Source organism: Lottia gigantea, assembly GCF_000327385.1.
Source record: "Lottia gigantea unplaced genomic scaffold LOTGIsca_35, whole genome shotgun sequence".
In the NCBI taxonomy this organism is placed as follows: Eukaryota; Metazoa; Mollusca; class Gastropoda; family Lottiidae; genus Lottia; species Lottia gigantea.
The window spans coordinates 2296892-2368980 of NW_008709190.1; the positions used below are offsets into that span (position 1 = coordinate 2296892).

General features: G+C 32.3%; 1 protein-coding gene across 1 annotated transcript; it reads left to right on the plus strand.

The window, feature by feature from the left end:
- Nucleotides 1-26467: 26467 nt before the first annotated feature.
- LOTGIDRAFT_121066 (hypothetical protein) lies at nucleotides 26468-44650 on the plus strand (the record flags this gene model as incomplete). Its single annotated transcript, XM_009058751.1, has 6 exons — nucleotides 26468-26950; nucleotides 36189-36226; nucleotides 37846-38040; nucleotides 43207-43325; nucleotides 44048-44189; nucleotides 44347-44650. Coding segments are annotated over 6 exons (1281 nt in total), but the record flags the coding sequence as incomplete, so codon positions are not given.
- Between the last annotated feature and the right edge of the window lie 27439 nt (nucleotides 44651-72089).

The window sequence follows — 72089 nt, forward strand, 5'->3', positions numbered from 1 at the left end:
GATATTTAATATCAGTAATATCAGTATTGCAATTTCACGTGAGAAGCATTCTGTTTGCTATCTTTTCGTAAAAAATTACGAATTTTGACAAAAAATGACTGTTATTTACTCCAAGAAATCTGGGAAATTTTAAACTGTTATGGCGTTATATTGTAAAAATTAGAAAAGTTGAGATTTTGGAATAAATTTCTTGCAAGATGTCAAGTTTGATGTGGAAATTCAAAACTTTCGTGAAGCAACATGCAGGTAATGTAGACCCCCTGTATTCACATTAGCGGTAATATTCTCATTTCCCTCCAATCTTGCTCTGTATAGTCAAACTTGTTGGGCTATTCTATTGGCCCCATTCTATTAATTCATTCATTCAGAAAAACAAACTTTACAGAGATTGTGAGCCAGCGTGACAGATAACACTATAGAATGAGTTTGTTCTCTACAATTCGCCCGTTAAATGGTTTTATATTGCATTTTCAATGGAACATTTCACACAGAATTAATGTATACCGGCATGAATTGACGAGACGCAGGGAGGGGGCAACCAACCCAGTCATCATATATGTTTTTCTTTCTTCAAATATGTTCTCGTTTGCTTTTTCACCTGACTATGGTAGAAAATTGGGTTTGAGTGAACTATAGAAGACAGTATAGAAATGGTAGTTAAATAGTTTTGAGTCAGACCAGGTTTAAATCTACACTATATCAATTATCCGCTTCAACTAATTTACATTTCACAGCAAATAGTCCTTTTATAACTACAAATATATTCAACACCATATTATAGTTAGTGGCTACTAAGAATTTCTTCATATCATATTAGCTCCGCCCAGTTCAACATAGTTAATATCTTGCGGCCAATCATAGCAATTCTAACACTACAAACAAAAAAACAAAATTTGAATGTAAATCCTCGTCAATTAGAAAGCATAACGAAGTTCACATCCATGCCACGGGATAGTTTGAAGATTATCCTGGGGTTAGAGACACACGAATATCGTAATCACCCACTTTAAACCCTCAAAACACGCACTCTTTTGCCTATAGCTGGCTGTAGATTTTAGTTGGAGAGAGCAGTGAAGGAAATAGTCCCGTCCTACTTTTACTTCAGAATATATATCTCATATACATTAGTGTTAAAACAGTTGTTTGGAATCTGTTACAAATGTCGTTCATAGCTTTGGAGTCACAGGGTTGGCAGGTAAGTCGAGTTATTATTTACCTTTTTTGTTAACACTTTTATTATAAAGGATATGTATGATAGGAAAGTTGACAGGAGATTCGTGTCAGTAAAACGTCCTGTCGTAGAATGACTGTAACCTCAGGCAAAGCATCTTATTTATTATACCTACGCCATCTTCTAACCCATTCAAAATACTTTTTGCATATCTCAAGGATCCCATTCCATCTAACTTGTATTACCCACGGGCCTATTTTGCAGCCCGAGGGGACGTAATTGTTGAACACAGTTGAAATATTAGCTGATCACTTTAGATTGAAGTGACGGATGGAAGGATTCAAGTGATATATATTAAGAGTCTAATGACCTATTGAAGTCTATAACAACTAACTCCTGCAGTGTTACACTATTTATCTATTCTACTAGCTCAAATTCTGTGTTTTTGTGAGATATTTTTCTAAGTGGATTTTTAAAAGGTGTTTAATCTTGTATTTTACAACATTGTGCAATGGAATTTTTTTTCTCTGTTTTGTGGAATATTTAACATAACTTACAGGAATTCTAAAAGGCTAAGAATATTTTTAATGTTTCTTTATGATAATTGCATTAATGTTAAATATATCTATGTTTTCTTTTTATATTAACGCAACTCCTTTTTCTATAGAATAGAGTCAACCAATAATATTTACTTGCGGTAAATTCAACATACGTTTATTATTTTTTCTAAAAGTTGTATTTTAATTCTAAGGAAAACGGAATATTCTGTTAGAAATTAGAAACTTCACTATTTATACAATTTTATGTGAAACTTATAATGAAATTTAGAAGAAAAAAAATCAAAATTGACGACAACTGAGATACTCACATTTTGATTTTTTTAATTGAAAGTTATAAATTATATCACAGTTAAAATTAAATTTGTGTTTTATTTATGAAACATAATTCATTTTAATGAAATTATAAAAAAATAAAAACTTTTAAAATCATGTATCATAAGAAATATAATGAAATTTTACGTTCATATATCAAGAATGATAATAAAACGTTAGATATGAAACTACAAACGTTAGAATTTGTGAAAATACAAAAACACAAGCCAGATAGTGTCATGTTGATAACTTCTAAAGTACTTGAAACAATTTTCCCATAGTGTCCATTATGTATTTCGCCTTAGGTAAAACTTGCCGAATTTTCCCTTCCACTTTAACACCGACTTTTATTTTCCAAATCAAGTCAGTGAAAAAGATTAAAGTTTTCTATTGTAGTTGGCCAGCAGTAGAGAAAGAACAACTTGGCAGGGGATAGTTTCTAATTACTTTCAACAGCTCAGAAGTTGTTTTCAAAGTTTTCTCGCATATTTTACAAGCGATTCTTCATTTGCTCACATTTGCTGATATTCTCATAATCCGTATTAATGAAGTCAATTTTAGCTACTTTAAAGTCAATCAGCGTAAACTAGATTTAATTGATGGGACGAGAGAAAAAAAGGCAAAAACTCTCAGAAATGAAAGACTAAAAGTTCAGGAGGGATTAAAAATATAAAGAGCTCTTTGATATGATAGTTTTAATGATATAAATTGAATATTTAATATTTATGATAATTTGAGGCTATTTCTTATGCATTATAAAACAAATCATATTAAAATTTTATGCGATTTTTTTTTTCAATAGAAGCACTTTCATGCATCTGTTATTTGAATATGAATAATTTTATGATACTCATACATATTCATGGCTATCATACATAAACAAGGTATGGAAATATGTAAAAAAAAAAACATGTATATATCAAAATTTCAAAAAATGGAAAAAAAAAACGACATTCAAATAAGATTTATGTTGCTATTTTCGTATTGTGTATTTACTTTATATTATATTATAGTATATACATGTACAAACAATGATAAAAACATATATAAGTTATACACAATGCGATACGCTTTATCGAGTTATAATTTATAAAGTGAAGTATTAAGTTATAATGAACATACTGAATACGCTTAATGAGTTAAACTGAGTTAAGTGATAAACATTCTTGAAATTGTTCCTATTGTACCAGTCATTTAACAATATGTGTGTTAAAACTTAGTGTGATTTTATCACCAAGAATTATAAACGGATATTTTCATTTATTTTGTGGTATATGTTTCGTGTCTTTTTAAATCTTTTTTCATGTTATCTAAATTCATGCCTAATATCGGACAATTGTGGTTTCAGAATGGCATTTTATTTATTGATCATATCAAAAATATCAACTCGAAAATGATAATAAAGGTCCAGGTGAACTTTGGGCAGAAGAAAACTTAAAGACCAAAAATATGCATTGTTTTTCGGATGTTTGCTCCAAAAAAGCTTCACCTTTCCATGGATCCTAATTTTCATAGACAAGTGGTACACATCTTATATTTGTATTCCGATTATTTTTTACATAATAGACAAAAGTGGTCGGAGAAGAATATCAACACATTTCTGTAGAGCATAGAATATACCCAATATGTATACATAATTCAAGATCAAAGCGCTTTCATATTCCACATATTGGCATTATTGTATTCAGTTATTTGCTATCGAATTACGTCATATTACAAAGACATAGCTTTCGGCTTTTTCAATTTTAAGACTGCATTAAAAACATATTTTTCAAAAACATAATATATCATATGTATTTATTCAAATCGTAGCATATTGAGATCAAAAACAGAAAAATAAAAGTTAGAAAATATCCTTCATTATTCTTTGTGTAAAAATTGACAATTTTGATGAAGTGTTGAACATGTTTTCACCATTTCTGCTTCATTTCTAATCTAAAATCTCTTCCTTTTATTCTTGTGATTAAAACACAGCGACCAATTTCCAGCGACAACCTTCCTCAATTATCCTGATATTATCAAAGACTTTGCGTATGATAATTATGTATCATTCTACCAGATTAAAATCACACTTGCCGTTCATTCTTTCTTTCCGTTTTTTGTCAAACACATTCTCAAATTTTTGATAAGCCGTGGAAATTTAAAAAAATTAATAACACAAATCTGAAACGAAAGTATTATGTGAGGAGTGTCAGTAAGAATTCGACACGGTGTTTGTAACTGACAACTCATAATCAGCGTCTAAACGACTTTCTATCAGTTGGACAAACCTTAATCATATCATAATACACACTTTTGAATTTTGACTGACAGATTTCTATGTCCGTGAATATCATCATATTGTTAAAAGCTAGATGTAGTAAACACAGTATAAGAAGAGTGAACCTAGTCTGTGTTATATATGATACGAATAATTTTTCTTTTTCACAAGTGACTAGGATATCGTATAATTCAAAACATTAAAAATATAATATACTTTAAAAGTGGTATAAATCTAAATAATTATGTTCTTCAAAATATATTGATATTTAAAGAGCAAGATCTTATGAAAAATTTGAAATGGAAAAATAATAACCATAATGTAAAGTTAGGATGTTCGTTTGATGTTTGGTATGGCAAGAGGTACTTGTTTCAATCATATAACAAAACATTGAAATACACCAAGCATTCTTCAGCGTATCGGAGAACAAGTTGGTTTATTTGTGGACAAACTACTTAGTTAAGAAAAATCCCTAGAAATTTGTCATCTGCTAGCTTCAGTCCCCACTATACAAGCACAAATTTGAATAGATGGTGAATTATTTTTTCATCCCTTTTTTCTATGTATGTGAATTTAATATTTACCTTAGAACGGTGTTAAATAAGATACAGTCCGTCTTTCTATATGTTTCTCTTAAACCAAATAAATTCATCATCGTCTTTCACTAGCGTATCTATAGAAAGTGGCCAACCCTTGTCACCCAAGAAAAACAGAATATCGTATAAAAAGAGAGAAAGCACAAATTTTAAATATTTAAAAATCTTATCCAAATATAATATTTGGACCATTATTTAGCACGACCATTGCTCTGACAGCCATAGGTAAAAAACAGCTTCGAAACTTTTTGATTTAAAATGTTGTTGAGCGACAAGTTAGTATGAATTAAGATTTCAGATGAATTGTATTGGCAAATAACTATTAGCATGACCATGACAATAACGAGATTTTCATTTGCTAATAATCTTTTATTTTCATAACGAATTCTGAATATGCTTGTAAACCATTAGTGTTTATTAACGAATTCTGTATTTGCTAATAAACCATTGGTGTTCATAACAAATTCTGCATTAATTTGCCGAAAAACATAACCTAACAACCAATGCTGCATTTGCTAATAACCAAAATAACCAAAAATTTGTATTTGCTAATAAACCATGGTCGTTCATAATGAATTCTGTATTTGCCAATAAACCATTGATATTTTTAACGAATTCTGTAGGTCTGTAAATTTTGCTTTGATAAACCATTGGTGTTCATAACGAATTCTGTATTGGCTAATAAATCATTGGTGTTTCTAACGAATTCTGTATTTGAAAATCTTTGGCCAAAATGTCGTCCCCTTTATAAGAAGATTGCATTGCGTGGTTCTTTTAACTTAAACAATCTCTTTTCAAGTGTGTAATAAAATTACCATGGGATTTGACTTTCTGATTTAATTGTACAAGACCATTGAAGAAACAACATGATTTTCAACTAACAAACGATTGAAGCAGTTTTTTTTCATTTGAATCAAATTAGATTAAGAGAATTTGTGTACTAGTAAAACAAGTTAAGTTCCAAAAAGCAGTCTGTAGAAGTTGAAATTTGTTTAACTTTGATCCAGAAAACATCTGTAAATTTGATTGGGAAGTTTTCAAGACAAATAATAATTTGTGTAATCAAACACAGAGAATGTAGAATAAAAACTCATTCCTTTCTAACACCAAATTGAATTTCTCTGTCTAAATTCTCTTCTAAAAGCAGCGAGTGTTTGCCTCTTCTAAATACTAGACGAGTGAAATATGAAATTATAGGAATTATCGCCCTTGACACGACTCGACCCAATCTTGTGATAAATTACAGTTAATTGTTTGGGCGGGTCACATGTAAATTATTGACCGTTCATTTCCTTCTCGATTCATGAAGACTTTCTTCGTTTTTTCTATTTTCTGAAAACGGAACCAGTATGGGAAATTTATCATCAGCATGCGATGTGATTATCACTTTCATCCTCTAGATTTCTAAAAGCAACTTAAAAGCAAATTTTCTTTCTTTTCATTTTTTCTTTGAGCCATACTTGTTCACGGTTCCGTTTCTAAAGTCTGTTAAATTGGATTGGTTAGTTGTTGATTTCAGCCGATAATCGTTTTGTCCTTTTCACCACTCGTGTCAATTGATGCCTTCAATATCTGATTGGCACAAATAGATTCTCTTGGAATTATTTTCAACAGTTGATCTGACATCAATTGTGCCAATATGGTCTGCATCAATCATTCTTCGGAGTGTACTCTCGTGTCATAATTTGTTGTTTTTCTTGGTTTTCGTGTCTTATATTTCGTGAACCTATTTGAGTAACTAAGTATCACGATACAACGTTGTTAGCTCTCAGTATCATCAAAATACAACAATTGTATTTATGTATATAAAACACAACGACTGTATAATATGTACATCAAAGTACAATTGTTGTGTTATGTGTATATCAAAATACAACCGTTGTATGCTATGTACAAAAATAGATCAAAATAGAACGATTGTATTATGTGTATATCAAAATACAATTGTGTGTGATATGTATATTAAAATAGATGAGATGTACAGTGTATAAAAATACAACAGTTTATGAAGGTATGATTATACAACTGTAGTATGATGTAAGAAAAAAAAACATCATATCATGTGTATATCAAAATACATGTTTTGTTTATATGTATTAGATGTACAGTATATTAGAATACAACAGTTTATAAAGGTATATATGCATTGTACAATTATGGTATGATTAAATCAAAACAGTACATCAAAATACAAAGAATGTTTTATAAGTATATCAAAATACAATTTTGTGTTATATGTATATTCAACTGTATAAGTAGCATATCAAAATACAATTGTTGTATTTCATGTATATCAAAATACATTTTTTGTTATATGTCTATTAATATGTAATAGATGCACAGTATATAAAAATACAACAGTTTATGAAGGTATATTTAAAAACTAGGATATGATGTATGGTATAATAATATCGAAACAGTTGTATGAGTTATATGCATTATATATAAAAATACAAAAATGGCAAATACAAAATAGATAGGTGTTATCCAACAATGTCTATGTTAAACATTAGTATAAGTTTCTGTCCTGCTAAATTTACAGTCATTTCCGGTCTGTTACTATGAACAATTCTTGGAACCAATAGACATATTTACTTTGGAAAAATTCAACTTAGTTCAATAAACTTCTTTTTAGATCTGCGAGTTTCAATAAAACTTCATTTTAAATAATCGAATTCTCTTTAATATAGATAAAGTATTACTAGCTTGTTTTTTTGTTTTTAAGAAGATCAACAAACATAAAGCAATGTCAACATCCGGTTATCTTTTCTATCTTTTTTATGAAGAGCTTGAAAAAATGGATATATATTTTTGTAGATTATCAATAAGTTCATAACATCGATAAACAGAGTCATTATAAATATTTACCACAATTTCTTATAACTTTATCACGTGATCTTTTCTTTCGTTTCATGTTGAGAAATACGTCCCATGTTTTTTATTAATTAATTACTTTGTAAAGGGCGTCAAATTTCAATATTTGTTTTGTATACGGTCTGAACCTTTTCCATAGAAATCGGATATCAACTCGGAAGCTATCCTTTACGCTGAATTAATGAAATCTAGTCGCTTCTCTTAACATGACGAAATAGGATTTAGAAAACATAAATGAAACCTTATTTCAAGAAAACAACTTAGTTTTGGTTTTCATTCAGTCACAAATTCGCAATTATGACTGGCATTCAGCTCTTGATTTCAACCCCTCACAAGACGATGATAAGGGAAAAAATAACAAGCGAACGAGTAATCTCAAGTCTTCTTTAACATGGTAACAGTTCACTATTCATGTAACCAATTTAACACCATTGAATATAGAATTGAAGCAATCTGTGTGTTAATTTACAGGAAAAAGCTTGTTATCATTACAATGTCAATACAGAATGACACAAAACAATAACCTGGTCAGTTCAAATGTTTAAAAACCCGCATGATTTCAGCATCATCCAGAGTGGCAGTTCAACAAAAACTTAATTTCCAAATTCTTTTTCAATGATTAAGGAGAGTTTTGATAAACATGACGGTTTCATAAATAACCCATTCTTGGTAAATATTCCTTACACTTCAGATCAAGACCAAACATGGATCTAGAGTCAACTTGCGTTAATTATTGCCCATTCAGTTAGTTAATGTAATGTGTGTGTGTACTGATGAAAACTGATTTAACATTACAATTATCATTCAAGAGAAATATGGGCCTAAGATAGTAAGATATGAAAGGAGTTTTACGTCCAGCTGTTTGAATTAACCCAAAAATGTGACGCTTCAATCAATTTTTGTGAAACGTCCGTCAGTTTTCGAATTTGTTTTCAACTAATTATATACAGACGAACTCTAGGTCATATTTTAATTCTAAAAAGTTCAAGGCTGTTTTCATAATGAAAATTCGACAACGAAATGATCTTGGAAGGTAAGGAACTTGTGTGTCTTCATTTCTGCAGTCCCTTGGTGGGGAAATAGAAGAAACATATGGGGTCAAGGGATATTTTCATATCAACATACACAAATTTCTGAGAGTATTGCAATACGTCCATTTTGCAGCACAGTTAGCAACCCGGTCATTTGCATATATTTTCGAGTTTATAGACAAGTTCATTTATCTAACTAATCAATGACTAGTACAATAGCTATAAATTCTATATTGAACAGTTGTCTTTGAAGTTGTTGAAAATAAATTCGAAGTATGAAAAATATCATGTATTTAGAGTTGAATTAAGTATAAAAATAAACTGGGAAGAATAATAGAAGTATTATTTTAATATTTAGATAATATGATAAATAAATATATTGATTTAAAGACAATCAACTGATCAGTGGAAGAGTCAACAGTCTTGTATTGACGTCTGTTGTCTTAGTCTAACTATTGGCGTGTTTCTTTATTCATTTTATTGATTCTAATTAAGTTGTTCAGACTAAAATTTGATAATAATTATTAATCTTATTTAAATACTAATATACATAGAAACAATTGTGGTGTCTTAAATAATAAAATAATAGCTTTTGTTTTTTGGAGCTTTTCTTCATTTGACTTGTGGTTTCTCGAAAATGTAACAATTCCCATGTGTAATTTCAAGCATTTTGAAGGCTTTTTTCGATGTTTTGTTACGTCTCTATGTGGCGTTAACGTTCTAATTTCAGAATTTTTCAATTTTTCTTATATCATTTTTTTCACCATTGGCATTGAATGTATTTTCAACTTTTCATTATTCGATAATTTTTTTTAAAAATGCACCATGTATATTGAAGCATACTGGCTCTTTAAATGCCCAAGGAATGGATGCAAGGGTGTAAAAGTTGATTACGCAAATAAAACAAAAGATTTTTTAATTAGTTTTAATCTATGAAAGTAACATGAATGTCATGTTTATTTTTTAATGTCAACCTTATCATAAATTGACAAGTGTTTATTTTCACCTGTTTACTTTTGTTTACTTCTTATCACCTGTCTATAGTTTATATATAGAGCTTTAGATATCAGCTACTGTACTTTTAACCCCCACCCCTCGGGCTATCTTCATTGACTTTCAATATAAACTCTATTACTGCTGTATTGTGATAATAATTTTGACAATTAAATCGTTCTGAATTGGGGGTGATGTAATATGACGTCACAGATACTTATATAATGTATGATGGGAGCCGATTGAAACTGGAGATAATTCTTAAAATAAATATAATTAAAATCTTGATTAAAAGATAATCGCTCTAAAATTAACACGTTGATGAAATCTGAAAATACGCTTATTTCTCTATAAGAGACTTTTATTTTTCTTTCGTGGGCTCTAATTTCGGTCGGCGTATTGAAAGTCCGGTGATTTTGCATATATATGTGGTTTAACAATTGTACATTTAGTTTTAATGAATTTGGTTGCATTGCTCGCTGTCAATAAACCAATGTAATTCTTGAGGTCATTACTAAAGATATTGCCTTCCTAAACCAAGAGTATATCTATATAAAAAATAGGTAAAGATATTTATCGAATATATGTGGCTCTGTTAGGAGTTATTATTATTTTTATTTGATATATGAAGGTAAAAGCAGTTGCTTCATGATACTGAGTCGTCTTCATTAGACCAATCAGGCGCAGAAAAGTAAGATGTAAAACTCCATTCGTTTCAATTTCATTTCTAAAATTCAAAATATATTTACGTCAAATATATGGTGACTTTGCAGAAATTTTTTACGATTTTCATACTGTAGAAGAACCAAATAGAATATATAACGGACGTCATTCCTCCCTCAGAACTACACAGAATCGGCCTACATGTAGAAATATATATTTAAAAAAGGAAGTTGACAATGTTGTGTGTTGATGATAATAATACAGTGTGTTGATATGGTCATGTGTCAGGTTAAAGCTATTAAAATCTATTAATGATAAATAGTTTCATCTCACGCTATTCTCTTATCACTGATAGCTACAACCTTTACCTTAATTCCCTTCAAAGGACATTTGTTATGAACGTAAGGCCCACTTTGGGATGAATCAACCAGTTCCTATGTTATTTGAGCAATTGGTAAAGGGGGTGTCAGATGGATAGATTCTGGGAGAGCAATTGGATTTTCAACAATTGCTTGTATCTAGGAGAATCGCTGGAGTTAGTCGACCATCACTGTTGCTCCCAATTGCTTATCTTCGTCTTTCCAGCAGAAATTGGATAACATCGTCGACCTAGGAGGGTGGGATTGTAGTTGTCTGTTGTCGGAGAATGGTTTTTTGTATGACTTTAATAATAATTATGATTCCGAACATGGATTCTGTAAGAAATATTTGCTGAAATCATTTTACAAGGGATATCAGTACAGCCGTTATAAACTATTTATCTATTTTTTGTTTTTAAGATATATTCATTTTCCTATATTCGTTGGTTGGAAATTTGACATTGAATACAGACAATCTTCGCCTTTTGAAGAAGCAATGTGGTTTCTTTTATTCAATAAGGATGAATTGAGAATTTATAAAGAATTTTATTGTTTCAAACAGAAACATGTCTGATGGGGAAACCACCATTTCCGGTCTCTAAACCAAATTGTATTTTTGATCAAAAGACAAAAAAAATACGAGGTTTTTATTTCTGCTGAATTTTGCTAATTTTTGAAGAGAGGATATTGAGACCATTGTGAACATATCTCATTAGTACATCTCGGATTATTTTTCATAGAAAATCTGTCATGCCTTTGGCATACAAAGGGACGCAATCAGTCCATTAGTCAACTGAGCCTGTCCCCGCGAGGTTTAATTTCGCACAAAGGTCACGTGCCTGAGCTTTTTAAGCGATAGTCGTTTCACAAATGTGGGATTTATTCATTATCTTCTTTTGAAAAATAAAACCTGAAGTATTTATTCGCATTAAGAAGTTCATTACAAGCTGTGAACAGTTCAAACGTTACCACTCTTTCTCTCTATTCTTCTCGTGGTTTTGAATAACAAATTCTCGAAAAAATCATAATATAGTACGGGATGAAAACACTGTTTCTTATATAGATGAAATCAAAAGTTAGTATGGCTAGAAATAATTGATAAACACTAAGAATATGCTGAGAACCATCAAGACTAGTATGTTCATTTCCAGCATTTATTTACTGTTGAACCAATAACTTTAGTTTTTGTTCAATTTAGAAGATCCAAGATGCTTCAAGATCCAACGGATTCTCTTGTTTGACAGTAGCTTTTCCATTAATCTTTGCCTTAAACTGGTTTTAGTTGAAATATTCGTTCATGAACTGGGTGTCTTTAATCATGAAGAAATGACATTCATTCGTAGAGAAATTGCACCCATATGTATAGAATGCATTTGGAATTCATCGTTAGGTTCATTCATATGCAAGGCTCGCATTCATTTTAATACTGCTCTAAGCCATCATTAAAGATCACACGTGAACAGGTGATAGGTTAAACGAAAATATAGATAAATACAGTTTAAAAAGAACAGTAATTAATGTGGTGATTGATTGGATTTTAAATTAATGATATTTTATAGCTGGTCAAAACCTTGAGGGCCTCATGATCTGTTAAGTAATTAACAAGTTTCATAATTACTCTTCGACTTTTACTACTTTTAATTACAAATTTCTCAGTATTTTTTAATTATGGTAACGTCAATGATTTAAAATTTAAAAGAAAAGTTAATTTGATTTCTTTTTCTTCATTTTCATTTTTATAATTGACCAATAAAGTAATCCTATAGAAACTTTTGTATGCTTTTAACTTTTCATATTAGGGATAAAGTGCACTTTACCAGTTCTATGAACACAATTTCAGCCATTTTTGTTATATAAATCCATAAACTAAAGGCAATATATCAGAAATTAAATCACTTTTATAAAAGAAATACCTAATTTAAAATTGTACGTCAAGACATTATTTATGATAGAGAGGAATTGAGGAGAATCCATTTCTGTACAACTAAACTTGGGAAACTATTTTCCAATTCAACTTTCATACTCAAAAAAATTTTGACCAAAAGAAATTGAAGTAAAAGTAGTTATTTTACTTCCGAATTGAAAAAAAAAATCATTTTCATATTTTTTCGTTTCCTTTTAATTTCTGTCTTTACGGTAGATTAAAATTTTTGAAACAAAATCATGAAACGAAATTAATATCAAGAGCAGTTCTCGTCAGACCATTTTTAATCATAAAAGCCAGGTAACGTGACCTCATCATTTCCCATAGCAGAACATCGTCCGTATACAGTGAGTGATTTCATTCATTTTACATGATGCCAGTGTCATTATCAGGTAGAGACAAACATCTATCAAACACGTTAACTTGGTGCACAATTACAAATAATTAAATAGCCATGATTGATTTGACTGCCACACTTTGACGATTCTTATCTTCATTCTACTTCCATTTATTCTCTTTTTATCATTCATAATACACAGTAAAATTAGAGCCTAATATTTATTAATATAATATAAACGTTTTTCTCTTCTATCTGACGCTTATAATTGGGTAGCAGTGATTATAGTCTGAAAATCTTAACCATTTATCATCATTATTCTGCCCATACACATATTTATAAAAGAATATCCTCTTTGCTGGAAATACTGCATCTAAGGTTGCCTTAATGTTGTTCTGTGCATGTACAAGTTATAAAAAATGATATATAGACACAGCTTTATGGAACAACAATCACTGGTTAAATTTGTTTGCAACGTTTCGACGTTCGACGAGGACAACGGGGGAAACACGTCGAAACGTTGCATAAAACTTTAACCAGTGATTGTTGTTCCATAAAGCTGTGTCTATATATCGTACTCACAATTGCTAAATGCCATTCAAAGACTTTATAAAAAATGGTCGTACTGAAATGTTTGGCATCAGAAATATTTTTGAAATGTGGTAAAAAAAAATTGAAGCAAACATTTCAAATGAATGCTCCCCTTCTAAACTAATTTTGGATTTTGTCAAATATCTGTGATAAAGCACAATGAATAAAAATCATAATCGGGTAAGGTTGAATTATATTTCAGATCAGTGGCATCGTGTTATTCATAAGGCAGTTTTAGTCATTTGGGAATAAGCAGCAGGAAAAAATTTATAAATCTGGTTATCCAGTGTCTGATATCTCGGACTAACAAAAATACTTTCACATCTCAGCGTTTATTTCTCCACTTCAAATCGACATTTGCTACCTGGTGACATCAAAGACACCGCACTGTTTACTTAATCTATTCGATTCGAATGGAACATTACGTGGATGACGAGTAAGTCCTTTTAGCTGGCTAGATAATGATAATTGTGCATCATCAACCAACAAACATAGCTAGTTATACATCGATCGTTGAAGAGTTTTCACAGAGAACGAAGAGATCAACTTTTTACTATAGAGAAAATATCGACTAGAAAACGTATAGTAAACGTCGATTGACATAAAATGAGGTTTCATTCAATAGATTTCTTTTAATATGTGTGTAGCAGAGGGAGGGAAAATTATATTTACTCACTAAAAGGGTTATGATTGATGAAACCAAGACATATCGCCACTTTGATCTGTTGTGACGACATCAGAGTCTAACACTTTGCTCAGTTTGAGGCGAAATCTTGATTGAATGATTTTGAATTAAACAGGAATTGGGAATACATTTCCAAAGTGTTTTATTTTTGATAAAAAAAAAACGTTGAAGACGTAATGGATTCTTTTTGATGAATAGAGCGAACAGTTTGCCGAGTTCTGAAAACGTCATACACGAGACGTAGGCCTACATGTTTTCAACGTCGCATGTAAAATATAATTTATAGACGGTCTGATAGATTAGTTTTTGTTCTTTTTCCCTGTAGAAGAATATAAGCTTTTTTCCTCGAAGGAACAGGATCAGCCGATGATCAACAAAAAGTAGAACTGTCAACGATCATATTACGACCAAACTATATAGTCGTTACGTTAGTTGGCCACACTTTTACCGATGCTTCTGCAAAAGTAGAAAACTTGGATAGGTTTGACACCTGAAGTGTAAGATATGTGATTCATATCGCCTTTTGACAGTATGCAATCCTCGAAGGAGTAAAATTTGCAGATGTCGTCTTCCATTGATTTCCATGACACCCAGCAAGAAAATAAAACATTAAAAAGAGTTATCTCCCATCATATTGTATTTCACACGTCGGCGTTAGGGTTAGTTCGATCACAGACAATAGAATAGATCGAATCTTCCAACAAGACGTTGTATTAGAGTCTGTATTCTGTGATCTTAACGAATCAGTTCCTTCCCTTGAATTAGTTTCTCTGTGGTTATTCTCGTGACTTCCAAGCTATTGTATTTCAATAATCAGGTTGGCTGGTGACAACACAATTTCGAATAATTTTCAAATAATATTTTCCGTTGAGTTATTCTTTGATTTAGAATTATATAACGTTTGAAAATATCAATTTTTCGCCCGAATAACGCTAGACCTTCTTTTAACATAAAAAGAGTTTGTCACGATGAACTGATATTTTGATATACCGATTACATCTTTTTAATACATTTAATACAGTTGAAGACAAGAAAAAGTTCCAAGCCTCATTAAAGGCGTTGACTATAAACGTATACGTTTGTTTCGATGTCTTGTCTTTTTTAGACAGGAAAGAAATGTTATTCTTCATATTATTTGTTGAAAAGTTGAAAAAGTCTGTATTTATTGTCGAGCGATTGTAAGATAGGGCACATTGAAACATATAAACTACAACAATTTGTCGCTCAACATCAAACATAAAATGATGGATAGGTGTATGTCATAATAAAGTCGACATTCTTTAAGTGTTGTTCATATTATATACCAGTAAATGAATAGAGTTTTGTAATTTTGTGTGAACAAATAGCTTATAAATTTCTCAGTTGACCTGACAAATTTTACATGGATTATGTCCGGGAAACACAATTTGATATACACTTCACATTTACATATTGGATTTTAGCCTCCATAATACCTAATATTAGAACTAGCTCCAATAGGAAGATGTAAAGGCTAGATTAAACATGTTATATTCGTTACATATTCCAATTTATAACTGACCGAATCGTTATGGCTGTCTTATTCCAATTAATATTAAAATCGTTATAATTTATTACGGTGTTCCACAGCAATCTGATCACTGAAAACTAGCATTATCCTAAACAAAGTACCTTTTTTCTAAATTTCGATTAAGAATATAGCACTTATGAAGTAATATTGTGGCCTGATATTGTAAATGTCTTAAGAAAATTTTATCAATTTTTTATCGTCAGTAGTTCTATCATTCCAGACATCCGTTAATAAATGGTAAATATTAGAATTGTCTGAGACTAGAACGGTAATAAGGTATATTGAGTGGAATTCAAACACCAGATATTGATGTACATGCAAGGAAAGGGTTGTACACTCAACTTGTAAAGATAGCAACTTGATGTTGTTGAGGTCCATGGATCATCTTGAAAGGATTGTGGTAAAATGTTATCTGTAATCAGTGACCCAGAAACATATGCTGTTCGAGTGATACCTTTGAATTAAAATGTGTTGTTTTTTTTCGGGTTTTCTATTTTTTTTTTTTTATGGGGGGGGGGGGGGGGGGGGGCTGAGCTATTGGTACAATGGCCAATGTCTATAACGAGACAATGATCATCTGTTGTGAACACATGAATCCCTCCACAACTGTGTAAGTCGACTCAGCTTCCCTTTCTAGGAGCTCACAAAATGTCCTTATATTTAAATACCCAACTATGTAAACTGAGCATGCCACTTCTATCTCTCGGTATTCCTTACTCAAGTACCAACAATCCCTTCAGCCAAATGTCAGTTTATAGCTGGTAGAAGATGAGCGAAATGGTGAGCAGCTGTAGGCACTTTCAATTCCCTAGAGCGATCAGCCATTGTGAAAATTAAACCCTCCTCATAACTTGAGTAGCTAGACACTTGTCTTCAAATCTTCTACAATTCAAACTCTTCATTTTCAAGAAGTTCCAAATTTAAGAGTAGTTAGTGTCTTATTACTACCACTATTTCAATTAGTCAAAGAGACAAATAGAAGAATGGTTAAAATGTAATGCTGATATCAGAATACGATCAGATTTCATACATGAATTGCGGATGTCCAGCTTTGATGCTTTTAGTGATGATTACATTTACGTTACTAGTTAAATATAGCACAGGTAAAACCCCATTTGTAAAATTCCATTTGATTTATGCCATACCGTTACAGAACAGTTAAAATGTGGATTCTCATAAGTCCCCCGGTTCCCAACCTGGGATGTTTTCACCCCCTGGGGTTGTGGGACTAGGGTGTGGCCAACTGGTGTAGGAGAAGAATTTATTTTGAATTGAGAGAGCACTTCACACCATCACATGCTGGAAATTTTTGGGGTGTAAAAGGTCCAGGCGATTGCTCCAGGGGTGTGAAGACTGAAAAAGGCTGGGATCCACTAAGATAGTCTTTAAAAAATCTCAGTAAGTGATGGGTGTGGCATCCAATCTTTTGTTGCGCTTGAGAATATAGCTTCCATTTAATGCTGTCTAGAGGATGATATTGAAAGACAAAACCTAGATAAAACATGGCTACAGTTAATAGGCTATAATTATGACCATCTTGTTCGCAAACATTTCTAAAAATAAATGTCTTCCAAGTCCTAAATTCTGTCATATCAAACACTTAGATTATCCAAACCTATTGTACATAAGTATTGTGAAATAAAATGGAATTATAAATCAAGTGTTTTGTAAGGAATTAAAAATTAAATCTCCAAGCAAAACAATTTAGCAGTAAAGTAGGTCGCCATTTCCCTTCTACCACAGATTATATGATTATAGGAGAGTATAATAGGCCTAGACAGCGTTAATTCCTTACTCTGATCAGCAAACCATTGATATCGATTGACGAGAAACTACACAAAACCTCGGCTAATTAAAAAGTAAACATAGTATATTGAAGGCTGTAGTGAAATGGTAATGCCAAATGAAAACATGCAGAAGGTCATTGAATGCAGAAAATCGTTTAATGTCGTGCTGTAAGAGATGGAAGATTACCTGTAGAAATTGTTTACTTAAATAAAGAAACATTGGCATGTCACCACTTTCGAGTTGTTAGACCAACCCATCGTTCAGTTCAATGATAAACTTGGAACATAAGAATTTATCAATGCTAAAAACTTGTTTCTTTTATTGAACATAAAAATGTGTTTTCATGGTAACATTTGAATTGGTCCAATGATGGAGATATAACATTACTATCTTAACATTTCGAATTAAGAGTCGAATTCAAGAAATGCTAGTATCTCAAAACTACACGTCTCTGAAATGATGCTCTTTGTAATAGAGAGTATAGTATTTTACGAAGCCTTGGTCGTGAGTTCATCAAACTATAGACCCAAAATCCCTAAAACTTAAAAACGATGACACCAAAACGTTTTTCAGAATACGTCAATCGAAAACCGCCATCATTTCAGAACACATTTTTTAAAAAAAACTGATCGTATAGACGTGGTGACTATACATATTCTGGTCAATCTTCAACAGTTTGGACTGAATTGTTCTGTATAAGTACCAAATATATGGTCAACGCATTTACAGATGTACTAATGAAATCGTTAAATGATGTGCTGACATTGGTAAACTGAAACTGTGTAAAAAATATTATTTGTATGTCTTCATATACGTACCTACTTTGCCCATAGGTATATATTTTTCAACTTTCATTATTTTTGCGTATTTGTATTGTGCGCTATAATTATGACTTCAGGCCAATATGGAAAGGTTATCACCTAATTTCAGATGTTGCTAAGGATAGTCTTATGTTCATAGTCATTTTGCTACGGGTGTCGTATGGAAATATAACTAGTAACCCGCAGACATGGTTGTTACATTAACTTGGCAAAAACATCACATTTGCTTTGCAGCAAGGCCACTTACACGTGTCTCGATATCTTGAAATATAGGTTAATTATTGGCATTTCTTTGTTAAGTGGAAAATAGATTTCGACATTCAGAAAAATTGGTCTAAAGGATGATCGCATGCACTGGTATGAACTTAGAACTAAAATCCAATGCTTCTCTCATGTGATTGTAAGAATAAATTTTCGAATTGAAACCCTTAAAAAGATCTTTGTATTTTAGCGAAGGAAATGATTCTAGTATATACCAATCTACTTCTTGTATTTCGTTATAGTTTTGGGTAAAAAATTTAATCATGCCAATAATTTTTTTCAAATTCGGGTCCTTTAAGATGATATGATTTCTTTTTCATGCTAGCACTGACAAACTAAGGAATAATTTCGTTTTTTGTCACGAAACCGAGATGGTGAATAAAATTTGAAGTGGCCTGGTACTTAGTGTGATTTCTGCTAATTATACGTCTGTGATAAAGATGTCACAATTTCAAGTCGTTAAATAACGTGATTTGTCTAATATGGGGTAGGATACGTCCACTAATAAGCCATACTGTAACCGTTCCTCCGATCTATTTTACCAATTAATTTAATGACTTTTGACACTTAAATTGATTCGCTTCGAATCCCAGACCAATTTAACTTCTGAATTTCTGGAGTCGAGACTCCAATTATAAAATCGAAGCTAAGTTTGTTTATGTCAACACCTTAGAAGAGTTTTGATCTTAGCCTGCAGCAGCAAGTAAAGTTATAATGACTAGTAGATAAAAATTGGGAGATGTAATTTTAATAGGTTTATATCCCTACTAATTATGACTCGGAGACGACGAGTAGTGCTCTGGATAATTCGCTCCACTACATTAGTTAACAATACTAGGCAAGAGTGTCGATGACGTCGACTCTTTAATAACCACTCCGCGAATCAAATTACTTTTATTTAAACACTTCAATTTAGCAATCTTATTGAATGCTTGAAAACAAAACATTACTGACCAGTATGGTTCATGGTATATTGATCAAGCTATATACTTCTGTTGTTCATTTCGACTGACCAGACATGATATGACATGACATATAGTTGACCACTAGACAATGTCCAGTTGATGACCTCATATACAAATTTCATTCATGAAATGCTGTAAAAACATTATGTTGATTACGTAGCATATCGAATGACCAATTTGATTAAAAGTTTGATTAATATTTGTTCACAGTGTAAACATTAAAAACTCTACTCCAAAAATAAAAAGTGTGTCCAGATTGGGTGTGATTTCTGATTACAGATTACTCGTGGCAAATACTAAAACATTACTAACAAAATCATTAAACTCATGTTTTGAATGGTATACTTTTCCTTATTGGAAAATTCAATTAAAGAATGTTTTCACTGGACTTTGATTGACCATGTTATTACAGACTGTAATGCAATCGTTGAGGGAAAGGCGTCCACCAATTAACGTTGCTTCTGTAAAACGTTCATTCTGTTGGGCTCAATTTCTCAGAGAATATTTAAGTTATTCAATGAAAACACGCCCCCATAAGAAAATGTTTAATAATATTATTCATCTTCCAAAGTTCCTTGTAACAAAAACAAATGATCTAAACTCTTTGATTGTAACGTTGGTTACCGTACCGTCCTTTACCAGATGTCTTAATTTAGTCGCTGGTACCCAGTTATTTTCTTCCTTAGCTAACGTCCCCGGCCTCTTCTACGACCTCTTCGATGATAAAAAAAAATATTGGTGCTATATTTAAAAAAAAATATTGCACATGGTTCAAAACATATTAAAAATGTAGCACACATAACAAAATGCCAATTTTCTACACTATTGAGTATATAGTAATATGCTATTTAGACATACTTGTATCTGAAAAAGTACGAATAATCTTGCATCAATTTTCAATTAGGAATTGAGATTCTCTTCAAAATCTTTCAAATCAAGAGATAAAATGATAATCATAACGTTGATCTGATACTCGTACATGATCAATCATCTGGGAGAAAATTGAGATGATTCCAGAGTGTGAGCATCAGATGACGAGTCGCGATAAACGGATCTTCTCTATCTCATTGACCATACTTTAATAGTTGACTAATTAGACCGATTCTACTGGTTTTAATACTTGGCTAACAACTCGATACACACTTCTACAACATCCTTAGTCGAGAATTTAGAAACCTTCTAACTTTTTTTTCTAGAAATCAATAGAAGCCATGCAAGATATATTTGTACGACAAGGTTAACTCATAGAATGATAATATCAATTAGCTATACTTTCAAGAACTTCTAAATACACCCTTCTATTAAGAAGTTTGGATGTGAATTGTAAAAAAAACTTCATTGAGAAGCAGTTTCTATGAGAAAAATTGGAGACAGTCCGTTTTTTTGTTAGGTTCGTTGGCCTTTTCATTCATCCCTTGTGATTATGAGATGGCTACAGACCCTCATAGCGGCACTACAATATTTCTATTCCTTAGCAATGGATATAAGATTTTACATTTCTTTGGGTGCAATACAGCCAATCTTGCTATCAGTATTGATTTTTTACGAAGTTTGCAGGTGCTAGCAAGAAGTCCCCTTAGTATCAAGGAAGGTTGACAATTGCAAGTAGCACCAACTTTGCGCTAAATTCATCGGAAATGTCCTTTCAATTAACTTTAATAATATACATCACGAATTCTGACTTAGGCAAAAGCCAAGTCGTTACGAGTTGGTGCTTTATACACTTATTCGAAAAATATTGGGACACTGAAAAGAAAATATTGGAAACTACACCTGTAAAAATAGTCAAATTGGGTCAAATCATCACGCCTTATTATTTTTTTAAACTGACTTGAGAAGTATTTTAATGTCAATGTTCTGAAGTGACTTTGAATACGTGTAAGGGAATATTTAGAAGGTATCTATAATTATAAGCTATGAAAAACCAGTTAAGCTCCTCGATAATACGTTCTGATGCAAGTTGGAAGGACTGCCATGCTTGAAGCGGCCTGTCATTCTGATAGAACTATAAACCGAAGCTCCATTTGTTACAGGTTTTGCATGTTCGAGATCCCCAGACAGCTGGAAAAAAGAGAGTACACTGCCACTGTCTCGGTAAAATATGACTCTTTGCGCACTGCAAAAAATACAACTTTTCATATACTTGCACCGTGTCATATTCGAATGCAATGCTCAAACTTGGCAACATAAATCGCACAACATTGAGGTTTTTTTTTCAATTTCTGAAAAAGTTGAAACGCTAGAAGCTCAACCATCAGAGAATATGTAACAATGTTTACCAAGCTTTTAAACATGCCAGCTTACAACCCCATCCCCTGTTCCAATAGAAATCGAGTTAGGGACATATGTCCAATACATAGTAGAAAAAGAAATTACAAGAATGGAAGAACATGTTCTGAATAAAGCGAAAATTAAGATTGCTAGTCTATGGAGAATATCAATTATGTAAACTTGATTTACCATTTCCCCGGAGATCACCAAGTGAAGTTGAATCTCTTTGAATTTACAACTGAGTTACAGCCATGGGTCATTTACCAAGCTACAAACGAGTCGAACGGCCATCGTCTTCACTTTCTCCAAGTCTCTGATGGGACTTGTTCTCAGGCCTCTAACTCTAAAACTTGTTTGAAGACAACTCACTGCCTTTAATTACTTCAAATTAATTACGTAGGTTTAAAGCGATGCGTTACCTTAAGTTTGTTAATGTTCGAAATTCGTCAGTCTTTTAAGAAAGCAATGGTATATAAGACCAAGCTGTATATATATTGATGATATACGATATGTATATCCGATAAAAGGAACATAAGAAATGATTGACATATGTATTTGTGTATATATTATGTTGAATAGAAAGCGAGCTCACGAATTGTTCTAATTATACGGAAGAAGTATGTTTCAAACCTGACTTGATGAATTATAACGATTTTTTTAAATGCTTTGATATATGACATTTCTATCTTTTCTGCCTTTATTTAACCATAAATAAGTTTCAGTATTTTCACTCCGTACATGAAAAGCTATACTAAGCATTGTTTTGAAAACCCTGTTCGATAATTTTTTCAAGATATCACGAAATGTACAGCACCGAGGAAAGAGATAATAATATATAGCCCTTGTGCAAAACAAATTTCCAAGGGTTAATATTACCTATTACTTCTATGATATATATGCCCCTCCCTGGATGTGACATATGGGATAAGACAGGTAGGTTATAATATGGGCATTCTGTATGATATTATAATGGATCGTCAGAACACGAGGTTCCATAAATATGTACCCAAAGCTTGTGCCTATATTCCCCATAATGATATGTCTTTTTTAAATACGGAATGATGAAGTTAATATATTTTCTTATAAGAATCACTGGTACTAGCTTTACATAATTCTGCTCGAAACAATCAGTCCCATATAGCCTTATATATCCCTGTTACAACAAAGCTAGCTCTAGCTCTAGCTCTAGCTCTATGATGTACTCCTGTCACCAGAAAATTATACTCCTTGTGTAATTCAATTTTCTCTACATAGCTCATTGCTTTGATCTGTTCTACTGCTTTCTGTTGTGGAGGAAGAAATAAATAGCTATATAAATTCTGTTATTTGGGAACAGTTAGCTCTAGCTCTAATTGCTATATATGAGTACAACTAGTTTTAGCTAGCTATATCTGCAAAATGGCGGAATGAGCTTCTAGCTCTATATTTTCCAATTATACGAGCTTTTACACATCGTTTTGTGTAAGTTAAAAATTTAGCCTATATATATTTGGTTGTGGTAGAAAATAATAACATTATATTTCTGTTACGTAAAAAGCATTAGCTCTATCACCCAACAACTATATCTCTGTTGTACAACATCAACTAGCAATGTTTGTATATGTTATATAAAGCAACTTATCTAATGTATATAATTTAGTTTTCACTTTATTGTTAATTATCTAATAACATCACGATAAAAATAGTATTTAATTGATTTTAAAAAAGCAGACATAAGTGTGGAGATCTTATTTCCTGTGGTCTGTAATCCGAGACGCTAAAATTAGATGATTTTTGTTCATTATGCTTATCCAGAATCAAAATTTAATCAAAATGTTCATTGTTTCGGGCAAATATGTAGAAATTATGAAACAATGCACTCTATTTATATATTTCATTGTTAATCGTAGTGCCAAAATGACTATAGCAAATTGTTGGGCGTCGTTGCGTCCCCTCAAACGTACCTAAAAGGGACATACTTACTGTCGTACTAGGATCGCCGACATACAGGTTGATGTAGTAATGCATAACGTCCAAAGTATTTCCTTTATTCTAATTTTGACTGGTGCCACTCGCGATAGAAATCACGTTAAAAATATGAACATTAATAAAATAATTTCTTTGTTCTCGCCCATCATCTCAACTAAAATCAAATAAAATATTTTAGGCTGATAAGATCAAAAAACAACTAACATCAATAGTTAGCCTATTAAAATAAATGATTAACATTTTTTGTGTATGAATATTATTTTTTATTTTGATTGATGATCAATGGTATTGGAATCAAGGGTGGAGGGGGGATGGGGAACATTATTATTTCCCCTTAATTTATGATTCATTAGGCTAGTATTTGCTTTTAATTGCTCAAAACAATAGCAATTTGGTATCCTTGATGGTTTTACGTCGTCGTAAATATGGGAAAATATTCCAAACAATTATGTATGGTACGTCACCGCCACGTCTGTATTTTGATTTAAAGCGATGATAACTTTGAAAAGTTTTTCTCAAGTGTCACCGGTCAGTTACAATGAAATGATCTCTTTAAGCAAAGGGCAAAGTCTTTTAAGGTGACTATAAAATGTTATTTTAAGTTAAAAAATTATTTTATGATTTAAAACAGTGTGTGAAATGTATTAAGAAAGTATTTTTGTCGACTATAATTTCTATAAGAGGGCTTAGACATCACAACTTTCTCCGACACCGTGAAATAAAAGCCTTTAGGGATAATGTAGTGATAAATTCTTAATGGTTGAAACGTAACACAATTGTTTTGCACCTTACTTGAATGAAGAAGAGTAAAGCTTTTAGGTAAATACCATATACAAAAGATTGTATTGAGATAATTGAGAAACTCTCTTAATCGCCGCCATTTGTCTTGATGACTATACAATAGACTCCCGTCGTTTACTAGGCGGAGCTTATCTCGACTTCAGACGAATTGCTGATGCGTCACAGATTTCTTAGCCAATCAGAAGTGTCGTTGTACCGGTAGCTCGTCTAAGTACAGCCTACTTCTGATGTTTTTATTCGACTGACTGTAGAAAAAGCCAAGCCCCAAATATCAAGATAAAAAGCCCCGTGGTTTATTATTGCTCAAGTGCCTCGAGGCTTCGTGTGACCTAAAAGAGTTGGTGTATCTTGAAGCTATTTCATCAAGTGTATCTATCGTCTTATAGTCAACTAACAGTGTCTTCCTTACAGTATTTGGATTTTTTTCATTATATCTAGTCTAGTTCAAACAACATTACTATATCTACAAATTAACTTAGGATTCTAGCTTTTACTCCAGTTGTACCCTACAGAGGATGCTTATTGTTTAAACTGTGTGAATGATTATTCAAGGGATGTCTTCTGAAATTCTAACCCTCGGATCTTCTCATCAACTACATACGTTGCAGCCGACACATTTTCAGTCGAAAGAGAGCGCATTTGAAAGGCTTTCTCCTACATATGAGAAACGAGGAGATGAAATGCCATCCGCTTTCGGACTCATAGAATCAGAGGTGCTTATTAACGTTTTTTTCTCTTAAATATTATCTCTCTTTCTATTTATCTCATCTTATTCATTCTACGATGAATGGTTTATTCTTCGTCAGCTGTAATTTCACCCCGTAACAAAAAAGCTGGAGACCTCAAATTTGTATTAGATTTATCAAGCATGTATTCTATTGTTTGCTTCAAGAACTTCAAAGGTAGTATATGAATATGAAAATGGCTCGGGGCTAAGTGAAGATTGGTAAAGACGCGCTTACTCTACTTTTCTAAATAATATGAATTGTTGTATGTATGTTTTCCAAATATTAAGTGCAACCATAGATGAGAATTGGAGACTTGGTCGTCGAGTCGTGTAAAAGATGCCTTTAAGGCATTTGAATATTGCACTATAATCGACTGACAGTAGCCTATATAGAAGACTTGTTCTACTCTTTATTCTACATTCTTTTCACTTGTAATGTTCCGAGAAACATGGAGAGATTTATGAGGTTTTTTGAGATTTTTGAGCTTTAATCTAATAGGATTTCTATGGTTTTTAATATTACCAGTAATCATGAAGGAAGGTTTGTTGGTTTCATTCATGATTAGGTTACCGATTTTGTCTGAAAATCATTACTTTCTTAGCCTGATATGTCATATATTGACATTTGGTCTTGATCGAATTCTGATAACGAATCTTTCTAGTAAAAAAAAATAGGAATATCCTTTGAAAATAATTTTTTTGTGAAAGATTTCAGAAATTTTTGACGAATCGAAAGTACTTTGAAACCTACAATTTTATCGACAGACTGTTTCGTGTATTTTTAAAGTAACAAAAGAAAGAAAAGTTCAATAATTTCTTTACAATTTTCCCTCAAACTTTGAAGTTTTTATATGTTATTTCTAATTAGTTATGATGGAAATAAATTATTGATGGTTCAATTTCTTTTATTGTCTGCTAAATTTAAAATTTTTGTATTTATCACTTTTTACTAAATTATATTATTTTTATATTTTTCAGGATCGGAGATCCGACCTGGTCTGCAGTCAAAGTGGTTTGGGACAGTTGGTCAGTTCTACATCAGGGTCATTTTCAACGGCACCCCGTCTCTCCCATACACCTAACACAGACTTCCAACCGCCTTATTTCCCCCCACCCTACATACCCTCCCAACAACCGGTAGAATTTCATCCCTCAGTTAATGCTGATCCTTATGCTCATTTAAACAGTTTTCAACAACCTCAACATCACTATAATCAACTTCATAGTACTGATAGAAATGTTTTACGCCATCGAGATGACCTTCACAACATGCATCATGGATTCCCAGGAATGTATGATTCCAGAAGAACAGATTATGGTGGCGTACGTAGACCGGAAGTGTTCATGCATGGTGGCCATCCTGGATTAACACTAGAACAGGATCCATCCCTATTAGGTTTACATCATGGCAATCCACTTTCTTCTATTGACGACGGAAGTCAGGTAAGTTATTTTTAGATTACAAAAAAACAAGGAACAGAACTATATCAAAAAGCAAATTCCAGTAATAACATAAAAGATTACTTAGGTTATCACTTCGAATGGCAAAAATAAACTCAAATTTCGTTGCCTTTTTTAAATTGAAAAGTATCCAAACAATACCATACCAGTTAGGTTGCCATTTTTGAATAAATAAGTAACCAAACAATGGCAGTTAGATTGCAAGAAAAATAAACTCAGATACTACTTTGTTTTTCACCAAATAGAAAAAAAAATGATCTCAAATAGTACTGTTTTTTTTTTTATATTCAAATAGCAAAAATCCTATTTTGCAAATTCAATGGTTGTCTGTACTGTAACTGAAGTACAACAAAAACATTGAATAAGGAAGAATAAATTTGTGTGTTATATTTTAAGGCAATATTTTAAAATAATGAACATTAAATTTTCCATCAAAGTACAAAGCTTTTGTTGAAATAAGATTGAAAGTGAACATCGGTGTCAGGTGTAGGCTGATCTTCAATATTCATTCAAAAGGTTTGACGACTAATTCTAAGGTGATAGTTTGTTATTTAGCGACCATTAGACAAATTTTAAAGGGGCCTTATCAGGCAAATCAAAACACCCTTATACATGTCGATAATTTGTTGTGAATTGGTTAAAAAGATTCATCTTTCTCATTAAGATATCACAAGTAAAGCACACTTCATTGAAATCTATATCTAAAATCTAGGAATTTAAACAATAAAACTAAGTAGAAATCTTCTCAATTCATCACCTCGGTGGAGTGTTTTTCTTTGAATTCGGCCCACAACTACCGGTATACAGTGTACTGAAATATTTATTAAGTTACTATAAAATAATATGCACCAAATAACACTCAATGAGATTCACACAATAGTTTTTTACCTAGACAGACATTTTAAATAAATAATTATCTGATCATATTGATAGTTGATCAAAGCCTAGGTTGTCGTGACGCAAAAAAACAGGGAAATCATTTTTCTAATCATTTCGATGTAACATGCAAACTTCAGAAATTTTACCAGACCAAAAATTTTAATTTAGATTCTAATTAGTTAATTAAATAAATTTGACAAAAAATTAATTTAATTTGCATTGTGAATTTATAATACAATACAAAACGGTATTGAGACACCTTAGAAGAAAAAAAAGATGTGCCGTGAAAATATTTCAAAAAGAAAAAAAATGTACCTTTGCTAAATTGATCAAAAACGACAAGTAATGAAATTATTTATTTGAGCATGTGAAACAATTAAAACTGTGTTGAAATAATGAGAGTTTAATTGCATGAAAAGTAGATTGTAAATTGTATAAGTATCAAGGGACTTGTAAACAGACTGTAAACTAATATGAAATGTAAACCACTGTCTTGTTTAACTTTATCTATAATGACCACAGTGCAGTCCCCAGTCAACGATAAAACTCGCTTTTAAATCTTTGGTTTTCAACTCGCAACTCATTTGTACGTTTGATGTGAACAAATCTCGCCACCAGAATTGATCGAGTCTTAATATTGACGTTTTTCAAGATACTTGAAGAGAACAGACAAAGGCATTTGTTTGCAGAATATTAGAGCGAACTGCTTCCCAATTTGTCCTTATTTTCAACTCCAAAGGAATTCTATATGATTATTTCCTTCGCGTTAGATTTAGCCAATATTTCCAATGTTAATGACTTCGTTGACTGGGTAATTTTCCGTCTAGAGGTTTCTACAATCTATGATATTATTTCTAGATTTAAACAAAGACTAGAATACGAGTTGATTGGGGTAGAACCTACTACATAATTCACCATAGTACATTTACTGGTTTCTACAGTTCAGAAATTATATGTACTACATAATTCATCCCAGTATATTTACTATTTTCTACCTACAAGTCAACAGAAGGTCATGAGAACGACTTAAGTCTAAATATAATTTCCTTTCTTGTCATGATGTATTATCAAATGACTTTTCATTGCGTCACATTGTTTAAGGATATTTTCTTCTCGACTGGATCTAAAATTTAGAAAATTTCATTTGGCAAATATTTAATTTGAAATTTAAAATCATCACAAAAGTCAATGCAAGCAAAATATTTTAAAACCTTTTCGGAATATGGAAAGCGATTTTCACTGGAAGGAACATTTTGCTTGAGTGACATAACCAAACAACACTTAAAAGAAAAAGGTGGTAGAGTAGCAGACTGTAGTGGCACTAATATTGTTTTGATAAGAAGATGAGATGACCACTAAAATCATTAGGGACCATCATTTAACTCTACCCTCCACGACGTTCTTAACCTTTTACTAGTCAATTTGCCGTCACTTTTACTAAATTAATTTAGCTTCCCATTTCTCTGGTCGCCATTATTCAAATAAGATGACAGAATGATATCCTTTGATGACACCATTATCTTATTTATAACACGTGACTGAGATATCAAGTTTATTTTTCTTCGAGTCTGTAATAACACCCCATTTTAATTTTGACGTCACCGTCACGCAATGCCTTGTTAACGTCACCGTCGAATCAAAAGTGGTGCCATCTCTTACAACAAACACTGGGTATAAATATATACAAATATTACTCTGTTTGCACGCGTCATAGCTTTCATTACTTACTTTAATCTTTCAACTTACATCATATATTGGCACTATGACGTCATATTAGCCTGGCACTAGTAGAATACTACTTTTATCTAACTGACAGGTTAAAAGATTTCGTCAATTTTCTTATCTGCTTTTAACGTCTGTCAAAATTGTTTGAAATTTCGCCGATATGACGCCATTATAACCGATCCAGCACAAAATGAGCCTCCCTTGTGAAGAGTCATTAAGGCCAAGTTACGGAGATGACTATATCAAATTGCCATTTTTATATTTTTATTGACAATGAATTATTAAAGAATTGTTCACTCCGGAACGAAGAAAAACTAACTGACTTATATTCTAGTATAAAGATGTTGTAAAGGGTATCAAGTAAACCTTGCCTCTGGGGACAGTTGAAATCGATTTAATATAAGACAGTTAGACTGAAACCTTCTGTAGCAATAGACTGATCTTTTTTCTTTACTTTAAACAACATATTGTCTGGCCAGGATTTAAATTACTTTTTCTTCTTCATTCAACACACAAACTCAATCAGGGCAAAATACTAACAATTAAGTCTCGGCGTTTGACAGGACTTGGGATTTTCTTCATTAACGTGTCCAGGGTAAGAACCTAATGGTGGTTTAATTGTCAACAGAGGTTACTATTAACTGACGCAAGTTGGCCAACTTCCTGCTAAATAAGCACCTTTCAGATGAATAGAATGACATCTGACTCAAGCTTTCGACCTAGTTGGACGTCTTTATTTAGTGCATAAGGATTCTCAGGGCCTCCCAATTGACGGAACTAAATACAGAACAATAACCATTTCTTCTCAAATATAACCACGTGCATTTCTGGAAGATATAAAGCGCCGAAATTTCAGTAATCTGTAATTTTCTCTTGACCCGAAACCTCTATCGGGTTTGTTTCAAGGTAAGGGTCTCAATGTAGTGAAACTACTCCCTGTTGTGAAAAACTTTGTGTATTTGTTTGTATTTTTATCAAATGTGTGCTACTCTAATGATTCTCGCCATGGGAAGTCAATTGTCAACACACTATATAACACAGGCAGGTATTTAATTGACGCTACAACCCATTGAACATTGATCTAGAGGCGAGAGTGGAAATCTCTACCGTGAAAATTCGCACCATGATGTACGGGGAAGAAATAGTGGGTGAATGAGGTTACGGGCTGAGAAGAACCTCATACGGCGTCAAGTATAAACGTTAGGTATTCCTGCAGTGACGTATTGTCATTAAATGCCTTTGATCTTGTTGCGAATTGAGTAATTAGTAAAAGAGAGGGTAGTTTTTAGAGACGGTGTGATAAAATTTTTATGAGAGAAGAATAGCAACGTCTTAGCGTCTTAGATTACATGATATTTGGGAGAGTAAGGCGGGTTAGGCCCACCTATTGTTGTATTGAAACATTAGTCTAGAAATAGGTGATATAAGTCTCAGCTTAGAGAGGAGTTGTCAAACTAATTGAAGGGAATTAAGTCAGCCCAAACAAGATCTTTAGCGGCTTGAACAAGCAGGTAGTTGGCTAATTTGCTAGAATAATGTTAACGTAATAGTGTATGGTATTGCTTGTATAATTAAATAAGAGTTGGTTACATGTTAATGGTCTACCAAGACTATGATATAATTATCAGCGGTCTGCTTGTAGTTCCATAGTAAATTAATTTAATAGAATATCACACTGTGTGAACGCTATGATACATCTTTAACGGGATTATTTCCTGTAGTTTTTGTATACGTTAATTTTGAACTACAATAATTCTTATGTATCCCTTTTGGCAAAGGTTTGCTTTTAACAGTTCCACAGTAACAAAACATAAATTTCAATAGCTTTTTTTATTTGCAAGATGTTAAAGGAACCATTTTGTAATCGAATGTTCATTAATAAAAGTTAATGATATTAATCGGACGAACGGCTTATGATACCCATCCTAATATTCACATAGAGTTGTAATGAAGGATAAAGCTTATAATTCGTATTAACGTATTACGTTATGTAACGACAAATACTATTAGGAATTACTTGAAAATTTCAAACAGAATAATAAATTTAAAACACTTTATAGTAAGTACATAGCAAAACATTGATCTCTTAAGTTGTAATGCTCTTATATTCAATAAGGATTTGGGAGATTTTTACTTTTGAATTAAGAACTGTTATTCAGACTGCATCTAGCAATAAAAATTATTATCATTATTTTGCGTTATTAATAAACTAAAGTAGTCGAAATGAAATATAATAATTATTTATGTATGAAATAAGTATCAATAAGGATAAATATAGCCAATATAAAAGAAATAAAATGCTCACTTAATGCAACACTATTGAAGAGAATAATAATAATATAAATGGATAATGGCTGGAAATTTAACAAAGATATTATTATGGCGTGTAAATTGAGCATATGTCTGTCAATCAGAAAGGACGAGACAGAAAATCGATGAATCGCACTTCATTCATTTATCATGAGTAAAAATCATGAAATGTTATCTTTGATGCTAGGAAATTAAGCACCAACGGTTTATTATGTCTGTTTACAATATCATTTCCAATCTAAATCAGTGATTAAATATTATATTTGATATATTTACATTTAGTATGTGATATTTATATTTGATATATTTACATTTAGTATCAGATATTTATATTTGATATATTTATATTTAGTATCAGATATTTATATTGAATATATTTATATTTAGTGCACATCTTTCCAAATTTACATTTAATATGGGGCATTTAGTTTTATCTTTTTTGTATATCAAATATAAATATTCATAATTGAATCCAAATACAAATAGTCAAATGTAATAATTCATATTTTGGTTATTATTTCGTAGGAAGTGATTTCTGCATACGGAAGCCATTAAGATTCACAAAACCGAGACATAATGAGAAAATCATAACAATAGGACAACGAGAATGAATTTTTGATAAATTTATAAATCATCATGGCGGCAAAAAAGTCCAATTAGAACGTGTATAACTTCATTAGACGTTTGATACGGTTTGCTTGACAGGATATGAACTTGTCTTTTTCTTTCCAAATTCACTTACACATATTTTGAGCTGCACTGTTTGTTTCCGCCATCTCAGAGTGAAATTTGTTAATCTATTTGTCGTGTAAAATGAGCGAGTAATGTAAAGCTGTTAGTGAGTGCGACGTTGAAAATAGGAAAGGGAGAAAGGTTATTCTAGCACACATCCTGCCAGTTCAGTCGCTGTTATCATTTAATGAAAGGACTTTGTAGCAACCACCATCGCTCTTTCGTTCCTATGTTTACTTATATTACGGTTTCATTGTATAGCGTAGTTTTGAAAGTAAGCAACAATTCCATGAGAAGCATGGCCTAGCTAAAACGATGAATATTTTCACGATTAAATTAATAAAGGTAGAGTAACAAAGAAAGTAATATTATGGTTGAAAATCACTGTTTTCTTATAGTCTATTTTTACAACCACCCTTTCAATTGAAAAATGATGAAAATTAAAGTGAATAAAAGTTGAATTAAGGTGCCTAACTTTAAGAAATGATGTTATATAAAATGTGAAGTAGATAAACGAGAGAGATAAGTAAATAAGCGATATAGAAGATGAATGGCAATGAACGTAGCGTCTATTCAGACTTTTCCCCTCGACAAATTTGTTTCACCTTTCTTGCCTCGTTGAACATTAGACTAGGGCGACCTTATAACAGGCTACGATAAAGATAGAGAATTTGTTTTGTACCAAGCTTTTCATAACCGTGTCAATATAATTTAAAATAATATATAAGATAAGGTAAGGGATAATATTTATTTATCATGTAAATAAGAAAGTATTTTCATTCATAAATTCATGCTGAGTTTTATTAAAGACGTTTTTTTACTTTCCAAATTGAAAGATAACATTTTCGCCTTACAAATATCTCTACTTTTCTATATAATTTTATATGCCCTGAATAGCTGTTGTTGCTGATTATTTGTTCTTGTCTATGTTTTTGAAATGTTTTATCCTGAATGGATTTCCAGAACAGTAAATTGTTAACCACCGTATAGGTTATTGAATTCATTCTAACAAAAGACATTAAAATTAATTATTAACATATTCAGATCTTCACATAGTGGCTTGGAAAATCATCAGTCATGGAAACTGTTTCAGGAAGATTGGGTTGGAACGCGAAAAAAAAATCCAGAATATTCAGTAGGATTCGAAATTTTTCACAAAAAAATATCACATCATTTCAAAATATTCAGGTATTATTTCGAACCGAAATATTCAGATTCTAAATGTTTTCAGAGAATTACACCTATATAAAAAGATAAGTAAGAAAAACACCTGTATAATATACCTATATCTGATTTATTAACTACAACATACATGGCAGTCGCATTCTTTCATCTTTTCTTTGTCCTGTCACTAAACGAGATAATATCAGTCTTTGATCTTCAGCGGTTTTTTCACCAATTCAACTCGCGTTATTCACTGAAAATAATTTCTCTTCATCTTGTTCTGTTTAATAGTTATACCAGGTTAGAACATTATTATCTCATTCATATAATCGATGTTGATTCATCCTATTTATCAATTTTTATCAATAATAGAATTGTTAAAGATAATACAAAATAGGACAAAATTGTGAATTTGTATCCTTTATATTCAAAAATAACGACTGCTCTAATCCAAGACCGAGCCTACACATTTAAATATAATTGGCACACATACATAACGTTTTATAATGCAATTTTTCTTTGTAATTGGTTGCAAGGTGATTTGTAATTCGTATTCGCCCTTGAAATACGTAAACAATTTTTATTTTAAAATGTTTACGTAAATGACTGGAATGGATTGCCTCCCCTTGTAAATTAAAATATTAAATATAGTGTATAGGAATATAAAATAAGATGAACATCTAGAAAAGTGAAATATCCAGGTTATATGTATGAATCACCTGTAGTCAGGGCACTAAGCGGAAGGATAAACATTCTTCTTGTTTACATTATTGATTTGATAGAAATTACTAAAGCCTTTGATACAGTGTAGCACGATGGTCTCCTTCACTCTATTTTAATACTCCGCTTTTTATTATAGAGTATTCAATCAATATTTATGACGTAGAATCACTATTCATATCTATATTTACTTAGCAATTGTCTTAACATCTAATAAAGTTACTTTAAAATATCTGTCTGGGAAATTTATACCAGCATTATTTAGCATTTAAAAAGTTTTTGTGTATAGTAAAGTACAAAAGCGGTTTTTTCTCAAAACATATCTTAATAATTTTTGAATTTTATTTCAGGTTAATATAGAAGATACATCACATTATATAACTGGTAATGAACAAAATTCAGTCATCAGAAAAGGTATGTTCAATTAATTTCAGAAGTGAAAAATGGCTTCCTATGATTCTTCTTCTAAAAGCTAAAAAAAAAAAAAAAAGAAAAAAATTTCCGAGCATTTGAAAAGGAATCCATTTTTCATTCTTTTTTCTTACTGCATGTTTTCTCTTTACTTTTTGTCGCATGCCTGCATTTTATGCATTGTGTTTAAGCTTTTTGAAGTTTCATTTAGTATTGATTGATATTTAAAAAAATATATCGTTTGGGATGATCTTTCAAATTGGTTGGGGTTTACTGAACACCATATATAAAATATCGCCTAAAAGAATTAATATTTGAAATGCACACAACTTTCCTTTGAAATAATTCAAATCCCAAAATCTAAAATATTGGTAATTATGAGACAGGGGCGACTTCTATGCCCTTTATTGTTTATACAATATATCAACGAACTCTTTTAGAAAATGTATCTATTATTCTAAGAAAGTTAGAGCTGTTATGATAGAGCACTAAATGCGTATTCATTGATCACGCACGGTAGTTATTTAATCTAAAAACTAAGTTGACTTTCAACTATCTGTGTTATTGTAAATCGGGTTTAGACTTGGCACTCCACGCTTAACCATTAAAGTTCTCACCAATAGTCACATTTCGTACCAGCTTCCAAATTTCAGGTCCAAACATTGCTTATTGAATTATGTTTACATGTATTACTTGTAACAATAACTATTAGCTGCCGATGTCCCAATCTCTGTTTATCCTACAAATTAAGAAAGTTTGCTGCAAATATTGACTTGTCTACTTGAATAAGAGGGGAGGTTATAAATTCTCTAGTACAAGAACCCTTTCATATTTTTAGAAAGACATCTTGCTTGCTTGTCGTGATCAAAGACTAAGGACAGAAAAGTTAATTGTGCATACATTTTTCTCGATAAAATATTAGATAGCATATTGAACACATGCTTCGATGGTGTATCTGAGTCAGACGTGTTCAGCTAAACAATAATTAAGCAAGGTCTTTCAATTACCACTCTTTATTTTCAAACACCTTTGTAAATAAAGTGAAAGTTGTGATCAAAATCGAAAAATGAAAGTAAAAATGTAATCAGTCAAAGTAAAGTAATTAATCATAAGAAGACATGAAGTGGGATATTAAGGAGGGAGTTGGTGATAGGAAGTACAAATCATCCATCAAAATATCAGTCAAACATATTGGTGTTTATGTCGTATTATTTGTCCTAGCAGTTGAAGCGAATCGTTGGTTGGTATTTGATAGATAAATAACTAAATCCATGATGAGTTATTGATGAACAGCGTAATAAAGAAAACCAGCATGTTGTTCAAGCTTCTTATCATGTTTTCAATGTTGTGGACAAGCATCCTTCACTCTCCATCCTATTTATACCAACTTGTTATTTGACAATCTACTTTAAGCCGTGACAAGATGGACGCATTGTTTTCCTTTTTGTTCGCTCTATCATTAAATCAGTTTCGTGAGATACTCGCGTTGCTTTTTTACTTCATTATACACCCGATATTGGCCTTCTCTTGGTAAGGTCATGACGGTTTTGGCGCTAGACAAATCCAATTTTTACATCATATTCACATGTTGGAGAGTCCATGGAAAGAATCGATTAGAAGCAAAGAATATTCAGATCAAAAGACTCCCGTAGTGTCAAGAGTAATTTTCTTCTCGCTTAGTCCATATGATGTGATAAAAGCGTGTAAAATATGGCGGGTAAAATTAGACGACTAATGACGAAGAAGAAAAAAAAATCTCCAGTGATTTCATTTAACATTCTTTATTTCTATAAAATACTTTGCCACTTTGAATTTATAAATCGGTTTTCTAGGATATCAAGCTGGGTTTCAACTTTACTCTAAATTTCATCTCAACTCCAACCTAATTTCAGATATATTGAAAATTAAAAAGGGAATTCAGGTATTCTATAGCTAATAAGAGTAAGAGTAAATTTAACTACATGTAGTTTGAAGAGCAATATGAAATTATGCCTGCAGCGTCTTTGTTGTAAGGTCAACAATTTATCTGTTGACAAGGTCGCTTGTTGGTCTTAACAACAAATCTTAAACAATACAAGACACCTATTAAAGGCTAAATGAAACTTCAAGATAGCTCATTGTAGAAATTAGTGAAGATTATTTGTCATTTACTCGAGTCCTAATTTAGAACATTTGATATGTATTTAATTAGTATGTTGCAATATAATTACCTTGCAATTTTTCCCCCTTTCTTATCCACCTGCCTTTTCAACATTTGTCATTTTTGCATTATCGTTTGATTTTTTTTTTACTAATAATTTGAATAATTTGTCCTTATTCTTTTCCTTTATTGCACCTTTGAATTGAAATTACACGCTTTATTAACACCTACTAATCTATTGCATTTGATTTGAATATTGAACAATGTTCTTAATTCCAATACAACAAAAATAAAACCAGTCTACTATTTTAAAACTTAATGCGATATTTTCTTTGAAAATTTTAAGTCAACAGATGTTAATCTGTTTTAGAAATTTCTTATCAAAGAAAAAAAAATGTCTTGAGGCAAAATACTTGTGTTTAGTTGTGAATAGACATTTATAATTTGAAAGAATTATAGAATTTTATTAAGTAGAAAACATAATTTTTAGAATTGTGATATAATAGAAAATAGCTTTATTTATACCACCCTTACCTTATCCCTGCATTATCCTGCTTAATGTATATATATCGTATCGTGAATATTTTTTATTTTACATAATTGGGTGTTTATTTTGGTTTTTATATTTTATTTAATTATTTTTTAAATTCGAATGATAATTTGGTGGTTTTTTCGTGCGTCATTTGGTATTTTTTTTCTACCTATTTTTTGGTTTCTTTTTAAATTTTCGAAATTCAAAATTTTGCGCCGTGTTGATAGAAAGACTGGATTTTTATTTTGTTGTAGCTGGGATAAGACCAAAAAATGAACACAATAAAGATTTGGTTATATCTGGCGTTACAGCTCCAACCGATGTCTTCTGCTCTGTTCCTGGTCGATTATCCCTACTCAGCTCAACCTCCAAATATAAAGTCACAGTTGCTGAAGTACAAAGACGATTGTCTCCCCCTGAGTGTCTCAATGCCTCACTACTTGGTGGCGTGTTAAGAAGGTATGTAGTAATATTACTTGTATTATTTATGTATGTATTTGTGGAATCTAATGATAGATTGTAATTAACCAACACGTCTAATGATGATCAATCTTTATCAGTTCATTTCTCCCATCAAACAGAATAACATATCATATATTCATACAAAATATATAAATATAATTACTTTTTTCTTATATTTATATACACTTATAAAACACGTTTTGAAATTTTATATTTAAAAAAACATTCTGAACGATTTCAGAATACTAGTTCTTTTGTTGTAACAAGTCCATCTTATCTTTTCAAGCAATACAAAATATTTTGATACATAATTGACAGCATCTAAAAATATTCATTTAAATTCAATATTAATTTTTTGTTTGAGATAATAAGCAAAATATCCATCGATATAGAAACTATAGTTTTTTCAACATGATGCCCATAAAAAGCGAATAATTAACCTTTAAATATCTAACTGACAGATTTCAAATAGAGAATAGATCGTATCAAAATCTTTTTTCACAAAAACATTTTCTTCCCATATTATTCAGCTGACCTCCCATGCTAGACGTCCATTTTCCTTCTTCATTTCACGCTCAGTTGGACAATATAATGAGACTGATGATAGCTGTTCATCCATTCAATATCTTGGCTAAACGTCCACTGAATCCTTGTAATCAATCCAAGCCTATATAACATGGTGTCTATAGACTCCTGGGGTGCTCTTCAACTAAGCACTTGTCTCTATGCGTCTCTCAACAATTTTTACCTTTGTGGCTTTAGTCTCGCTATTTCCTTCTGATCTCTTTCACGGTAGAATAACAAGTAGCACACGCTTTTCATACAAAACTTCTCAGAAGTGTTTTTTCATAAAGACCAAATTCATCAACTGTAATTTTCAACTTTACATGAAAATAATATGTTCTTTTTACTACCATTTTGGCTGGTGAGTGAACGCCCTTGTAAATGTATTCAAAGCAGAATGTAGAGTGGTTTATTATAAAATACCGTTTACTTTTCTGTATAAGGGTCATTTCACAGATTTTGATTGTATTGAAGGGGAGTGGTGGGGAGTGCATTCATAAAACTCTCAAAACCCATATAAATTCTCTATTAAAACTCACAAATGTGATATTTATGAACTAGCGACGAAGCCCATAAATCTGTATGCAAATGTAGCGGATAATTTATTGTCGACAGCTCTGTGCACTGACACCAGAATTTAATATGAGTTACACGTGGATAAAACAACATAAAGTTACCATAGAAATAGCTGATTTATTATTTATTTGTTTACTAGTATCGCCATTTATGTGTTAAAACACATCATCGAGACGAAATTATGATAAAGATATTAAGTTAAATATATTTCCAAGATTATAAGTTAAATATTTCCAAGATTATAAGTTAAGTATATTTCAAAGATTATAAGTTAAATATATTTCCAAGAATATAAGTTAAATTAAATATATTTTCAAGAATATAAGTTAAATATATTTCCAAGAATATATGCCAAATATATTTCCAAGAATATAAGTTAAATATATTTCCAAGATTATAAGTTAAATATATTTCCAAGATTATAAGTTAAATATAAAATCTCTAAGAACTATTTCAGTAGATATGAAAACAAAACGTAACAATTAAAAGAAATACAATAAAATACACTTGTCTTAAAATAGTCACAAGAGAACAACTATCTCAGTGTTAAGTTTTTAAGAAAATAAATAAGAACTGTTACATGTATTTGAAAGTCTTAGCAAAATACTTATTGATTACATTGACTAACTTTATAGAGTGAAGTATTTAGTGTGTAAACACTAGAGTTTTCTTATTGCTCGCCATATTACCACTACCGTGTTTATTGACGTAATAAGTATCGACCGCCATTTGTTTTTGATAATTTTCTATATATTCTCTGTCTATATTATATTACAATCACTTTTATAATAAATACAGAAATATATATATTCAATAATCAATACATCGTATATGATGAAATTCTAATGATTAAAAACTTAACGTATAAAAGCATTTTATTTTTTACAAATTTATAAAAATTGAGTTTCATTCATACGTACATCTATATTTGAAATATAAAATTATTACGTAATTATCTATATGTGATAATGTGATATACCATAAATGATAATGACTAACGATAATGTTATAATTGCTATTTACAATATTAGATAAATACTAATTAAAAGTAATTATTTAAGAACATAACTCAATGTGATAATCAATTTATTTTTCTCCACCTCATTTAACCACGTTTTATTTCAAGTTAGCATGTCTACATGTATTTCAACTTTCACGTATAGAGTAGTTAAGAAAAAAAAAACGATAGCCAATATTACCATGACTACGAGGTTGTTTAAAAGAGCAGAGATCGTTGAAAGACATAAAAAGCCCTATTTCTATCACCTTGTAAGTGGAAAGTACTGATAATTCATTCGTCAATTCATAAACGAGGGTTAGGATCAAAGAAAAACCGAACCCACTAGAAACTAGTTCAAGTATACTTCATAATTTGCTAATTTTGTCAAGAGATGATTCAATTTGTACATATCGTAATGCATCTTTGATAACATAAATTGCCCTTGTAATTCACATTTTTTTCCCTCTCAAGATGAAAAGGAATGACGTTTTACGTCCTACTTTGAATTAAAAATGAAAATATATAGCGTTATTGTGGCAAAGAAGATATTATGAAAATTATGTGGCCATACATGAAGTATCCCTTCTTATTTTCGATTCCACGTTGAATATATATATAATGCATAAATAAATCGCATCTTAACAAAAAGTTATAGAACTACAGATAATTATTTCAAAGTGAATATGGCATGTTTTCAAAGAAATGTGAAAAACTCGTTCAATTCAGTTTGTTATTTAATCGTTCTTTCCATATTAAAAAACGGTTGGAGCTCTAAATGAAGTTAGTTGCAATGAGGGAAGTAAACACTCACTAACTGTGAAGGAAAACATGGTAACATAATTGTATGACCAACTTGTGCTCTTAACGATCTTGTCCATTGTTAACATGGGATTCTCAAGACACCAACTCCACAACACTCCCTATTTCAAACAGCTTCCCTTACTTTGTTGTTTCTCGTGCTCTATGATGTGATCCCAATTAGACATTGAATCAAACATGATGAAGTGTATTTTTTCTCGTGTTGAATATTTTCTTGTATTGTTTAAACGACATGTCTACAAAGCTAGAGGTTAATACTCTTTATGGGGTGCAAATCGCCTTTACACTTCAAGAGTGGTTTGCAAACAACCCGACTACCGAATGTCTATTATTCTGTTTGATACATGACTGAGCACCCCATTTGTAGCTTTTTCTTTCAACTGCGCGAATAAGTTTTTCATAGAAAACCAGCCGGCAAATGTCTTGTTGAAATCCGAGCTTCAAGTATGTTTGGTTTGTAAAGTTAAGAGAGAAAATTATGAACAATTACAAATTTCATTAAAATCTGATTATACTTGAACCAAAGTGTAATTAATTTTTGAATATTTTCATTTTCGATCTTTGTTATTTTTTCTGTGGAACTCCAGAAAGTCTTAATCAGATTACACAATTAAAAGAACGGTAAAGAAAAAGTGGTTAAAGTTAGAGAGCTAGTGACAGATTGTAGCATACCGACTTTCCCTATCCCACCCCTATTATACCACATATGTTGAGTACTGGTGAAACCAATATGAGATGGCAGTAATCATAGCAAATTAGCCATTCTCAGCGTATTAAAGCCTTAAGGTGATCTGATGACTACCATCTTAAGAGTTTATAAGGCTGACTGATTGATCAATTTCCTAAATAACACTTCCTTCAACCACTGACAAATCGAAAGTGTGAATCGAGACAGCTGGAGATCAAAACTCGACTAGGAATTATGCAGATTTTAACCAAGTCTTGCTGGGCTTTAATTCAACTAATGACTCTTGGGGAAAATCCTTAGCGTAAATCTCAGATTCTAACCCGAAATTAACGAAATTAGGGAGGAACAAATTCGTGTCGATAATGACAAGTTCGTATTTGGTATTCATTCATTTTCTTCAGTTTAGTTCAAATTATAACGAGACAACGTTCAGAGACATCTTTACCAGCTGTTAGCTGAACTGTCATTTTTCACATCATTTTTAAGTATTTCAATATACAAAAATAACGTACACCTGTATGCCACAATGACACATTTGTACCTCGAATACATAAGTCATATAATATCAATCTTTTCTAGCTATGAATAATTTATATAAAGATGGTATCATTTTGATAAATATATGCACTTGAGTATCATAGACACGCTTTATATTACAATGTACATGTATTTATACTACACATATATGCCTTCAATATATTTTACACAACATGTGAAGTTATGTTATGAATTTACAATTCATACACAATGTATTTATACAACACATATGCCTCCAATATATTTAACACAACACATGAAGTAACGTTATGAATTTTAAGGGGAAAGTACCAGCCTTTGAAAACTTTCTCTCAGCGTTAAACAAAATATTGGTTTTCGGTAATATTTGAAGTCATTTTTTGCTATTTATTAATTTGAATAGAAGGAATAACCTTTGCTATGGTTATAATTTTTGTTTTCTAAAAAAAAAAAATCAGATTTTTCATCATAAGATTTATTTTCAATTCTTTTTATTTCGACATTGATGTCAGTATTTCAAAAATATAAAGTAATGCAAAAATGTCTCATTCTAAAAATATATAACACATCTTTCTTGAAAATTTTCTATTGTGTGTTTTTAATATTATTCTTAGAAATAATGTAGATTATTATAATGAAGTGTTTAGATGTGTTTGGTTGAAAGATAAGCTCAAAATAAATATAACATATTTCAGAAAAACAAGATGGTGGCTTGTTGACACTAAGATTTAAAAACGTTTTGTCTTGAGCTAATCTTACTCTTGTCATTCTGGATTTTATTTTTCATAAATATTAGAAAATATAATCCACTCCTTTTGACCATAGTCAATATGTATTGTTCCAAGCCATTCGCTCAGACGGACGACAATATTGACAAAAATATTTACCGCAATATTGACAATTATTTTAATGTTTTTTTTTATTAATCCAGATTCAGTAATATGTTTATTCTTTTGTTTATTCGCCATATTTTATTTGTTTCATTTTCTTTCTCTTGCAGAGCAAAATCTAAAAATGGTGGTCGATCTCTACGAGAAAAACTGGAGAAAATTGGGTTGAATTTACCTGCAGGGAGACGAAAGGCTGCTAATGTTACATTATTGTCTTCGTTAGTAGAAGGTCAGTTTCACCGCGTTTTAATTTGCTACTTAAAACTAACAATTTTTTTAAACATTAAGTTTTATCGCGAAGTGGTAATTTTAAGCCAATAATTCCCTTTCTAAACCAAAGTTGTTAGATCACTGTTGATAAGATAGCTGTTATTATTCTTTTTGATTTGTTATTATGTTAGCCTGAGGGTCTGTCGACTCGACAAATATTTTAACCATCAGTTATATCAATGAACATACCAAAGAGATTTACTATATTTTTAATATGAGTGGTTTTTAGTCAGGATTTCTTACTGCTTAGTTAAAATAATTGAAATATTTCCAGTGAAATGGGGCGATAAATCTGCGCTAGATCAATAATCCATCAACTAACAAGTAGCATTACAAATAATAAACATAGAAAATGAGCAAGAATTGAAGAGTAAAAACTGGCATCTGTCTATACTCGATAGTCACGCCCTCTCACTCACTAACTCCGTGTATTCATCCGCTTCATTTATTTTCTCATTAAATGGCGGCGTTTACAAGGTAGTTTGGCGTGCGATATTAGGAAATTATTTCACATGAAATGTCAATGGAGCAGTTTTTCAACCGGAAATAATGTGACCTGCCATATCGGTCGGGCAAAACGTCAAGCAGCCTAGAAAAATCAAGTTCCGGTCGCCATTGTGATTTTAGCTCACTGATTTTTTTGTGAACAATATTTTCATGATAAACAATTTGTTTTTTCAGGTGAATCCATCAGGTTAGCTCGAGATTTTGGTTATATTTGTGAAACTGAGTTTCCATCTCGACAATGTGCTGAATATAATCTTAGACAATACTGTGATCCAAATGATACACATAACCGAAAAAATATGGTGCTAGCTACAAAGTAAGCATTGGTTTTTATTCCTTTGATATGACCCTTTTTTAAAAAGAAATAAATATAATTTTTTTAATTTAAAAGATAAATCAAGTATAAGGAAGTGTCAAAAATTTAAATTTCGTTTTTGTCCATCATAAATTTATTTTAACTATTTATTTTCTAGGACGATGTTGAAAGAAATGATAGATTTATTAAATCAGGACAGATCACCACTGGGAAATACTCGCCCTACACCAATCTTAGAACCCAATATACAGAGACATCTTACACATTTCAGTCTTCTTACTCACGGTTTTGGTGCCCCAGCAGTGTTGGCAGCCCTAACAGCAGTTCAAAACTACATGAACGAAATGTTGAAATTATTGGACAAAAATTACCCCGCTAATCAAAACTCTCAAGTGAATTCTGGCAATAATCCATTAGACAATAAACCACCAAAAGATAAGGACGAGAATCGACGAGAGTGATAGAAAATTAAATTATATTATTAAAAACAGTTATTAAATTTGAGTATTTTCAAATATGGCTGCCAAATGGTTGAGGTTTCGCGGAAGGAAAAGTGGTTGTGAAAAAAAGTTGTTAATAAGTGCAGCGTAGTGATTTCATGTCTAGCAATAATTTGACTAGACAGAAAGACAGTGGTATATAAAAGTGGTATACTAGTAGAAAGTGGTACAGACTATATTTTGAATTAAGAAGTGCTTTCTGAACGTCTTACATGCCAAACATTCCATATGCTTTATATGGTAAACGACGTATACATACTTAAAACATTTCATGTATTATATTTATTATGTTTCTTGCCGTGTGCAATGTTACCTCTATCAACTTTGACGTTGTTATGGTGCAATGAGACTTTAAATGTTGATTAGTTCAAATTTGAAAATTCGAAATGCGTGTTCATCGGCCATCTTGAAATATCCAGTCGATTCAAGCCTGTCATTAGAAACCTCAATATAAATTGATAAGATGCCATAATATAATAATTTGAAGTCCAGAGAAGGTTATGGCTGTATGCCTTCAGAGTTCAGTCTGTCTCAAAATGAAATGTGCTCTTGGTATTAATATTATATAAAATTGAGATATGAAATCGTTTATTATTTAAAAAGATATTGTAAATTATTGTATAATTGTAGACGGGTAGTTAGACAAATTGTAGAAAAATCTTACTGTGCATTCCTTTCAATGACAAAAACCCTATAAATTTTCATGTCATTTTCTCGTGAATAATTATTCCCATATTTGTCTCTGTTTTGGCGGCCATTTTGTTTTCTGGTTGTACTTGTGTGACAAATTGAGGCTGTTTATTTTGTACATGTATATGCCATGTGAGATTTTAAAAAAACGTGATTAATTTATTCTAGTCGACGAAAAGGCATTTTTATGTGAATGAAAACTTGTATATTGTATATAGGATAATTTAAGAGTATAGTTGTTCGTGAACATGTTTTGTATTATTTCATTTCATAACTTAAGTTATTTTTTAGTATTCCCTAAATCTGCATTATTAATGTAACTTAAAACAAAGTATGCAGATTTGGAGATGACGAAAGAATTTTGAATGAATGAAACATTACTGAAAATGTGTTCACTTTATAAATTATCCTCATAATTCAAGAATTTATTTACATTGTATATTATGTTTGTATATTTTATTCGTTCTTTAATGGACATAATTATTTGTCAATACAAAAAAATGAAGAAAATATAGAAGGGAAACCGAATACAATTATATTGTTTTGTTTTTACGTACGCCTTGTTTGGCGGCTCGGCATTGGAAACAAAATGCAGTTGAAGTCAAATTTCTATTTGCTCCTGCTTAAGCTAATACAGACCAGCAAGTCAGGAGCATAAGCTTCCTTTTTTTTACTTCCAAGTGTAGACGTATTTTTAACTTAACTTGTAGTGCACAGGAAGTCGTGTTATTATACTATCCGAAGAACTAATTTTTTTCCCATGTCTGTCAGATCTACCAGCATCAATGACTTTAAGAAACGGGGTTGATAATCTAAATGAACTATCTCGACTTAATCGAGGATCATGTCCCAGACCAGTTGTAGGTTAGCGATTGCTAAACCACAAGGAGAGTCAATTGCTGTCTTTGTCTATAGAGTACACACTATTTGGTCAAATTGTTAATTGCTGGATGTCTTTCAGCCAAGAGAATAACGATGGACCTTCTGGTACCCTATCCAATCGAAATCAACTTCGGACAAATACAAATATATATTGCAGTTTCTAATTATCCAAGCATAAAAAGACAAAGATTTCAAAAACATCGTTGTAAAGTGTGTAACATTGCCGATCTGTAACAAAATTGAATGTTGATGCATTCCAGGTACACGTACTTTACGTAATGGTGTTCTGCATTATTAAAACGAGGAATGTCGAAAACGTGGATTCTAGAAACCAGTCAGTTGAATCACTTTAGCTCCGCATAGATTTCAGAATACACTACTGAATCAACTTGGCAAATGTTGCGGACTGTCTGTCAAGAATTACGTCCCTTTTTGTTAGCAAAAGCAGACTTACTAGTCTATTCAATGCTCTTTCCATTGCAATTCATGTTTGTGTTGAATATATTAATTCAAAAAGGCTATATTAATTAAAACCATAGCAAAATGTCTCTACACTAATAGGACAATGGCAGCTTATGAGCCCTGTAAGTTTTAGTCCAAGAACGTCATTTGATTCACCACTACAATAATTATTGTAACAAATCTACAATCTAATAACAAAACAGAAAACAGCATGTTGAATGTTGAATTTAGTTTTGGGTGATCAGTGGTTCCAGACATACAAAAGTTCTGCCCTGTTGTTCTACATCTTCTTGATGTCCTGGACCACTAGTGAAGGTTTGATAAAGTTGAAAACATTTTTGGGTCTCCCTTAATAAATATTAAAGCACCAGTAAAAGTCTTACAAAATGAAATCCGGTGATAGGCAGAGTAGACTAAAAGACATGCCAACTAAGGTAAATAGCCACATATTGCAAATAGCAGGAGCAAATATGTAATAACGAAAAAAATGGGAGAACTCCATTTCTGGTTAGAAAGTTCGAGTCACTTAAACTACAGAACTAAACAGTCTGCTAATTTTCCAAAACTTATAGAGACATTCCACTTTTTTGTAGGTCGAATTTTTTTTTGCTCCAATTTGTAAAAACTATAGTGTACACCAAGAAAGTTACCCTTTAACGAATTTGAAAGTTTTAACTAAATATGCAGCCGTTATAACCAGAATTTTGGAAGCTATTAGATAACTAGTGTACGGATTTGAGTAAAATAAAAGTAATATGTCTCAACTAATAGGTTTCAACTAATAATATCGAGCCCTTATAAAGCCAAAAACCAAAACTAGGTCAAACTGCTTAATTAACAATTAGTAATCTTTTTAAATTAACCCGTTTAAAATAAATTCAGTTTGATCAGGAAGATACATGGATATAAATAGCATACTTTAAATATATTTTCAGGTATAATTTACAAGGTTCTGAAAATGAAAACTTTTACAAAATAACGGAATACACCTTTAAAAACGAATCATAGGAAGATTCAGATGACTTATACTTCATTGAACATCTACGATATCTTAATATAAGAAAGCAGTAATGTTCGCGATTTTGGTTTACTATTAGGTTGAAATGTCAAGCCACTTACAAAATTGCAAAACTTCTTCCCTGATGACATCTCGCCTTAACTACGGCAACTCAGACAAAAGATGTTTCTCAAACGCTGCACCATTACTGCAGAACCATCATCCAAAAAATTTTAAAACTTGAAAACACAGATATTTCAAACAACATTTTATATAGTGTGTCTTAGTGAAACGAACCGGTTTTTTGTACTGGAACAAGTATCCTTTTTCATTTTTTAATGAAAAAGCATCCATTCTAAACCCTTCCCCGAAATCTAAATTAATATCCACGAATATTTTAAGTGTTTACGGTTGATTTTCTATTCCGTTCTTCTTAGTACAATGAAGGAATATCAAAAGGAATTATCTATGTTCATGGTATACTTTATACAATAGTGATACTGATTTCAACAGACTTAACATCATGAACAACGTTTGTTGAATTGGAATACGAGTTACATGGTTGGAAGTAAAATATCCAGAAACCTTATCTCTGTAGTCGTCAGACAAGAAGATTCTAGATCAAAATGTTTGTAATAATTTTAATTTATGTTCAAGAGACGTATGAAAACAGAATAAAGATGGTTTTTTTGCTCTGTTATTGTATCAAAAGTGTTCAATTAAAGAGGCTAAGATAGTAACAATGAATTTAGAGAGGTTACAAGTGGATTACGTCAAACATTTAAATAAAGTAATATAGGTCTTGAATGGATAGCCTGTAGTTATTTTTATTACAGAATAACGGACATGGTCTCGGCGCCATCTTTACAACGTTTAAAATTGCACATTTAAGATCTTTACATTTTGTGGATATTTCATTGGTTATGGATCATTGTTCCTGAACAGAATTCTTTGACATTCAAAACACGGTCTAATCCGCTTCATTTCTCACATTGTTCGAAAATTTGTCACCCGAATAATGACCATTGCAATTCTTCATTGTGGTCAGTAGTGTCCACTTGGGTTCTCTTTAAGTGACCAGACAAATGTAGCCGTTACGAGTAAAAAGACAATCAAGTGGTCAGTACTATTAAAATATCGAACCGTCTGTTTGTCGCCCACTGGTGAATTGGTCATCCTTTCTCTTTGTCGGTTAAAAAAATATCAAACTGATTTACATCGGTAATAAAACAATTCTTTTTCAATTGAATTTCGTAGTATTACGAGAAATTGTTGAGGGTTGTAAAAACATACCATAACTCACTGTCGTTTACTTTGTAATTGAGGTAACTACGTACTATATAATTTTAACTTAGTGTTGTACAATGATGTAATGCTATTGTATATTAAATAGATAGGTAGGGACTGTAGGTATATCTTACTATCTAGATACAAATCACTTATTTCAAGTATCTACTACCGCACTCTTTCATTTAAGGACCAATATTTGTTTTATGTTGAGCCATAAATACAGAGACATCCAATTCAAAATCTATGGGAATCTATTTTTTCTAATATTCTTACATTTGAATTGAAAAGATCTTAAATAATAAAAATCCTTAAAAGAATATATCAATTCTACCAGAGAACCATTAGGTGTAAAACGATCGTTCATGCAACATGGCGTCAACCGCTTACTTAGATATAAGAACTGCATGTAAGTGTAGCGTTATTTTTGTACCAGACCATCTTGTATTTTGGGCATCTCACAACGGATCAGAAACGTCAGATTCTTGACGTCCCGTCAGAATTTATGCCGTTTTGATGCAGATCCTTGTGATATTTTGGCCCGACTGGTAAGCATGGACTCACATCCAACTGCCTAGTCGGTTCCTTCTGTTGCAAATGTGGTGTCTACTGAAACGATTGTATGATTTTATTTAATGAAATGCTAATCAATATGATTTGTTTATGATAAGCAAATCCAAATTTTAAATTAATTAGCCTTGCCAATAAAATTTTTCTAATTGAATAAAACCCTGGCACATCGCAAGTATTTCTGCATGTTTGGTTAAGAAGGACTGTCCAAATTATGTGTTGTTTGTCTTGCAATTTATACCTGACTTAGGCAATCAACAACACACTGGCGAAAAAACATCAAATTTTAAAACATTATCTCTTATGGAAATATCCTCACAAATAACCTTTCCTTGATATCACAGTGACTAGTGTTACATGCTGCTTTTTGATAGAAAACAAGGATTTTAAAAAGTTATTTTTACAACTCCTGGTCGTTATTCCAAATTACCTTTTGAATTCATGAATGCTTATTTTATCCCTTTTCTCGTTGCTGAAAGCATAGTCATTTCCGCTGGAAATGATACACCACTAAAGTCATCGGTAAAAGTAAAAAATTCAATATAACGTCCCAACAAGAATTTTATCTCAAAAAATCTAAAAACACAATATCTTAATTGCCTTCAGGTAGATGATAATCTTTTTAATCCCTTTAAACTTTCATCAATAATGAGGGCCATCACAGATGATATTATTCATCTTTATCTTCATACTTGATTGGTTATTCATATCTATAACCGCTGATGGGAAAACTAGAAAAATACACTAGAAGTATTTTGTAAATAAGCTACTTCAGTTAATTGAGACAATGAATATACATTTTCAATTTAGGCCGAATAAATAACTGCAGTTATTGGTTATTCCTGATGCATCTGATTCACCCCAACGACGCCATTTGTTTGGAATTTAAAAAATCAAAGAAAAACCTTTCCTGATAAATGCACCACGCAAAACGAAATGCTCTTTCAAATGGACTTAAAATTGAACACATCGAGTTAATTACGTAAGGCATACAATGTACAGTAAATTATTATACTGGAACAGTGATTGCTCGACCAAAACTATGCAATTCATTAACACGCTGATCTGTTTCCTCGAATCTTTTATACGGTCCTTATCGCGTACATAAACGAAAAGGTTATTATTATACGTTAACGTCGTTAGTGTATTTTATTTTATGTAAAGGGAGATAATAAGTTATAAGATGTAACACCAGAGACTGCAATTGATTTCACACTACACTCTCGTAATGTAACTACAGTGAAAGGCAAAATACACATCACTACTGAAAATACTGATAAAACTAATAGACACTAGCAATTTACAGGGCCTTGAAGATCTGTCAATATTAATAAAATATGGAGAAAATAGTGTCAACGTATATAAAGATAGCTTGCCAGGCAAGGTAATATACGCCCACTGGCAGCTTTGATTTTGAATAAAAATATTTAGCAGTACAGTAACAATCACTAGTATGAAATATTCAACCTTCAGTCATACACTTCTTTTGAACTCTTTAGGGCGATACTGAATAATATTGAGTTATTGTCTATGTTCTTGAAAACGTGTTCAATTTTTAGCTCGTGAAAACTCTAGAATTTAATCTTCAGCTCGGTACTGAATAACAAAACCAAGTTTTGTCTAAATCTGGCAAGAATCATGCCTTTTAGTGTTTTAGCTAAAATTTGAAAGCTTTTTCAAGAACAAGGTCCTATGAAACGTATTTTGATTTTTTTGATTTTCGACAGGGTTCATCCATGGGTGATAATAAACAATTTCACCAAGTTTCGTCAAAATCTGACAATAATTGAGCCTTCTAGAATGTTTACAAGCTAGAAAGTTTTCATGAACAAGGGCAATAACTCATACCAAATATTTTTCGATTTTTCTGATTTATAATAGGGTTTATCCTTGGTTGATAACAAACACTCATGCCAAGTTTCGTCAAAATCCATCAAGAATTGTGCCTTCTAGAGTGTTTACGAGCTAAAAATTGAACGCGTTTTCAAGAACAAGGGCAATAACTCATACTAAATATTTTTCGATTCTTCTGATTTTCAATAGGGTTCATCCTTGGGTGATTACGACCACTCATACCAAGTTTTGTCAAAATCCGTCAAGAATTGTGTCTTGTAGAGTGTTTACGAGCAATTGTGGACGGACCGACGGACGGACGGACGGACATGGGTGACGGCAATATACGCTCCCCATTTCATGTGGGAGTATAAAAAAGAGAAGGCATAACAGGCACAATTGTAAACAAAGCTGTTTATTTGTTGGTGAAAACATTTTACTTTTTTGGTGTTTTTGGACGAAGGACTGCTTACTTACAACTCCGGTGTACTTTTTACTGGAAATCAATCCAGTGGTACTCGCCACTCTTGTTTTGGAAAGTCAACTTCCATGAGCAAAACATCATTACACTGCAGTCCCACGTTGACACTATTTTCCCCACATATTTTATTAATATTTCTTTCTCCATGTTCAATCAAGAAATTTAACATTCTAAAATTATCGAAATCGCGTTCTGCCACTCGTAGGCATGACCGAAACCGAACTGGTCGACAACTGCATATATTATGACCAAATTCACTTGTGCGGGAAACGACGTTACTCAATTATTCTTTTGCTTCTTCTATTAAGTCTATTTGTATTTTCTAAAATCTGACAAATTAAATTCCATACAGTACATTGAAATCCAAATCTAGTCAATAACTGTAAGCTCTGCAGTACAGCACCGCGCCACTTAACCTAACCTTAATATTTACCATCTATGAAATTGTAGTGGAATGGAATGAAATATGTCAGTTACTGTTACAGCATCCCTATGTCGGTATTGATAAAATCGTTCACGAGACAATCACGAGTAAGAATTGCTCAATGTTTTGATCTAGTTGTTATCTCCCTTGAAACGTTCTTACTCTTATTATTTATTTCTCTTATCATTTCATTTATGCATAGCAAAGGACTTCTTGGAGCGGGTTAGCCCTTTGACAGACCATCGTACATTAATAGTCAAATATTCGGATATAATTGACGAAAAGTTATTTAACAACAACCTTGAAATACTAAGTTAAAATAGTTCACAACCTTTTTAACTGGTTGTTATCTCCCTTAATACATTCATACTCTTATTATTTATCGTCAAATGTATGTCAATCATTTCGTTTATGCACAGCAGAGCAATTCTTGAAGCGGAGTTACCCTTTGAGCGAACATCGTACATTTATAGTCAAATATTCGGATATAATTGACGGAAAGTTATTTAACAGCCTTGAAATACTAAGTTAAAATAGTTCACAACCTTTTTAACTGGTTGTTATCTCCCTTAATACATTCATACTCTTATTATTTATCCCCAAATGTATGTCAATCATTTCGTTTATGCATAGCAAAGGTATTCTTAGAACGGGATAGCCCTTTGAGCGAATTTCGCACATGAAAAGTAATACATTCGGATATAATTGACGGAAAGTTATTTACGTTGAACAACCTTGAAATTACGTTACACAACCTTGAAGTCCTAGGTTAAAATAGTTCACAGATTTTGCTTACCCTTGAGCACAAGAAAAATTGAATTTAGAAAAATGACAGATGATCATATGAAAATAAATCAATTAGTTATGCATTCCATATAAAATATAAATATACAGGCGACGGTAGTGCCACGGAGGAAGCTGATATGAAAGGAAATAATGTAATAATCGTGATTAAAAGATCAATCGACTAGCCATAATTTTGAATATGATCGCTTTTCATGAATTTTGTGGTTGTTAGGTACATTGTTACATAGTCAATTTCATAAAACTGTTAACCGACTTATTCTAATAAAATGTAGATCTGCGAACCAATCACTATGTAAGTAATAAGAAACATGCAGTTGCACCCTGTATTTTCGTCCATGTCTTCAAGTGAAGCTTCAACAGCATCATTAATGCATCCCAAATTACCTTGGATTGTAGTATACTAATATGTTTACCTTTTTTTTTTAAGTCAATAGTCCTTGCAATGAATCCTCTTGTACTCATTTAACGTCTCTGAGTTTGTGATATTTGCATGTATGAAGTAAAAAGGACAGAGAAACAGTGGTATCCTATTTATTTTATTTAAACTTTAAGATTGCTTTCGTTAATGGATCTTAATTAATGCGTCGAACAGGAGTGCTAGACAACAACTGTGTCAAATTGCAGATGAGGTCTACAGATAACATGAACACCAATGACGTATTTGTCTGTCCCATCTACAGGAAATGAACTGATGATCATTGATGAAAAATAGCTTGTTTTTTCATAATCTGCATGTGTAGTATTATGAGCATAGTTGACATCACTTGTGGGCAACCGGGAAATCAGCTTTTTGCTTATTAGCCTGCAGATAGAGTTATATAACCTGACCACTTAAACAAAATTATTCGCGGCTTTCTTCCACGACAATAATCCTGATCCTGCTCTACGGCCAGACAAATAACTGGAGAGATACCTCAATGACCTCTCGTTGTACCGAATGTCAAGGGTGTCCGTATCAGTATATCTGAAGGACATTCTTAAATCAGTTTCCAGTTCAATAACATGTTAATTTTTGTGTTGGGAGACACCGAGATATCCTAACAAAGCTAATTATTTCAATATAATAATTGATATTTGTTTTTTATGTGACAACATTCCGGCAATAACATTCGCACCAATGGCTCCAGGGGCCCCGCAGGAGGAAGAATCTTCTCTGAATGTGAAGAGTAATTAGATAGGAACGACATTGGTACATTCCTGAACGTATCGGTGCAATACAAATAACATGGACTCTTAGTTTCTTAAAGTACTTAAATACCTCCTTAAAGTTATTTTAGATCCAACATGATTATATTATCAATTACATTTCATAAAGGTAAAATTTGGTTCTCATGGGGCACACGAACCATTCGTAAAGGTAGTAGATTTCGAAGTCGAACATAACAAACATTATTAACATTCCCGATTTGTGGAAGGTTTTGTCGTCGTTACATTCGGTAAAAGTCTCACAAAGTACGCGATGTGATATTCAAAAAGTCAAATCACAGGTTCAGAAGGATATTTTTTGGAAATGAATCTAAAATTACGAGAAAGTTTCCCCAAAAGTTGAGCTCTTTCATCTATCTACAGAGTCAATATTGTGTCTCTATTCATATCATTTTCCACAAAGTTTTCAATTTTCGATATTCAATTTTCACTAAGGTCAGACAACTGGGTCTAACCGTGAATTCAGACTTGTTTATCCTATACACTTACATCACATAATTGTATAAGGGATTAACCTGTAATATCTAGTCATGCAATCGATCGTTGAAAATGTTAAAGTTAAGGTTAAGCAAATGTCAGATTCGTTCTTCGTTAATATTATTTTTTCTTTGGAATACCGCTCCCTATTCCTTACATCAAAGCTACATGATTATATTGATACGTACATCAATTCATTAGCGATATTTTTCTGTGTTCCCAAGTCTGACATGGTTTCTAGTGAGATTTTAGTATGTAGCAAATCCTTATTTCTTAGCATGTAAATAGATCTTTTGATTCAATCTGCTTACGACTCCAAATTTGTAGCAGCTGTTAACTGTTTCGTTAGTGATGGTTTATAAATCACGATCGATCACCAAAAAAAACTAATATGGACTGAGTTAGTAGAATCAAAATAATGGTCCCCCCATTTTCCAAGAACACTATATCATGTTACATGTGGTGTAAAGCAATGTTTTTTCTGTAAATGTATCGATAAGGGGCTGTTCTTATGATATTTGAAGAGGCTTATTTACTTGCACTGTATGTCGTTTTCAGGAGTCCTTAGTACTTGTGTCAAATAATAATCAAAGATCATTCACACTATAAAGCCAGATCTGGTAATGACAGGACTATATAACTCAATCACAATAATGAACATCGTTATACACATAAATACATACTTGAACCCAGTTTATTGATAACTTATAGCTTCCAATAATCCACCAGTTGAATGTTAACGCTTGACTTCTATTAATAAAGGGTACAGATTGGATATGCCGTGTCAATAATGGATATATATGATTTCAGTGAATACTGTCTAATGACATGTCCTCTATCTGGTCACGAATGTCTTATAAAACTGTTTCATACACGCAAAATGCATCTCCACGATTGTCAAGGTAATACCCTCAACTTTAACTACAATAACTAATCTTGGCGAATACAGCCAATCAGAGACTTCGATAACAGAAAGCGTCTCAATATTATGTTAGTAATAACTCAACCATTGTGACTAGATGAGGCTAGTGCTGGTCAATTTTCCTCAAAACTCCTCCGGTCTTCACTAGCCCAATAATGTTCGGAACAGCAAATGTTGAAATTGCATCTATGAGCTACATCTTTCACCTTGTACAGGGTGTATGAGCGACGATGAGCTTAAGTTGTTAAAATAAGGGTATATCACCAGCGGTATTACAATTTTTAGGCATTGTGAATTACACAAATATTGCATCCCATTAATCAATTGATTCATACCTGAAATTTTCTCGAAATGTCGCGACTCCATTGAAAGGTAAAACGAGAGAGAAGGAAGTTGAATAGCTCTAAACAATGGCTATAGATTAAACATTAATTTTGAAGATAAGACAAGAGTGATGACTGGTAAAGGATTTTCAGATGGAATTCAATTTTGAGGAAATTCTTTATAAATTTAAAAATTCTAATCATCTAAGAACTTTCAAAATGCACGCAAATGGAATATTAATCGAAGGTGTAATGAAAATCACAGATTTCACTGACTTAGATAGATGACAGGGTTTCGCTTTGTAATGATACATCAATATAACTTTGACGTTTTCCAATCACGAACACTGTCACCAATATTCACCAACTATCAAATATGATATACATGTCTCGAATCAGTACAGGACGCCGTTCTTGATTTAAATGTACCTTTCGTGTGATTTCAACAATCCTAAGAAAAATATTTATAAGAATTGTCAATCATGTTGAAATAGATTTTGCATCTCGCTAAAAGTGTTTAATGATCTACTTGTGATCTTCGCATTGTCTTATAAGATATTTTTATCTGAAAAGATCTAGAGCTGAAAAAACATTTTCTGACATATAGCGACAGGTTTCATCAGCAGGTCTTCTGACTTGTAATTATGTGCTTTTTTTCTACAGTATTCGAGTGAATGCACCTTAATCTTAGTATGTTGTCGTTCATCCGAACTTATTGCTTATATAATAACTGACCGTATTCATAAATTTCATCAGGGACAGAAAAGTAGAACGTAAAACTCGTTTTGATATTGACCGAGACGAATGCAGTGGGTTTAACTACAGGCTGTCTTTTTGGCCAAGAGATAATAAAAATGCAATCACCAGGCATTCGTGCCTGTAGTGCCCCTAATGCACTTTCGCTAAGCTCCTTGGATCCATCGGTATGAAACGTGGCAAAAGGGTACTAATGTCTGTTAATATTATTCACAGCAAAATGTTACGCTACTTCCATCCATCTTGAATTAATCTTCAAAAGTACGTACGAGATTTTTTCCCGATAATCATAAATGCCAGGGGACCTCACTCTCGTTTCCACAAAGCAGTTTTTGGATTCCAAAGAGAAACAGTATAGGTCTACCATATACAATGGAAACTTTCTGAAAATTTTAACAAAATATTATCAAGTGGTTTAAATCTATATTTCAGCGATTCATTGTCAACACGATACAATCTTCTGTACAAATATAAAATTCAGCAGCAATCACAAGAGTACTGTTTACATCAGTACATGATAAACACAGTGGTAAATTGATAGGATAAAATTGATTGAATGGACGCAATTTAAAAAAAATATATATAAGTTGATGACAGATCTTATTGATTTTAGGAACGTCATTTCAATTAAACATAAGTTGACGTCTGCCAAACCTCATATGATTTTATTTATTAATTCCAACAAGACAGATTTGAAAGATTATAGATATGTACGCATCGACTTTATTACCAATTTTATTTTAGTATTCTTACTGCTTGTTTCAAATCCCTGATACATCATCGAATATCCGAATTCAACATTTTAAGTATTCCTTAGTGGTATAAATATCGTTTGGTTATCTGAGTGCATTTTTTAGCATCTTTCAATATATTGTGAATCTCAAAACCTCATTAAACTCGACATGTATATTGTATACCGTAGAGGCTCTGCTATCTTACATTGTGTAGCGATCCGGATGGTCTATTTTTGTGCTGCGAAAACATCTGCTCCTAAAAATCTGATTGTGCAGTACGAAAAGGGTAAGAATAATTCCTGAATCTTTTTCTTCGACCAATAGTCAGGTGAAAACGAACATAGCTATTCTGTCGGTATCTGATGAATCGGTTGTTTCAAACCGTGGCCATTAATTTTTTCATAGGTTTTCCTCTCCAGTCGATTATTATGTATTTTGAGATTTTGTACACGTCGTAACTTTGTCTACCGCCAATCCGATGCCGAAAACTGGGGTCTTATTTCCGGATTCCGATTCATTGATGTCTTTCTAGATGATAGTTGTATATATTATAGACATCATAGGTAGATAGTTAATACTCTTGGCTCAGAAAATTTCCGGCTTCTACGTAGTTTTTCTTGGCAAATAAACGTTAAAATGAGAAGTGTAATCGACAACAGATGTAATGGGTATGTAATTGTTAACAGTAAGGTAAATACCTATAATACCACTAATTACAAAACTACAAATTTCTCGCTCTGACCTCATTTAAACAACACACATTAATTATAAAGACATCTAGTCTTAACCGACTATTGAAGATGGTTGAGTTTTCTAAGCATATAACATTGGCAGCATACCGACTCTGATACCCACCAACAGAAAAAAAATTCAATATAAAATGGCCTTACAAGATGCTGATCATTGTGTAGAATTAGTCGAAGTTGGTGTACTGACTGAACAATGGCCAACTGTCATTATCTACATTCTACATCTTTACAAGAAATGGATCTAGCGGTCGGAATATGCGACCATGCTGCATTTCCCAGCTCGGACCGTCAGTCGACCAAAAGCAGCGCCCTGAGCTAAATTTGAAAATAATTTTAAATTGCTCAGTATATTCTAACATATATGATCCTGCCTACAGTTGAAACTATTGACTTTCAGTAGAGAATACATAAACAAATATCACATTGTGACAGAAATGTTGTATTATTTTGGACCACGAGACTATCGTATTCAATAAATGTCTAAATTTACCGAAATATCGCACTCTTGGCAAATTTAAATCGAATTTTTTATGATGGAAGTCTGACTATTGGTCGATCCATATTATGGTACCCCTTGCCTCGGGAACTAAAATATCTATGTGCAGATACTATACACTATAACAATTCCTTTTAAATCTTTAAGTTAGGTATTTTCTTATTATTGTAACTTTTGACAGTAACTTTTGTATATAACTATGCATATTATACGGTCAAGTAAGATTCTAGTTAATATTATTTGGTACGAGAGCCAAGTTCTAGTTAAATTAAAAACCCATTTTACAGTCTAATTATGACTTCCACAGGTGTGTCTTGACTTAAATCTGGTACAGTTTGCTCTATTTAATTATTGGTACGATAAAGTTATTCTCACCTGCCCGGAGATTTATCTATCTAATCAAGTACTAATATTACTATCTTCAGAACCATATGTTAGTAAATTGTTCTGACTGGTGTTTACATGACAGTGCCAATCTATAGGTATTATAAGCTGATCAATCATCATTAAATACCCTGCTTCATAATTACCGATACCTTGTGTCCATCCTTCAGTATCATATTATGTTAATTACCAGAAATTCTTCCTCACTTTGCATTTGGCACTCCCTAAGTGTTGGCAATCTCTGAAAATTCCGGAACCGGACAAAACATAATTTAAGGTGTATATTCAAAACTAAGAACCACAACGACGGCATATGCTTACATGGCTGTTTTCGGTTTCAACCAGACTTTTATTTTTGTTTGGTGTGCAGATCGGAGAGTGGATAAGAAAACTGGAGACAAATGCCCCTTAAGGTGCTTACATTAGATGATTTCATGTTCTTGTCTGATAAGAATTCAGCTAAATGGTAGCTGTGAAAGTTTCATCCAGTTCGTCTAACCATTAATGAAGATGTGCCAACAGCTGCGAAAGCAAAGAATCCCTGAACAGTTCCATAACGAGACATAGTTAGGAAATAAAGTATGGAGAAATAGAAACCTCAATTTGACGATAGATTAAAATAGCGTCTGGACACATCTGAAAAGTGGTTGTCTCACGCAACTCTTTCAGAAGATAAAGTGATTCATTTCAATGTCCAATGTTGGGCCACTGACCGACTTAACCTCACCAAGAAGGAATGGGATCAGTTTTTGATATATGGGACTTCCTAGCATTCGCCACCTGTAATGTGATCAGTCAGTGATCTTTTGATCATTCCGAGAAATTGTCCGAGTTCATTGGCGCATGGAATCTCATCGAGGACACTAGTTGACCAAGCCCGTGTCTAAATCTCATTTAGAGGTACATACACTACATTGGTGAATACTGACAGCTTCACATACTATGTTCACTATTCAAGTAACATTTCGACAATCCTTCCATAGATCTCACGTACGCTAACTTCCTAATTTCACATATATTTTAACCACGTCTTCCTAAAACTTCGAAGTGGGAATACATATTTAGATTAAACTAAAAACATCCCCGGAGAGACTACACAGACAAAAAACAAGACTGGGGAATACACCATAGGACAATAGTGCCAGTAGTGTTCAAGTTGATTTATGTCTTATTCCGTCAAAGGAACCGTCTTATTGGCCTAACGATATAAAGCAATATTCTAAATTGCTTCGTATAGGATTGTAACTGAAGAAAAACTAATTTGAATCTGTCTCCTGTCTGAACTGAATATCTCTCCTGCTATTAATCACTAGGGTATGTACCATCTAGTCAAGTCTCTAATATTCTAGAAGTAAAACAATACTTCATATTAACTGCTAATATATTTTATTAACACAGGAACAAAAACATAAGCGTCTGATAACCTCGGGAAATCGCAGCGATCATCCAGATCTCGTAATGTGTGAAGAAGTTAAGAGAGAGTAATATATTGATTTGGAACAAAGCTACTTCATATCTGGACCTAACAATGAAGAAATAAAAGTAACATTCTACTGGTATTTCAAAGCTATAGAGTCGGACGGGTGTCAACAGCGGCTATCATTTCGCGACTGGGTTCTTAAAATTGCAGAGACACATGTAATGAATATTGCCACATATTACCACGTAGAAAAGAAAGTGTTGGTTTAATCCCCTAAACGATGTTACTAAATAGATAAAAGTCACAAAGACGTAACATGAGCAGTTGTCTTTATATATAACAAGATCCCTTGGAGAGATACTCTTCATAATGCTGTCTATTTTATGGACATTGAATTAATGGATTCCCAAAAGTACGCCAAGAACCTACATATGTAGGAAAAAAGCCAATCTAATGAACTGCAAGGATAACAACTTTAGTGTACGGGAATCCTTTCGAACAGTTGATCCTTGTCCAAATCTCATAACCGACATCTTTCTTAGTGTATGTTATGGATTAGCCTAGTCTATAGTCTTGCATCATAATATTACCGTATGTGATATTCATTAACATTCGCTTTTAAACGCAATAAATGCTACAGTTTCTATATTAGTAACTGTCGATTTTTTTTTGATTTACAACAGCCAACTGTAATACGTTGTACCGCATGTTGACGAGTTACATATATATTGGTCTCTTTTAAATTCGTCGAGAACATTTGTTTTTATATTGTTGTAACAACATCCTGTCACCGTCTTTGATGTATTGCATCAGATCTATTTAGAGAGTAATGTTTAGGCTTCAAACTTAATCTGGTCAGTTGTAGACACAGTACGGTTGTCCTCTGGGTCTAGTGTTCAGCTGTCGGGAGTGGCAACAAAGGAAAGGTTAAATTTTGTCAGTACTGCCTGCATCAGTGATAGGGTTAGAACGTAAGAAAAAAGGAAGGTCACTGTTCTTTCTTTTTGAGGTTCTTGTAGAAGTCAGTGATGTTTAGATGTTCTTCTATAGAGATGAGGGAGGCATATTAAAATAAGTATTTTGGTTCATTCTGATCTCGTCTGTTTCTGTGTGGAGTTGGGAGGCCACCAAAACGGGCTAGCTCACATAAACAATGTACATCCACATCACCTAGACAATCTATATACATTACCTAATACATTTCTTCAATATTTTAAACCAAACGATGAAATCAATAGCCATTGGTGGATAATAAAGACCATTATTGAACTTCAATTGAAGAGTTCTAACTGACAAGTTGAAGTAATGGAACTAAATTAAAACTAATATCAAAAGGGAAAAGGTATCATTAAGTCAATTTTAGTTAAGTGAAGTGCGACTGAGTATCTATGAACATAAAAACATAGAAAATCTTTTGCTGAAAGGGGTCGTTAAATTTGACCAAACTGATCTTCAATTTCTTTTTATTTCACATTTTGTGTTTTTATATCCTGTAAACGACGGCATTATTTCTTCAAAATCTTTTTTTTCATGTCGAACAAATGTTTCTTGTCCAATGCTTGATTACACAAGCGATGTTGTTAAAATACACGTAGTGAACATTAAAATCTATAATGGTTAAGGGCTACATTTTTTGTTTACATTGGCTTTTATATTTTTTTTTACATTAATATCATAAACATAGCTTATTAATTCTGGAAAACCTTTTATGTGATAATATCAACTTCAGCAGTTGGTGGTTTCTTTCATTAATTTCCACATGAGTCCTCAAAATAAATGTACAACATAGTAACCAAACCGATATGCTTTCGACGTTTGAAATATACTCGCCCACTTTGCTAACGGATTGATTTCTAACTATCAGATGAACTCGAATCGCATAAAAAGTAACGCCAGTATTGAAAAATTAACAAAGTTTTAAAACAGTGACGTGTGGTCTCTGTATTTAAGCATTGGCCATATTTTGTAACATCCGTGACGTTTGAAGTATGTATTTAGGGTGAAATGAAGTGCTTCCACAACTCTTAACAATGTTACTCTTAGTGTTTTTTTCAAGTCTTGCCACCAAGGAATTTCTTTTTTTTTCAATATTACTTGGCTTCTGTTTCATTTTGAAAAAATACCCTTTCTGAGTGTCGTAATCAACCCTCAGTAACACAGCCAGCCTTAACAAATGAAATTGTATCATTGAGGTGCTACTCCCGTTGAGTATATAGCTGATAAAAAACATACGTAATGGAAACGTTTTGAATCTAGTTTAATACTGTAATAATTATTTTGTCTCGTACATCATTTCGTGGACGTCTTTTATTGGAAGTGGAAGAATTAGTATAGAAGAGTGTCAAATGGCGCGTGAAATTAAATACACATCATGTCCATACTGACTACATGATTGATCTTGTCTTCCACCAGAAATTGGATGGGAAAGATTTGAAGTTATCACGCAAGGGATTATCTTCATTCTTATTCATATTCTGAGTCGTTTTTATAGTTAAATTGTTCCGAGTTGTAGAAGATGGAACTAATGTGATGAACTACTGAAATATTAACTCATTCTTCTTTCACATATTCTTGTTCTTAAAGAAAGCTGTAGGCTTAAAACATATAATATTAGCAAAAGGATCAACAATGCTTCTAGTAGAACTTCTGCTTATTAACTTTGAGGGGTACTAGTGTCGATCGTCGGTAATCAGACAAAATATGCCCACTCTTACCCTACTCGGTGTTCTTTCCCGAGTTCACATATATTACAGCGACATCTTTGCAGCAATGTGAACGAATATTCAATTCTGTCACGAAATCGGGAATGAGTCGACAACCATTTGCCGAAGGCTTGTATATCTCCTATGGAACCTGAAGCTTTCCATCAGAATCTGCTCTTTTTTCTCCATTGGGAATTTACAGAGGCCAAAAATGCTCGTTGGGATCTGGACATTGATGTTATTATAACATGCGAGAAAGTCTTTCTTAAAATTGAAATTTGGGAAACATATTTTCATTTGCACGCATGTTTCACCCACGACGCTCGAAATATACCATACTTAATTTAACCGCCAACCAATTATTAAATGTCCCTGTAATCTTGGCAAATATGATAGAACGCCGTCTGGAAGGAAATCATTTTAAGAAAATTTGATTTCGGATTCTATTGTACATACAGAAAACATATGTAACAGACCTCACTTGTCATGCTCTTAAATAGACTTTATGATTGATCATGTATATTTACAGACACCAATCCTGTAATATTACATTTTAAGGAGCCAGTTCATAATCTAGGTATGCAATAAAGATCATCATGTGAAACTCATTGCTTTTATTTGGGGTATGAAAATGACATCCATACTTATTAAATCTGTTATTTATATGATCTTAGCCGAAAGTGGAAATTCATCATAGACTAATGAATTTAGTTTAATATCAATGGATTTATTCTAATTCGAATAAGTCCCCCACGAAGTTGTAAAATACATGTAATAATTCGATACTTAAAGAAACAATCTATGATCAGAGTAATATTCTATGCCAAAAGTGTCAGTAACAGATTTACTAAACTTCCCGATAGGATTGCCAATAGGGAATCGTTTGGGTTCAGTCCATTCAGATCGTAAGGAATAACCTGGATAATGTCTGTTTTGTCATATTAAAAAAACACACACAGAACACTCCTGCTCCAAGATGAAATGACGCCGTATTCAAATTGGTATATCCACATGATTGTGTTTCTACCAACTAATAATAAGCAAGGAATTATTTTTTTATTATCGAAATCGGTTTTGTAGATATATTGTAAATGTATTCCTTATATATCTGGAATTTTGCGTGTTGTTTGAGCGTTTATAACATAGCTTCACTAGGGTATTATTTTACTCTTAATTTATACAATTCACAAATAAAGATCTATAATTTTGCCTTATATCTCATTAAAAGATTCTGTCAAGAAATTGATATGATATATTTTCAGAATTGTGTGATATTTTTATACTTGTGGATCCAACTGGGATATATTGTTTTCATAAAAACTATTTGTATGATATAGATCAATATATCTTATAAAAAAAAAGATGCACGTCAACGTCCACGATTATAATTACTTAAGCAAAATTTCTGTGCAGTTGATGAAGCCAAGTCACAAAGTGTTGTCAGGTATTACAGAAGGTTCAGCTAGTCCTTTATTATCAACGACACTTTGGGTGTAGCTCCGATGCAATAACGCGTTTGGGCTTAGTTGATTGTAAGACAAACAACTCAACTTTTTAACTGCTTCATAATTTTATTATTAACAATTTTCAGGGCAAATAGAACAACCAGGTTGGGTTGCTTAGATATCCTTATGCCATGAACGTTTTGGCATGTAGCGACTAATAGACTTGACTCTTCAATTGTCCAATGTAATACTAGGACCAACACAGTGTGTTGTTAGTATTAGTTGTTGCATGAGTTGAGATAATATAGTAAGTCCATTCTAAGACAGTCCAACGTTCCACAGAAACTCGTGAAATTGCTCCAACGTAATTGAAAAATTCTTAACTCTAGAAAATTAGGGTCGGCGATTCTGTCTAGGTTCTGCTGCACTGGCAAACTCGTTCTACACAGCATGGTGTATTTTATTTCTCGCTAGAAGCCTTATTCACTTGAAAATAACAGATAAGAGCTACGAAGGATGGTTGAAATTTTTTTTTACGTGAGATATCTTAATCCGATTGAAACAAACGTTTTGCCACCATCAAGTACACTCATTAAATGAATCGTACACAGCCCCTTGACAGTGGACATTACATTGCAAATATATGGCCATGATTTTATTGCCCGATGTAGACCCTCAGACATCAACCAGTTTACTAACATTAAACAGGAATTAGGCAAACCGTGTTTCAGCCAGTACTCGTCCTCTCATCTGACTTATCCCTACATTACCAAGAATACTTTCCTATCGTGTCCAATATTCTAGACTTCTTAAGCAAGGTTGTTAAATGGTGGAAAGTTAAATTAGAAATGAAATGTAGTTGATTTAAATTAAGTAATTGTACTGCACTAGTTCACTGCACAAATTGATTCTACAAATTACGTTAAGGTTACTAATAGCATGCCTCGATTCTTCCCTTCAAGCCGCTGAGTTAGTAAGAGCTATCGTGTAAAAGGAAGTGTTATAGAAGGTATTCATACAAAATTCGTGATCGAACTGGTATTTGTCTCACTGGCAAATCTCTAACAAAGCATCAATACTGAATCGACCTACCATAAACCGTGGTGCCTAATTGAAATTTTGTGAAATCATTTAATTCTATGCCTAGAAAATCAATTGATGCTCTTAGACATTTTTAATGAATTTTTAGAAATTTATCTGATTTAAGTTTTAAGGATATTAAAAAAAATCAACATAAAAAGCACACCTTTTATACATGTATAACATTGGTTTAAACTACAAACGAAGAGAAAACCACTAGTTTGAAAAATTAACCGTAGAGCAAAAAATCTAACTTAAAAAAATTAGAAGACATTCATAACAAGCGTTGGTAGTTTCTGAAGTAGAGGACAAGAATTATAATCGAGACTAACGAACTATTCATGAGGCAAGCCTATTCGACTTAAATCTTTTTTATGAAAGAGTCGTCCAATTGACACGCTTATTTTCGACGATTCATTTAAGGACTAGAACTTCCTTGAAATGTTATGGTTAAAATAAGTCATTTTTTATCCTTTTTTTTATTAAGATGTTAACTAACATGGCTCTTCAAGCCGTACGTATAAGACAACTACAACCCTTTTCAATGGATGTAGGCAATTTTAAATTTAATTCGGAGAGGCAACACAATAATTTTCTTTGAAATCGGGAGTCGTAATTCCGTCTGTCAGTCTCTTATTATTGCAACGTATAATCCAATATAATAATCTGGAAAACAAATGCAACCGTAACGCTATATGGCACGCACCTGCACGTACTATATTTATGTCAGATATAACAAGTTTGAGTAGAAATCTATGTACGATTCCATCTGTATTATATTTGCTAACGTAATATATTTTCTCGCATATGTCGGTATCAATTCATTTATTTTACATTTAACACAGTGACATTATGTTCCGAAAATATAAACGAATCACATTCAGTGACAGTAGCGGTTTGTCTTGCCAAGGAACTGTGTCTACATGGTTACCAGAACAACGTCCTGCCCTTCAATAAGCCAATAAACACCCAAAATCTCAAAATTATGTCTGCATAAAATTTTATCTACATTTGCTTTTTATACCAACTTTTGAGATATGTAGGTATGGTATCTTTCTTGAATATAAATATCGTTCATATCACCTAAAGGCAGATGTGGCTTTTGTAATTAAGTGGCGTTAAGGTACATGCTGTCTTATACTACACATTTTATGTTGAGAAAAAAAAAACAAGTTAAGCGATTAAAAAATAAAAACAATATTAATACCATTATCTTTGAAATCTTCCCAAAAAAGTGGAGACATCGACTTCCATATGTCAGTAATGATGTTCATGGTCTTCACAAAGAAAGCAGTAGCATTACCATCAATTCCATTTCTGGATCATCCTAACTGATTTGCAGCTGGATACTTTCCATGTTATTACGCGCTGATGGTAATTTAAACTTTAACTGTAGATGACGTTATGAGTCGTCTATGGAACGGCCCTACAAATTCTCGGGATAACATTGTTACAAGAGTCGTAGACGCTCAGCACATCGCAGTGGTCTATCATTATTGTACTACTGGATGTTTCCATTTGTTCCGAAAACGATCGCTTGAGAAGAGTTTAGTGCTTTCACCAGCACGCCTTTTATGCTTAGATTTGTGACCGGTCTCAATTTGTGACGTATTTCTTTTCAAATCTCCTCTTCTTTTTTTCTTTTCAGATTAATATAATCAAAGGCGATTCACAGGATATTTGGTTATGACTGGGTTAAACATCACATAAACTCTAGTCTAGGATATGCCTGTTGTGGAATACATTAAACCAATTATTCAGAATAATTGTTTGTAGATGCGACTGACTTCAAATAGAAATAGCTCGACAATGCCTGTGGCCTTTTTTTCTTTTTACTTAAAAAGACGTGTTGGGTGTAAAGTTGGTCTAATGAAGAACCAAGTGTTTGATCTTTCCTAAAGGAAAATGGCTATCTATTTATCCAGAAGACTTAGTTGTATGAACCCATCATTATTTACTGTCAATCACTTGTTTTAATTGACAATAATCTTATGTCTTCCTCTAGTCAATTTATCTATTGGTCTAACAGATTAAGACCTAAATAGAATCAATACAAGACTTTGTTCGAGCATCACTAACTGGTATTGATATAACAACGTTTCTCGCTTATTGCTACTTGAAATATAAGCCAATTAGGTCAAATTGGCAACATGAGAGTAATCCAACAGCTTGAAAAATACAAGTATTCCACGGGACAAAAGTTAAATATGGAAATTGAAATATGCAATAAATGGTATGGTACATTTTGTGGTATCCACATAAAGCGTTTATTGGCTTATTTTGCCTGTTACTTTCTGGCATTCAATCAGAAGGTGAAAGCTGGTTTGATAAGTTTTAATATAATTTAAGGACGGATGTAAAGGATGCAAGTGAAGGATTATCGATGCAGTAGAAAATAAACGTATTGAATACACGACGTACTGATTTGATTGGCTTCTTCCAACTTTTTCTGAAGCCCTAATCCCGCACCAAACCGGATGTTGTTTATTTGTACCCTCAGCTCATCTAAGGAACATTTTTAGTTGTTAATTTCTTTTGGATTGTCAGAAACTAGATAGTATATGTTCAGAGGCAAGCAGATTACCACCTGATAGAACCTAAACTGTTTTCTTTTTTTCGACTATAGTGTATGATGCCAAATTGAAATGTTTGTTTTCAAATTTTGAAAGGTTGTATTTATAATACCATTGATGCGATGGGTTAAAAGCCCGATTCAATTAGTGATATTTTGTTGAAAAGAGCGATAATTCATTGCTAACAGGGCAGTTGGTACTAATATGGATTTCAACATATAAAAAGCAATAAAAGTTTCCAAACCTATTTTGTTTACTTTCTTTTTAAACAAACTGTTCAAAGTTCTTCTGCAAAACGCAAAAATAAGTGTAGAAAATATAAAATTAATCCATTCGTTCTGTTGAAGTCGTATATGAATAATTAGATTCTAATATCTCTTCTTTTTATCTTAGAAATGATTTCTTTAACAGGTGTGCTATTTAAGAAATGTTCAGACCGCCTATAGTCAAATCTATATATTCCTTCTAAATTCATTACATGAGCCATTTGCTTTCAAATGTAAATTAATTACAGTGTTTTAGGTTTCAAGGCAGTAGAGGAAAATGGAACATCGAACATTGATAGAAGTTGAGATAAAACGTCGTATCAATTAATATTTTTACCTTTAACATTTTATTACATGTTTAATGTTAAAGATACATCTGCGATATTACTACAACTAGAGCATGATATTACTGATTTTTTCTTAATCGAGTTAACGGCCTATAACAAATTCTTGTTAGTCTGAGAAATCAGATATTCCCGACAGATAATAAGAAAAGAGCGATTTGAGAGATATGAAAAATTATGGCAGATTTATACCCTCGTCAAATCGGCAATGCGTCCTTCCTCTGTTGTTACGGAAAATTGGTCCAGAGCGTGTTATGGTCGACATACGTATGATATAAGCGTGCAGGAAACATCAGCCATCGTGCGGTGACCCTCAAGAATGTCACAAAATTTGGCATAGTCTCATTGCACTGCAATACAGAACCAGTATAGAAAATTGCTTAAACACGGTTTGGGTCAGTAAAACTTATTTTGTGGAAGCACATTTGCTGTAACATAGCCTCATGAATTCGTATGCGCAATCTAATTTAGCACAAAACAACCCTCTCCCCACCGTCAATTATTTTACAAATGGTTGTTCAGACGTTCGGTATGAACTGCTTAAGAAAATTCTTAGTCTGTGTTAACTTAAGCTTGATATCACTTGTACTAGGTTTTAAGTCTTCGATACGTGATAGTCGACATGTAGTAAAAGGAAACGAGAGGCACAAGTAACTAGAACTGATAATCTATGTATTAAAATATTATCATTTTAACCCCAACATGATACTACACGTTCATACCACATGTTATTTTCCATAGAAAACATAAAAAAAAAACGAATGATAAGGTTTTTTTGCAGTTTAATAAAATTCATTTACGTCAAGTTAATATTATCGAAAACACATTTTTTTTTGCTTTGGAAATTTTCACAAAATGGTATTATGTATTTGTTTCATGATCAAGATGGCTTCCACCTTCGCGTATCAGCTGCAGGTCCTTGCCTGCGTTCGGTAGTTATTCGCTTCATTGAAACAGTCATTGTCCAAAAAAGTCCTGTCCTATCTTCGATATACTGATATTAAAAAACATGTTCAGTACAAAAAAAAACTCTACCTGAATGCACAACAGATGACAACTGGTATAGAAGCTGACAATAATATGAAATGTTTCGAAGGCTATGTTGTTTTCTGGGAAATGGTTACTACAGGGTCGACCAAACTTTTTGGGAAAACTACCATGCGGACAAATGAACGCAAGTTTGGTTATAGATAATTCAGATTTTGGGGAAGAGCGCGTTTGGCTTAAATGCACGAGCCTGGTGTGGACGTATACTTCAATTAGAAATCGGAGGATGACCTATCTGAATTTCTGGATAGATATTCCATTCGAAAATTATTCTTTGTTTCTCCTACGTATTGTTTGGGGCATATCTTACACGAAATTAAATTAATTTTATCAGAACTTTCAGACGTTATATGATACCAAACAGGGTAAAATTGTAAATTAATAGGTTTCTAAGGAGAAGACAGGACGCTGCAATGCATGCAATACCACTTCCTGTTTGTACAATTAAGCATGAGAAAAAAGTCATTCCTGTGTATATAAAGAAACAATGATCTCTAATACTACTTTGAACAACCACTAAAAATTAATTTGTTATTTGTTGGCTTCATAAAAGACATCCATTCTAAAGACATTTGATTAAACTGTGGTTTTAAGACAATATTTAGAAAAGATTTAAGTCGTAAGATAAAGAAAATGAATCGATGAAAACCAGTGATTTTTGTTAGATTTTCATTAGTTTGTACATTTTACTATCTGTTTGCTTACAGATTTTTTTCTTAATCATCAATTTCATCAAACCATTTTTTTTTGTTGTATTTAAAAGAGAACCATCTCATGCTGGCTTTTGACTCATCTTGGAAAGTGGATTATGACATTTTTGAAGTAGTTATTCATCCGCCAAATAAGTTAAACTCACATCTCAATTCACGGTGGGTTTTGCTCACGCTTGTCACTAAGATTTTTTCAGATTTATAACGTACTTACTTAGCCTCAACCCTTGGAGTTCTTGACCAAAATTAGACAATAACCTTATCACTTGACCCTTGATGGTCAGTGTTTTTAGATGCGAGGCAATGTAGACGGACACCGGGGTGAAAAATATCCAAGTTCGAAACACCCTGTATATACTATATGAACTATTACGTAGCCTTGATAACCCGGAAGCTAACTTTCCCTTCAACAAATATATGAAATATATCTCGAAGCTGTGATAAATTTAGAATTTAAGCCTCTTTAATTATAGCTATTTAATTATTTACTCATAAACCCCAACACGGGAAATGTAATTTAGAATCATTTAACTGTTTTTGAAAACCAGGTCTTCATAACGACCAGACTCGGTAAATAAATAAAATATTATCGCCCAAGGGTTAAACCTATATAAGCAAGGTGAAAGCAGGGTATTTATTCTTCTGGAAAATCATTGGATCGGAAAGTTTGAAATCTGTTGAACTCTTCGTGTCCATTTTCTAAACTGGTACCCCCAGTTATTGAGGCAAAGTGAAAACCATCGACAGGGTTTTGCATCCATAGCTTGGAAATACAGGGATCTAAAGCCTTTATATGCTGTTTGCATGAACACTATGTTACAAAAACCGAAATCGATATTAAGATTCGTTTTGATATTTTTTTTTAAACCTGAAGCCAAATAATCCTTTTACACTCTCGTAAAGCTTTTATCACTTAAGATGTTTACCTCTGAAGGAGGGCACATTATTATTAAAATTTCAGATCACTCATTTTGAAATATTCTTATGTTAGACATAATAAAACAGAACCTGAAACATGTTACTCAATGCTGTGCGATCTGACAACTGACTTGTTTTTATATAGCATCCATGAGCGGACGAAAATCAGTTCTATGGCAATATTCACAAACCACTATTTTTAAGATGGCTGCCCACTAAACCAATCTTAATTTGGTATTGATCTCATCAATAAATGTTGAATCTGACAAATCTTCTTAACAAAGGACCACCTGTAGATTTAATTAGGTATCAATTGTTTAAGCATCAAGGAATTATTCAGTTTCAAGTAAACCGACTGCTTTAGTGATCCTCTCCTTATTTCTATTAAACGGTTGCCGATCGTTTTAAAAATGTT